A 56,159-nucleotide genomic window follows, 5' to 3' on the forward strand; every position below is an offset into this window, starting at 1 on the left:
GCAGGCTCCAGGCTCCGAGTCATCAGCCCAGAGCCCGACGCTGGGCTCGAACTCATGGACCGCGAGATCGTGACCTGAGCTGAAGTCGGATGCTCAACCGACTGAGCCACCCAGGCGCCCCTCCCGGTAACATTTTTAATTTTCTGAAGTCCCTCAACCCTTGATTGCTATCAATGTTTAATCTTAAGATTCTACTGGGAATTATATGGAAATGTTATAAATGTTTATTGAATGAACGAGGAACCAGTGATAAAGATTGGCCAGAAAAAAAGGTTTATTCCTCAGATCTTCAGACATACAAAAATTCTTTTCTTCCACAGAGACCTGAGTCTGTGGAACAGGTATTCCAGCAAAGCAGTTTTCATTGAAGTGGTCTTCAAGCATTTCCATGATCTGTGAGAGTGGAAAGAAGAGAAAATCAAGAGGGACATGGGTCTCCTGAGCAACGAATATTCTGTCCTTTAGATCTGGGTAGCACGGTGCCTAAGGAAACCTGATTAATATAGTGGGAAGTGAGATTTATTACTTATAATTATTCAAAAAGTAACTCTATGGACTCTTTAAAGTTTGGCCATCGTGACCTTTTCCCAACAAATGAAGTTTTCAGTAATAAGTTGAACTATGAGCAAGAGGGTATCTATGAAAAGCATTTAGCCAGAATTTCATGTTATGGGAGGGACAAGCCAAAGGGGGTGTGACTGCATTTGGAAAGCGTGTGCATTGCTTACCTTTGCTGCAAGGGGCACTGTACTCAGCAATTGCAAACTCATCTGAATGAAAACAAAAACCATTAGGTGAAGTGAGAGGGATAGCAAACACCTGGGGAGACAGGTCCCTTAAAAAATCTTTCCTTATGGGAAGACTTGGGTCGGAAACTTCAGCATCATCCATTTGATGTGTTGCTTGTGGCCTTCTGTTGCCAACTCTTCAAATACAGTGTGTTGTGTTTCTCTTTACCCTACGCTTCTGAAGGACAGTTCACATGTTATACTTCTTTAAATCTCATGGTGTCTTATCGTTGACTTATCTGAAGAAAAGGGAGCTAAATGTCCTACAGGTGGTTGGTATTAGTAATTGACATATTTATACAACTGGGAGTTTCTACAACGTATGTATAGAAGACAGAGAAGAATCAGACTTGATGGAGACAAAATGCAGTAAATAAGAATAGTTAGTGTAATAAGGGGCCCCAATACAGTTCTCAAATCGAAATTTCTGTGATCAGAAATTTAATTTCTAGGGGTGCATGGGTGGCTCAGTCAGTCGAGTGACCAACTCTTGATATTGGCTCAGGTCACGATCTCACGGTCGTGGGATCGAGCCCCGCCTCGGGCCCTGCACTGAGTGTGGAGTCTGCTTGGGATTCTCCCTCTTTCTCTCCCTCTGCCCCTCTCCCTGGTTTTCTTGCTCTCTCTAAAAATTAAAAAAAAAAAAAAGAAATTTAATTTCTATGTGGAAGTTGTTCACACTTACCTGTCTCATAGTAATCGTAGACTTTCACTATGGCTGGCTTCAGATCTCTCACTGGGATATCTTGCAGAACCATGAAGGACAAGCTCAGTGTCTCATTGGTCACCTAGAAAGCAAAAGGGAATTAAAATTTTTCTTCTGTCTTCTTCGAAGGAGTTTAAGTATTCATCTACTTTCTTGGGGGAAAAGAACCTTTTTTTTTAATCAACAAACAGTGTCCTTAAATTGCAGAAAGTTCCCAGAGTGAATGAAAAATTCCAAAATTTTTCTTAAATAATCCAATCAATTCATATAGTCATATAAATAAATGCTAGTCCATGGGCTCTGTTTATAGGGGGTGAATGATATATGATTTTATTGATTGAATGGTCATGTCCATTTTTACATATCCAGAGATTTGGTATAATTTTACTTCGCAATCTTGTAGAAATACTGTGTGAACTCAAAAAGGAATATAAAAAATTGATCATTACAGCCTTACTAAAATTTCATAAAACTTATAAACTATAACATCCATTAATATATGAATGCATAAATTATGTTAGATTACACAACTATAAAGTGAGATTAGTTTATGGGTGGACTGATCTTATCATTTTTTGGTACATCCTTGCTGAGATGGACAGTATTTTCCCCTTTTATATTGTTGATGTGCTGTTGATATAATAATTGAGGTGTCAATTATATAATTGATATATTTGAGATATAATATATAATTGATATAGCAGCATCAACATAAGAATTGATGTTGATATAATTATGTAAAGAAGAAACCATTGGGTTTACCACTGGGTTTCTTCCTTACATTATTCAATATTTTCAAAATAGATTATGGACATAAAAAACACATTGTATAGAGAATTTCTTGCTTATGAGGCCTAGAAATATTCATATCCCAATATTATAATAAGCCATTTTTTCCCATTGTCTCATGTGAAATGTGAATAAAGGAGAGGAGAATGTTTACTGGAATTAATATTAGAACCCTCATTTAAAAAAATGTTTATTTTGAGAGGGACAGCACAAGCAGGGGAGGGGCAGAGAGAGAGGGAGAGAGTGAATCCCTCTGCTCAGCACAGAACCTGACACGGTGCTCGAACTCATGGACTGTGAGATCATGACCTGACTCAAAATCAAGAGCTGGACACTTAGCCCACCCAAGCACCCCTAGAATGCTCAAAGTTTTGCCATGAGGTGATGTCTCCAAAATGTCTTCATTCACTTCCTTTAGAATAGGATTATTATAACTCCCTTAGAAGGAGGATTATCAGGGTGCTTGGGTGGCTCAGTCAGTTAAGCATCCGACTTCGGCTCAGGTCATGATCTCGCGGTCTGTGAGTTCGAGCCCCGCGTCGGGCCCTGTGCTGACAGCTCGGAGCCTGAAGCCTGCTTCGGATTCTGTATCTCCCTCTCTCTCTGCCCCTCCCCCACTCACACTCTGTCTCTCTCTCCTTCAAAAATAAATAAACATTAAAAAAAATTTTAGAAGAAGTATTATCTATATTTTTTTCACAACTAGAGTGGCAGGGCTCTCACCTTATCCAGATAAATCAAAACATGGTTGTTGCTGACTTCTGTTCGGCTCACGTGGTTAGATCTTTCAAGCTGGAGAAAATTAATACATCACAAATGTTAATAAACAGACGAAGCCTCTGGGGAAACCAGAGAAAAGGAGAATTTGGATTACCAAATTAAGCCTGAGGGTAAAGCTGCTTCGAATGATTTTTGTAAGTAAAGATGATAATGTTTTTAAAGTAAAAATGAAAGATACTTGGGAGGCAGCATTTAATATTAGTTTGGCACATGCCTATGTGTAATGTTGATATATCTGCAGAAATGTGAAATAAATGTCCTAAACTTGAGAATTTTCCGTATTTCAATGTTCAAGTTACATTCTATTCCTTCATGAAGGAGGTTTCCTTTTTTAACTGTTTTTTTTTTTTAAATTTTTTGCCTGCTCTAATTTATAGCAATCTCATTTTCCTCTGAACTTCTGTAATACCTCTAGTTTGTGCCTGTTGGTTATTTTTCATATATTTTTTCCACTGGTGCATAAGCTTTATCTTAAGAGTCTAAGCTCCAGGAATCTGCTGATATTCTTCTAGTACGTTGTGGCTTCTCGAAGAGAGCTGTTTGTGAAATGAGACACACAGTCCCTCCGGGGGTCATCAAAGCAGCGGATGAAAAGTCTGTTGCATCTGGCAAGGTCACCATGTCTGCCCGGAAGGCTCAGGGGACTAAATGAATATTATCCCTAATCCCTGCCACCCTAGTCTTAATCAGTGGTGGAAGGATGGTCTCAGCACTGTTTGTCTCCGTTGGCCATTTGAGTTTAAAAGTAAGACTGGTTAATGATAATAATGCCTCGTAAAACCTTCAGAAGGAAGGGAGAATGTTTTGTGGACCATTCGTTTGTGTGTGTGGGTGTTTTAAGTTATTAGCTTTTTAAAATAAATACTTTTGAATGGGAACAGCGTGATCAAAAACCTGTTCACAGAATTTTGAGATGCATGAAAACAGAGTTCCATGAGGAAAAAAGAAAAAAAAAACCCACCACACATCAAAAAACCCATATACAAGCAGGCTAAATTGTATTTCTGATTTGGAGAAAGTGCTAGCCTTTGGTAGAAGTTGATTTAAAATATTTTAAGATTTTCTCAGTCTGGAGATACATAAAACATCAAATAAACTAGAGCCTCCTGGACGTATAATAGACCTACCATTTTCACTGTTGGTTTCAGGGGAATGAAGCCAGATATCATCTTCACATCAGTAATCACCATGTTGGTGGTGGGACGGCTCCCAGTGTAACTGAAGATTTGGGGAAGAAAGGAAATTAGGGCCTTCCGTGTTTTCTCCCATGTCCACAGTAAGCCATCACAGCCCTCAATAGTACATGAAAGCCTTCCTAAATATCCCACCCAAGTGATAGGGAGCTTGTTAAAGCCACAGAGACCGGGCTTTACCCTAAACCTGATGAATCAGGATTTTACGTGTGTGGACTCGAGGTTCTGGAGTTGAAGGAAGCTCTGTGAGTGACACATAGCTGGGCCTGAGACCGCTAACCTCTGCACGTTATTTGTTACGTATACTTTTAACTTTTGTCCTGAATGGTATCCCCAGCCAGGGTAGAACATTCCTGTGGGCAGAAACGTTTTTTGGTAAGCCCTGGAGCTATTTGAATGTTGCTGTGCATGTATGCAAATCGATTATTTTGTGTGTAATCTGAGGTTTACTTATTGTCGGTAGGAATTCTAACTACAGACTCACTACATCCTTCTATTCAGACGTTTTGGCAATCGGAGAGAGCAAGAACGATATAGAATTTCATTACAATAGAATGAATTCACTTACATTTAGAATTAAATCAGGAATTCGGGTCAGAGGCAAGGGTGAATGTTCTCTTTTTTTAGTTCTTATTGAAGGGACTTAACTTTTCAATAATGAGGTTTCACAATCACAGATCCTGGAGGCAGGGGAGGCACAATGCATATACCCCATCATGAAGCGATTCTGTATCGGCATGAGGACGCGTTGCTTTTTACAACAAATGTAGTGCAAACATTTATTGCCACGCCACTCAGCTTAATGGGAGTTCCGGTAAGAAGACTGGCTCTTTTTTTTTAACGTTTATTTATTTTTAGACCGAGAGAGACAGAGGATGAATGGGGGAGGGTCAGAGAAAGGGAGACACAGAATCCGAAACAGGCTCCAGGCTCTGAGTGGTCAGCACAGAGCCCGACGCGGGGCTCGAGCTCACGGACCGCGAGATCATGACCTGAGCCGAAGTCGGCCGCCTAACCGACTGAGCCACCCAGGCGCCCCTAGAAGACGGGTTCTTATACCCAGAATTAGACGATCCAGTCACAGGTCTTACCTGACATTCAGTGAGATCTGGAAGCTGGTGTGGGCTTTGGGTCCATCACAGGTTTGGGGCACAGTCTGTACATCCAAAGCAAACGGGGACTCTTCCTTTTCTGGCACAATATTGTATTTCAAGGATGTCTGTGGAACATCAAAGACAAAAATCTGTGTTCCCTCTGGTCACCAGAACTCCTCCAAGCTTCCTCAACTCGTTCTCTGGGTGGCCCTATCATTTGCTGAGTTAGGAATTGAAAAAAAAATTTTTTTTAATGTTTTACTTATTATTGACAGAGAGAGAGAGAGAGAGAGAGAGACAGAGCATGAGTGGGGGAGGGGCAGAGAGAGAGGCAGACACAGAATCTGAAGCAGGCTCCGGGCTCCAAGCTGTCAGCACAGAGCCCAACGCGAGGCTCGAACTCATAGACCGCGAGATCATGACCTGAGCCAAAGTCGGAAGCTCAACCCCACTGAGCCACCCAGGCGCCCCGCTGAGTTAGGGATTTTTTAGTGAGGACTGTTCCGGTGGGCCCTCTGACCCCATGTGCCCCAAGAGTCTCACCTGGAGGTAGACACATCCTTCTCCTGTCACTGTCATGGTGTATTCTCCAGGCACCTTCGGCAATGAAGTCTGTTGTAGTAACAGGCGGTTGTCGCTGTCCACTTGGAATTTTTCGAAAACCGCCCCTGAGTATTGGATGGTCACCTGTGCAGGCTTCCCAGTTCCGGTGAAAGTGGCTTCCCCATACTTGGACAAGGCATGGAGAGCCACCACTGTGTCCTAGAAAAGACGAGTGAGAGAACCTGTGTAGGCTCAGTAACCTTTTGAGGGCCCAAAGGCATGTCGACAAGATGGGCCTTGACGTCCTCTTTCCTGCTTCCCTTGCTACTTAAATAATGGAGTTCTAATTTCCAGATTGATTAGAATCCTTAGATAGATAACAGAACCGTAATATGCACATATCTGCCTCCAACTGTATGCTTTAGAGGCTTCTTTTATTTCTCAGAAAATTGATCTTTTCCTATGGATGAATGTTTGTGGGATATGGGCTGTGGAAAGTATATGTGAATGGGAATCATTCATTGGCATTAGCTATTTGTCTAAGATGTCTTACTTGGTAATTGTGGTTATGTCTGCCATCACTCAACCAAAGATCAGTCTGCCTCTCACCCCAAATTAAACTCTGCTCTGTTGCTGAGTTCAGTGCCCTGAGAAAACCCAAGGTCCTTTGCAGCCATGATCAGGGGCATGCTTAATTATAATTATCTTCTTGATTTATTGGCATTTTTTGGCTCTCCCTTTTTTTTTTTTTTTTTACCACATGTCTGGATTCCTCCCACCCTTGCATGCCATCTTCTCAATTCTCAAATCTTCTCAGCATTGAACCTGAATGATATTCTTTAAACAATAGATTTAAGAAAGAATAACTGTTGTCATAAAAGTATTCCATGTTTTCCCCATTCATATGGAAAAATAAGCCTAAATTCTCTGAAAATAACACTTCCTGCTGTGTACCTATTGATGGATTTTTTTTAGATAGTCTTACGATGTTGGCAATAATAAAGCAAGTTCTTCATGCTGCTGGTGAACAAATATTTGTATAGCAAAGGATGAATAGTGGAAGCATAAAATGTGTCGGCTTCAAAATAAGCCGGTTAAAGGGGACCTTTGAATGCAGAGATTTGCAAGGAGAGCTTTTTTGGGTTTTGAGTGGCGCTCCTGAGAACTGTTTGAAACTGTTCAAACTGTTTGAAACTGTTCAAACTGTTTGAAACTGTTTCCAACTGTTGTTTGAAAGGGACTCTTAGAACTTCCAGAAGATTCCTGAAGGTAGGTTTTTAAAAGCCATTCTGCTGTGGCCATTGCACATAGGGTCTCACTTCTTTAGGGAGGTAGAGTTTTTATTGGCAGGAGGGGACTGTGATGATAACAGGGCTGGGGTGCCAGAACTGCAGGAATTTTCTTTTTAGCCCTCTTTGACTTTGAGTTTTCCTTATTTCTCGCTCTCCCTGAATACTCGTCATATTTTCCTCATTTTGAGTTATCCGCATCCTCATTTTTCCCTCTTGCATGTGTTTATATCTTGTTCAGAGCTTTTGTTCCCTGAAGGCGAAGCAAAAGTTTCTGGCAGACACAGACCTGGGTGGAGGAGAAGCCCCCGTGGGCATTCTGTTGCTTTAGGATCCAGCTCACGATGCCCGCGGCCGAAGTCAGGTCCTCGGAGGTCGGGCCGGGCTGGGCCGTGAGGTGAGCGAGGAGCACATAGGACGTCATCTCCACCTCAGCTGAGGGAGCCTGGGGCTGATAAAGATGCCCCACTGGTGCCTTGGGTTTCTGAGGTCGCTCCCAGTGGATGGAATTGTCTGGAGATGAGAAAAAGAGATTTGTGAGTAACCACATATTCATATCTAATTTAAGCCCAAGCTTAAGTGGAGGGTGCCTTCCAATTATATTCCCTTGGACCTTATCTAGATGCTTTTCCTTCTGTGTAAACCTGAACGTGGTTTGTTTCAGCCAGCCTAAGGCGGAAAATGTTGCTGAGTCATAAGCCCACAGCCAACAAAGTTGTCAAACGGTGGCTATGGTTAGGTCGTTGGGGGGAAATTGCAGAGCAAGTTCGCTCCCTGACTGTGGGGGTTGCTTGTTCCTGATGTTATCCAGACCTTATCTGGGCTTTGTGAAATTTTCTATAAATTTTCCTTTTGAGATTTCTTGTGAGGATCGCAGATGACATGAGATAACAGAGTTCGCACTCATTAGGGTGCGAACAGTACCCTAATGACAGTACGAAATAACAGTAATCCTTAAGGTAACCAAAGGCTGACCAGGGTGTGACCTAATGGGAACCGATTTAAACTGCTGTGGGAAGTAAATTACGCTGCGGAGTAAATCACAATTTGGGAACATCCAGCAAAGGGGAAGATGTGTTTCGCCTACGAATCAGCGATTCACTTCTCGAAGTAGAACCTACAGGAACTCACACCCACGCATAAGGAGACAGACACATAGGTGAGTATTCACTGCAGCACGGTTTGCAATAGCAACAAATAAGAGACAACACCTATGTTGAGAGACTCTTTAATATAAGTTATGAGTTACCTATATTTTGCACTATATTATGCGGCAGCGAAAATAATGAATTAAAGCTATAGGCCCTCAGTAGGGGACTCCTGTTAGCACAATGTGGAACTTAAAAAACAAAAGGCAGACAAACAGACAAGAAAACAAGATGCAGAAATACTCAAAAGTGTGATACTGTTGATTTAAGGATGAAGAACACATCAAAATTCTGAATATTGTTTAGGAATATAGGTGGAGTAAACATAAAGCTATCCATAGAAATGGTAATGACAAATTCAGGGTAATGGTCACCTTTGGGGGTGGGAGGGGCACACAGAATTTTTCCTGCATTGGTAATTTTGTATTTCTTAAGCTGGGAGGGAAGTATAAAGTGGTTTGCTGATTATCCTTTATTCCTTTTTGTATATCTGAAACCTTCCCGATACATTTTAAGAATAAACACGTAATGGCACCGTTAAGGCAGAAAGGTAGAATATATTTCATTGGATAAACTATTACCATTTGCATTTTATTTTCTATTTTTTCGACCTGAGCAGGGGAGGGGGCAGAGTAAATACTATTATTACCCCCATCTTACTGATGAAGGAACTGAAACATAGACGAGTTAAGCGACTTGCCCAAGGTCACACTGTTAAACTGTTCTGGAGCCAGTCTCCAGAGGCTGAGCTTCTCACGACTACAGTGCACCTGCCTCTTATCTTTTGGTGTGTGACTTGCTTAAGAAGTTCCAGATTTTATGGTGATAGAGACAAGAGAAGAGAAGGGAAAGCGATCACAGGAGGTAGGTGTGGGGGGTTTTGAGGTATGGTTCTTGATACAGAGAAGGCAGGATGTTTGCTCACCTTCCTTCACAGCTTCCTCATTAAGTAAGTGGAGTATCTCCTTGCTCCTGTCCTGGTTACCTACCAGGGCAAAAGCATAGGCCAACAGTGCCTTGGTGTAGACGTGCTTTTCATGGGGTCCTTCCTTTGCTGAATTCCAGGCTGACTCCAAGCAGAACAGGGCATTGCGCACAACAGGGTGCTGAGGGGGGAAAACAAGGAGGGAACCGAGCTGTGCGAACAGGGACACTGGCTTTCCCAGGTAAACGCGGATCATTTTCCAAATGCATGTGTCCGTCTGTTCTTGTTCTTTTCCTTCTTTTTTTTTTTTTTAACGTTTATTTATTTTGAGAGCACTCAGGAGGGTGAGAGAGGGGCAGAGAGAGAGGGAGACACAGAGAATCCCAAGCAGGCTCCATGCTGTCGGTGCAGAGCCCGGCTTGGGGCTCGATGTCGTGAACCGTGAGATCATGACCTGAGCTGAAATCAAGAGTGAGATGCTTAACCTACTGAGCCACCCAGGTGCCCCCATCTGTTGTCATTTTTATGGAGAGAGAGAATAGTATTTTATGTTATTATTACATTCGTTAGGCAGGAGCACAGACCATATTTTTAGAACTCATTTTGTATGTACATATGGCAAGAGTGGGAGGTCTTAGGGGAGAAATAGCTTAGGGGGCATCCCTGGGATAGTGTATATCTTTCTTAACGGATTGACCACATTTCCTATTGATCCGAGAAGCATTGGCATGGCATAGAAGGAAAGCTGACACCTGGCTTTTAGTAAGGTGATATTTCTGACAGCCGGACAGCAGTGTCATTGTGTCCAAACTATGCCTCAGCAGGGGAATGAGGTGGTACCTACAGTGGCGGGGAGAGGAATCTCCAGAAGGGAAATGGTGATGTAGGCAGAAAGGGTCACTTCGTCTTCCACTCCACCCTGTAAGTGTGGGGGGGGGGTAGAGAGAGAGATTTGATTAATTGAACTTCTGAGAATGCTCTTAATCAGCTCCTGGGTGTCATGGAATGTATCCTTACTCGTCTGCATCCCCAGGGGGCAAATTAGCACAAGCAACCTACGTTCCATCCCTTCTTTCTTGGCACTATCCGGGATCTATCTATCAATCTATCTATCTATCTATCTATTATTTGTCTTTCCTAAGGAATTCCTATATTATCCTTGTAGACATCAGAATGGACAGATAAAAGCTAACTCCACGAACACCTCACCTTAATGGCATTGTTGAGCAGAGACCCAGAGCTCCTGAAACAGCCATTGTCCTTCTGCTTTTGGGAGAGCCAGGTGAGGGCTTGGGTGATGTGTGCTTCATCAATGAAGATGTAGGCTCGAGCCTGGGCAAAAGTCTTCAGTACAAAGGCGGTAAGCCTGAGCAGGAGGGAGGCGATGGTGATGTTTATGTTGTGACAATAGTCTTATAACTGTGTCACAGTGACAGGCTTCATCGGACACCATTTACATTGATGTGAGTCACCTGACCGGTATTCACGTGTATTTAGAACGCCCATCTTCATTAGACTGCTTGATTAATCTGCTAAATCTGGTATTTCCTTGCTGACTCATTTTCTCTTTGCTACAGCGAGTAATGTTCTAATGTTCTTCTAATGTTACTTGTCTTTACTTATTTGAGTAAGGTTTTCCATCTTTCTTCTCTTTAGAGACTTCCTTCTGTAGATGGCAGAATCTTCTATGGAAAATTGTGGTAACTTCTAACTGCTTTGCTTTGCCTTAGGGATTTTAAAACAATGTTTCGTGTCACTGGGTCCCCCTCATTTCTTTCTTCCTATGAGTGAATTTATTCTTAGTCAAGATGAGTATGATCTAAAAGCCTACCACAAGTGGAAGTTAACGTGGTTTATCTAAAAGTTATGTGATACATTCACTGGCCATATTATTTAAAAACTCATGGTTACGGGAGCGATTTTAGAAAAAAATAGCCATTTAAAAATAGCTATCATATTATTATTGCTATTTTTTTTTTAATTTTAAATGTTTATTGAATTTTTTGAAGGAGAGAGAGACAGAGTGTGAGCGGGGAGGGGCAGAGAGAGAGAGACGGAGACACAGAATCCGAAGCAGGCTCCAGGCTCCCAGCTGTCAGCACAGAGCCTGACGTGGGGCTCGAGCTCATGGACTATGAGATCATGACTTAGCAGAAGTCGGACGCTTAACTGACTGAGCCACCCAGGCGCCCCAATTTCATTACTATTTTTAACCGATTTTAATTTTAAGTAATCTCTATGCCAACATGGGGCTGAACTTAACAACGTGAAGTCAACTATTGCATGCTCTACTGATTCAGCCAGCCAGGTGCCCCCCCAAAGGCATCTATTTTATTTTATTATTATTATTTTAAAATTTTACTTTATTTTTTAGAAGTTTATTTATTTATTTTGAGAAAGAGAGAGAGAGAGAGAGAGAGAGCACGCACAAGTCAGGGAGGGACAGAAAGAGAGGCAGGGAGACAGAATCCCAAGCTGGCTCTGAGCTGTCAGTGCAGAGCCTGATTGGGGGCTCAGATTCACAAACCATGAGATCATGACCTGAGCCGAAATCAAGAGTCAGGCACTTAACCGACTGAGCCACACAAGCGCCCCCCCACCCCCCCAGAATAGCTATTTTAGAAAGAATATGCTTGGTGTTATTAACAGGATGAATTTTGGGGACAGATCTAATATACATGTATTTGAATGTCAACTTTTCTGGTGGTTACCTCTCTAGTCTTGGTATAGGTACTGAGCATAACCAACTACAGGTTTAATAATACATATCTGATAAGGTTACTGTGAATATACTTGTGATAATACATGTAAAAGAGCTGGTACGGAAATAGGAGCTCAAAAAACTGTCTATTCCTTACCAGGTATTGCCCTCATTCCTGCCATATTTTTCCCCAAAGGTGCTATAGGAGCCATCATGGTGCTTATAGGTCAGCTGTCTCTGGTAACCTGGAATAGAAGGTTAATGAAACAGTATGACAGATGGCATGTGTTTTGGCCAGAAAAATTACCAAAATGCCTCGGTCTCTGCTGATATTTCTTTCTTTCTTTTTTTTTTTTTTAAAATTTTTTTTTAACGTTTATTTACTTTTGAGACAGAGAGAGACACAGCATGAACGGGGGAGGGGCAGAGAGAGAGGGAGACACAGAATCTGAAGCAGGCTCCAGGCTCTGAGCCGTCAGCACAGAGCCCGATGCGGGGCTCGAACTCACGGACCACGAGATCGTGACCTGAGCTGAAGTCGGACGCTTAACCGACTGAGCCACCCAGGCGCCCCGATATTTCTTTCTTTTAAAAAAATTTTTAAAAAGCATTTATTTATTTTTGAGAGAGAGAGCACACAAGTGGGAGAGGGGCAGAGAGAGAGAGAGAGAGAGGGACAGAGGATCCCAGGCGGGCTCTGCACTGACAGCAGAGAGCCTGATGTGGGGCTTGAACCCACGAACTGCGAGATTCTGACCATCTGGCGTCCCTTTGGTGATATTTCTTAAATTTTGCTGTCATATGTTAGAAGGGTCTGAGTTCTAAACATTAATGGGAAGTTGGACCCTGGATAGTTACCATAAAATTAGCAGTCACAGCATGCATACCAAAGTAACTATGATACTATGAGAAGCCAACATACCATAGAACCGATAAGTAATTCAAGCCTATTGGGAAATCCAGTGTATTGTTAAAATGACTCTGTGAAGTTTTCACTTACTTGTTTAATCACTCACCAGTATTGAGGTAGCCAATGGCCTTGGACTTGACCTCTGGAGTCAGCTGTTGTGTCTTATTTAGATAATTCAGAACATAGATGTTAGGAGCAAAGAGGACCATATTCTGTTCTCCACAGCCATAGGGCATTTGGAGGAGATTTTGTATATTTTGCATGGCAGAGCCCAAGATGTCTCCTAGGGAATGGGAGAGATGGGACATCATAAGTCTTATAGATTATAATCTATCCGAATCCCTAAGAAGAAAGGAATAATTTTAGGAAGGTTGAAAAATGAAGATTTTGGGCAAGGGTGAGCTGTCCAGGGACAGGAGTATGATTGGGAGCAATGAACAAGCCCAAAGACGGAGGGAAGACTGAAGTTGAAATTATAGTTGTTATTTTGAGGGAGTATTTATGGAAAAGAAATACAGTAAAAACTGCCCATATAGTAGAATGATTCACAGGGACGGAGCTCACCCAATACCGAGATGGAGGCTCGGGCAGATTCTTCTACCACGTTCTGTGGCAGCTTCAGAGATAATTGTTCAGACACTCCGGTATCTAGAGAAACACACAAGCCATAATGAAAATAATGCTCCTGCAGAGCTCCAAAACACAGAAGCCAGACTATGCCTTATACTTAAACTTCTGAAAAGTTGTCCCTCTTTCAGTATTTCCCTTAAAAAAAATACATACATATATATATATACACATATATATATACACACATATATATATAATCTTAAATGTGTACAAACGAGATTCTGAGATTTCTAGAAATTCTTCTTCCCCATCCCTCTTTTCCCCCATGTATTTAGAGTGCATTCCAAACAAGGCTACAAATTGACAAGTGCCCATGATGTTGTGACTCCGTCGTGACCATCCCGTGGCTAGCATGAGATGGTTATCACAAGATGATCAGTTTAGCGTCTATTCCTAACCTCCTTACTCGACAGTTGTATGAAAAAAACCCCTAATGTATACATAAGCAAAGAAAAAATCTCTGGGATTTCCAAATTCCGACAACAATGTCCTTACTGCCCTCAAATTTCACAGATATGAAGATCGTATTTTTATGGGGGCCCGAGACAGGGGACTGGGGGTGAAGGTGAACAGTATCTGACTCACTGAACATAGAATAATTGCTGCTGCTAGGCATACATTTACTGCCATTTTAGGATTGGTAAATTTCATGACGATGAAAGAGAAATGTAGCATTTATCTTCATGCTGCATCCCCCTTTCTCGTGAAATTAACATTGAAACTTTGGTCAAAGGGTACAAATTTTCAGTTACGCAGGAAGATTATACTGTAGAGATCTATTGTATAGAACAATGCCTGCTATTAACAATACCATACTGAACACTTAAATGCTTATTTGCTAATAGGATAGATCTCATACTAAGTGATCCTATCACACAAAAAATATGCTAATAAGTGAGTGGCAGGAAACTTCTGGAGGTGATGGATAAGTTTATAGTATAGATTGTGGTGACAGTCTTACAGGTGTATACTTATTTCCAAACTCATCAAGTTGTATACATTAATTATGTATGTTGTTAATTACATTTATATACACAGTTGTGTATCTAAATTTTAATTTTATATATAATATAATATACAATTATATATACAATATATAATATACAATTATATAATATACAATTATATAATATACAATTATATAATATATAATAATATATAATATACAATTATATAATATATAATATATAACATATAATATACTTATATATATTATATATTATTTGTATGTTAAAAAAATTTTTTTAATGTTTTTTATGTATTCTTGAGAGAGAGAGAGAAAGTGCATGTGCACACTTGCATGCAAGCATGGAGAGGCAGAGAGAGAGAATCCTAAGCAGGCAACATGGGGCTCGAACTCATGAAGCCCGAGATCATGACCTGACCCTATATAAAGAGTTGGATGCTGGGGCGCCCGGGTGGCTCAGTCGGTTGAGCAGCCGACTTCCGCTCAGGTCACGATCTCGCGGTCCGTGGGTTCGAGCCCCCCGTCGGGCTCCGTGCTGACAGCTCGGAGCCTGGAGCCTGTTTCAGATTCTGTGTCTCCCTCTCTCTGACCCTCCCCCGTTCATGCTCTGTCTCTCTCTGTCTCAAAAATAAATAAACGTTAAAAAAAAAAAAAAAAAGAGTTGGATGCTTAACCACCTGAGCCACCCAGGGGCCCTGTATTATTTGTATGTTAAAAAAAAAAAAAAAACTCTCTTACCTTCCCCCCAAGAAACTTTTGTAAGAAAACAGATACCAGAGAGGAGCCTGAGTGGATTCTCTCTCTCTCTCTCTGCCCCTTCCCCTCTCTCTCAAAATAATTAAATAAACGTTAAAAAAAAAAAAACACAACAGATGCCATAAAAAAGGTAAAAGACAAATTACCAAGCCAAAAAGAAAAAAAAGCAACTTATTCAATAGATAAAGAATCAGTCAGATACAGATGAATCAGGAAAAAAAAAAAAATCACTCCAACCTGAAAGGTCACAGGATATGAAGGCATTCATAAATGTGTAAAAATGAGCTCATCGTCACTTGTGATTGTAGAGATTTAGGTTAAAACATTATATTTTTTCATCTAAAATTTTCACCAAAATTGAAAACTTTCATGGTAAAAGATGCTGGTGATCACGGAGGGAAATATAAACTTGGTGAGAATATTAACTGTTAGATGTTAGCAAAAGGGTTTTTAAAGTTCTATTAAAACTGAAGAATATACATATCACCTCTTAATTAGGAATTTCACATTTTACAAATAAATATACTTGCATCTGGGGGTGCCTGCGTGGCTCAGTTGGTGAAGCGTCTGACTCAGAGCCTGCCTGGAATTCTCTGTCTCCCTCTCTCCCTCTCTGTCCCTAACCCGCTCGCTCTCTATGTCACTTTCAAAATAAATAAACACTTAAAAAATACTTGCGGGGCACCTGGGTGGCTCAGTCAGTTAAGTGTCTGACTTTGGCTCAGGCCACGATCTCATGGTTCGTGAGTTCAACCCCCCATCAGGCTCTGTGCTGACAGCTCAGAGCCTGGACCCCGCCTCTGATTCTGTGTCTCCCTCTCTCTCTCTGCCCCTTCCCAGCTCATGCTCTGTCTCTCTCTCTCTTTCTCAAAAATAAATAAACATTAAAAAAATTAAAAAAAAACCCCTTGCATCTATACATAAGGAGGTATTTATTTATTTATATTTATTCATCTGGCAAATAGTTAAGAAAATGAGGAATAGCTAAAATACCAATCAGAACTGTGATATATCGATAGTAGGGAATTTAACTAAAATTATATCAAAGGGAATTACCTTTTAGGAATGGGACTAAAAGGGATTACCTAGTTCTATAATTTAACATGGTTAGATTTTTAAGCTAGATTGCTGAGTAAGAAGTCATGAAATGTTGCTTATACAAGTTACAGGATGAAACTTAATACCATTTACATAAATCACATATATAAATAAATTCATCTATGCATATTATTTTTAAACATATATGGATGATAATTAAAGTATTAAAAATATTGCCTTTAATATGAAGCTGTGTTTTCTAAAGGAGAATGTATTTTTGTATTACACAGACAATAAAAATTAATTAAAAATTTTTTTTTGCTGTTTATTTTGGGGAGAGAGACAGAGTGTGACTGGGGGAGGGGCAGAGAGAGAGGGAGACACAGAATCTGAGGCCGGCTCCAGGCTCTGAGCTGTCAGCACAGAGCCCAACATGGGGCTTGAACCCATGAACTGTGAGATCATGACCTGAGCCAAAGTCAGATGCTTAACTGACCGAGCCACCCAGGTGCCCCCAATAAAAATTAATTTTAATAAAACTGCTTGATGATCAGCTCTAGACACATAAGAAATAAATCAAAGTAAAGAACTCAGGAATGGAAGGCAAGCCATGATAAAAGGATTTGGTGGTAAATTCACTTAAATGTAGAAATAAGGCTAGATAACCAGGCAATTATGTTTTTAGAACACATTTTATATATTTGAAGTCTTGACAGTATAATAAACACAGTAAACAAAAATTCATAGGTAGACAAAGTCAAGAAACACATGTATGATGTTGACTCCATGTTGTTTGAGATGAGAACACATTGTGTCGATAAATTTCTTAGTGTACCAAATTTCTGTAAGTGTTTTTGTTTAGACTAGAAAATTCTTCACCAAGATAAAGTTATATCTTCTATTGTGAGTTTCTTTAGTGTCTTCTCAAATGGGTTGATGGTTCTCTGGGTCTTACTTACCTTGTAGGGAAGCGTAGGAATAATATATAATGTCATATACATATATATATATATATTACATACATATATGTTATATGTATGTAATATATATATATTATATATATTATATACATATATATAATATATATATATATATATATATATATATAATATATATATAACCTGTCTCCTGGACTTTATAATAATATACAAAATTCTTCGAACTTTAAATGTTACACGAACTTTGGTCAATGCTATCTTAATTATGATGAGTGACTCTTACCTGGTGGACAGAGCAGGGAGTTGAATGTTGCTTCCTTCTCTAGTCCTTCAGGCTTTAGATGGAAAGAAAGAAAAGGTAGAGGTAAGAATGGACATGTACGTTGGTAGTAGAACTGACTTCCAAATGTATTACATAAATAAATTCTGTTAGTATAAGCAATATGAAAGAGACAGGTTGATAGATGAGGAGGAAGTGAGGGAAAAATGATATAAATATTGAGACAGAGAGAGAGAGAGAGAGAGAGAGGGAGGGAGGGAGAAAGAGAAGAGGAGAGAATATTGTGAACTCTTCTGTGATTATGTATTATTTAACCCTTCTTAACTAAAACTTGGGATCTCAACTGGATTCACCATTGTTTTTATTGACTCGTTGTGACCTGTCAAATGGATTGGCTTACTTACTTCAACCAGCAGAGACTTAATGATTGTGTCTTTCTTTCCATATTCAGGGACCACAGTCACCTCGGTCCCACATGGCTCTTGAGACTCCAGTGCCTCTGCGCTCACGGTGAAGTTCACATTTCCTAAAAAAGGGGCAGTACAGATGAGCACCATCGTCTTCTTTCTCCATGCCTCCAAACCTCAAGTTTCATAAGTGTTCAATGTTTTGTAACCTCTTTTTGTTTTATAAAAACACAGGAGCAGGAATGGAAACACAGAGGCTAATGATACTGAGAATCCAAGGCGGAGGTGGAAGTAAAGGAAGTGGGGAGAGCCTTCTAGAGTAAAAAACACAGGCGAAAATCCTACCATTGGAGGGGGTGTGTTTTTGCCTCAGGGAAATAACATTAGATGTAAGGATCCTGCTGACCTATACAATCCCTGAGTAGAGAATTGTCTCTAGGAGAGTGTCCCTCACCTAATGCCTTTGGTGTTACTGCCCAGGACAAAGTTTGCCGGCCATTCCCACAGATGCAGTGAGACTCTTGTTTCTTCTCCTGGACTAGGAATGCAGGAGATTCGTCTAGCTGCACATTAACCTGAAACCACACGTAAATCCAAGAGACAGATCAGAAGGAGAAGGAGACCAAAAGCATAATGGTTTGAAATAAAGCATGTTGGGGATTGGTTAGATTTTAGGTTGCCTAATAGTAGAGATGATCTAAGTGCAGACCAACTACCTTTCCATGATCTGACATGGAAACCTTAGTATTTTTCAATAATCTGCTCATTCATGGGGTGGGACAGGAGGTGCAAAAGTCATGATGGCATGTTGCCTGTGGAAACTCTACATCTCTGGCCTGGGATCTTGACCATTCCTTCAGCTCTCCCAGCAGAGTGTACAAGATTTATAAATGCTTGTGGTTTCAGGGGAGGTCAGATGCTCACAAATAACTTTCAAAGTGAGGTTTGATATGTCTATTGGTCTAGGATGCTATGTGAAAACGAAATATGTGCAAGGTAGAAGTCGAAACCTTAAGGGATCTAAGACGTGAGAATGAAGCGTACTGATTTTTGTCCACCTTGTCAGAAATCTTCATACTGCACAAGCTTCCTAAACTTATGGGGTTGTGGTAAGGCTCAGAAGCTTGTTTTAAGTTGCACGTATTTGGAAATACCGGCAACCATGGCGTCTATAACATATGAATATCTCTGAGAGGATTCCTCTTCTGGTGAGCTCATCTGGCACAGTATTTCAAAGAGTGCAGTTTTCAATTTATTGGACTGTCACCTTGTGTTCAGTTGAGGAGAGAGGTCCTTACCCGGATGCAATTGGAAAGGTAGTTTAGGACAGTGGCCTTGAGCGTGAAGGTCTCTCCACGGATCACAGAGTAGGGCATTGTGAGCTCCACAAAGAAGGGCTGGAAGGCGCGGAGGGAGGCGGGAAGCGAGAGACCAAGTCCAGTGTCATTGGACAGACAGAGGGCCCCTGCCTTCCATTCCGTGATGGTGTCAGGGACTGTTACTCCCACTTCAGCCACACCTGATGCGCTGGGGAGGATAGAAATGTGAAGAACAGAAAGCAAACAGTGAAATAAATTCTTTCTAGGAAGAGAACTCCTATAAATAATTCTATTGTCGTGACCTGAATGCACTCAGTAGAAATATCAATAAAGGAGAGGATAATCAAGGCTTGAAATGGGAAAATATTAGAAGTCCTTTCTTTCCAATTCTGTTTGCAATTCTAGTCTATATCAGAATCTTCTCTAGACATATAACTATAGCATTGTCTATTATAGACAATGTTGTTACAAATTGAATCTGTAATTTGAGATTGCTCTTAAATTTTACTCTTGAAAATACTGTTCCAATGAAGGCAGGCTTACAGTTTTTAATTCTACTATGACTGCGTCTCGTTGGTCTGACTGATTCTGTGCTTAACCCAAGACTGTTGGCCGGTGAAAGATCTCTTACAGGTGTTAGTCTATGCAGTACCTGGTCCTTATTCCCATTTTCTGGAAGTCTTAGAATTAAATATGTGCAAAATTTCTCAGCTCTGATATAATTAGAAGAGTGAGACTTCATAGCAGAAGTACTTATGTTCAGCCTCTCCTGAAAATAAGAACGTGTCTAAAAGAAATACTTGGATATTGAAAAATTAGCCAAACCCGGAAAATCATGAGGCGTCTATATTCGTACCTTTTATATATAAAGAAAGTTACTTACTCTACGGCCACCAAGTCCCAGATCCACGTCTCAGGGAAATACTTTCTCACAGTCTCGGTGAACGCCTCTGAAACATGTGCCATATCTGTAAGTTCCTGGCCTCTTTGCAATTCAGATATGGCTATGGTGGGCGAGGGAGGAGACAGAAATAACAAATACAAAGATTAAGCTTATGAGAGCTTGTAATACATGTTACAAAAGAAATAAACAGGCTGATGGAACAGACAGGAACCAGGAGAGGATGCTTTGGTGCTAAGGGAATACTTCTTTGAGGAAGCGATATGTAAGCCGAACTCTAGAGCTTACGTTTGGACTAGAATAAGTCCAAAGTGGACTAGAATAAGTCCAAAGTGAGTGGGGGTAAGAGAATCACAAATACAGGACATGGAGATCTAGAGGCAGAAAGAGCCTCGGATTGCCTTTGTAGCAGAAAAGAGTCCTCTGTGCTTATGGCACATTGCCTCGAAAGGAGAGTGATGTAACGTGGATTGGAAGAAGGGCAGGAGTCAGTTTCCATTTGGTATGTTCTTCTGTGGGGTCAAAGAACCATTGTCCCCAAACATTATGACAGTGGTTCTGAAAAAGTTTATAGGAGTGAAGGATCAAGGATAAAAATGTTTTTAGGGTGTGAGGGTGGCTCAGTCAGTTAAGCGTCTGACTTCGGCTCAGGTCGTGATCTCGCGGTCTGTGAGTTCGAGCCCCGCGTCGGGCTCTGGGCTGACAGCTCAGAGCCTGGAGCCTGCTTTGGATTCTGTGTCTCCCTCTTTCTCTGCCCCTTCCCCGCTCGTGTTCTGTCTGTCTCTCTCTCTCAAAAATAAAAATAAACATTAAAAACGAGTTCTTTCTTTCCACATGTGTCAGAAGGTCAGTGGGGTTTTCTCTTGCCTGTTTACTTTCTGTTAATGGTGTGCTGGTAAATATTTAACAACCAGTTCTCTGAAAAAAAATTTGTGCCTATACATAAGTTTGCTATAAATTCCACTTTTTAAAAAAAAATTATTTTATTATTTTTTAAGTGTTTACTTTTGAGAGAGAGAGAGAGAGAGAGAGAGAGAGAGAGAGGAGGGGGAGGGGCAGAGAGAGAGGTAGACAGAATCTGAAGCAGGCTCCAGGCTCTGAGCTGTCAGCACAGAGATGACGTGGGGCTCGAACACATGAACCATGAAATCATGACCTGAGCTGAAGTCAGTTGCTTAACTGACTGAGCCACCCAGGCGCCCCTACTATAAATTCTACTTTAAAGGATTATAGACTTTAGCTTATAAATAATAAAAACATATAATATTTATTTAAATTCCATATAACTAATGAATTTTCATTGAATATTTTCCTTGATTTTTTGACAAACTTTAGTGTGTATTCAACTAATATTCCACCATGATTTGACAATATCAAACTATAAATAAATGGTTACTTAGTGTCTGATTCACCAGTAAAGTAGCCCATATCACTGACAAATAAATGTGATTTCAACATGAATATTGACCGATATTTTGGGGAAGTTAGAGCTTCCTTACCTAACTGGTGAGAATGTAGTCCCAACTTGTGAACATTTCTGTTTCTATTTATGCTGATCCTATGACTAGAAATTATATCTTTCCTTTCAACCTCACATATCTCCATTTACTAGAGGTGGATTCTCCTTCTTCTTCTTCTTCTTCTTCTTCTTCTTCTTCTCTTTTTAAACTTTATCTTATTTATTTTGAGAGAGAAAGAGCAAGTAGGGGAGAGGCAGAGAGGAAGGGAGAGAATCCCAAGTAGGCTCCATGCTGTCAGCACAGAGCCCGATGCAGAGCTTGATCCCATGAACTGTGAGATCCTGACCTGAGCCCAAATCAAGATGCTCACGGCGCCTGAGTGGCTCAGTTGGCTTTGGCTCAGGTCATGATCTTGCAGTTCGTGGGTTCGAGCCCCATCGGGCTCTGTGCTGACGGTATAGAGCCTGGAGCCTGCTTCGGATTCTGTGTCTCCCCCTCTCTCTCTGCCCCTCCCCTGCATGATCATGCTCTCTCTCTCTTTCTCCTTCAAAAATAAATAAATTAAAAAAAAACATTAAAAAAAAAAGAGTGGGATGCTCAATTGACTGAGCCACCCAGGCACCCCTAGAATAGAAGCGGATTCTTCATGAATGAGTTTCCTGATTGCTCAATCAGAATTAATCCTTTCTCTTATTCTGTATATCTGTACCTCTGTCTCTCTCTCTCTCTCTTTAAATGGGAGTATAGTTGACATACAGTTCCTGTACCTCTCTTATGAAACTTCTTACAGTCTGCCTTGTATTCTCTCCAGCATTGCATATGTGGGGGCTCGACATAATCAGAATGTTTGGGTTTGTATTGCTATGTGATCTTGAGCAAGAACCTTAATATATCTGAATCACAAGTGCTTTTTTGTTCATTTTATCACATTTTATATTTTTAAAAAATCTTTTGTTTGATTCAGTATATTAGCTTCTATTTTTATTTTTATTTATTTATTTTTTTTTAAATTTTTTTTTCAACGTTTTTTATTTATTTTTGGGACAGAGAGAGACAGAGCATGAATGGGGGAGGGGCAGAGAGAGAGGGAGACACAGAATCGGAAACAGGCTCCAGGCTCCGAGCCATCAGTCCAGAGCCCGACGCGGGGCTCGAACTCACGGACCGCGAGATCGTGACCTGGCTGAAGTCGGACGCTTAACCGACTGCGCCACCCAGGCGCCCCACTATTTTTATTTTTTTACCTGGAGAAGCGAATAGTCTTCGAGATGACTGCATTGCATAGGGTTCAGGTGGTGAGCATACTTTGGGTTTATGAATCCTTGTGTTGGTGAATACCTTTAAGCCCATATCCTATGAAGGAAATTATCATCAAATTAGTACATAAATATAAAATATATAGGCACATACTTCATTGAATTTCACAAACATTCCAATTAGCTTAATACTAAACTTTTTCTTTTTTTTTTTTTTAATTTAAGTGGAGCCCAACTTCAAGCAGGGCCTGAACTCATGACCCTTAGATCAAGACCTGAGCTGAGACCAAGAGTCAGATGTTTAACCGACTGAGACACCCAAGTGCCCCAATATTGAACTTTTAATGCTCACATCTGTAGAAAGGATATTGGTATACTCACGGAAGTAATTTTATTCTGTTGGTAAAACTCTTTTAACAGAAATATTTTATATACGTGACATTTATAAATAACACAAGGCAATGAATTTTGGGAAACATTAAAAAAAAAAAAACTTGATTACTAGTCCAAAAAGTTCTAGCTCTAGCCCTTTCCTATGATCAGATCTGCTACTATTCATAATCTTGGAGAAGTCACTTGACCTGTCTGTGTCCCGTTACCCTCAACTGTGATATGAACGTATTAAAACAAATGTGTATTTTTTGCATATATAATATTCCACGAATCTTTAGAATTCAAAATCTTCAAAACATCTTTAGAATCTAAAATACAAGGAATTTACCTGTAGGAAGCTATACATATCTTTTTCATTTGTATTTGATACAGGCGAATACATGATTCCATTGATAAAGACATTATGGCTATTGACACAGTCTTCATCATCTTCCTCCCGTTGATTCAAACTCGCAGGGAAACCAGTGAGGTCCTTCACCGGTAGCAGGTTATAAACCTGTATGAATGCAAAGGACAAAAAGACAAACTTATTTGTGGCTTATTCTTCTTACATGCAAAGAGAAAAGAAAAGCATAATTACCATCAGTCTTGTTTGAGTGCCACTGTTGCTTAAATAATTTACAGAGATGAAGCTGTTTTAAGAATTTTAGGGAAAAATACCCCCAAACATCCCCATCGAAGTACGCAAGGATCACGATAGCTCGTTACACAGTTCAGAGGCAAACACTAGACTCCATACTAGAATAGAATAAAACTTTATTGGGATAAATCTATGCCTGCTATATTTGGGACATGGTATAAAACATCAGGCTGATAGAAGGAAATGATAGTTTTGTCTCTCCTTGTGGTTAGCAACTGACTCAGTGTATAACAACATTAACGAACACATGTTCTGAACGGGCACACGAATAAGTAAATATCCTCTATATAGGATAGGATAATATTTTCTTAGGCATATTCTCCATCTCCCCCCTTGGTTTTTTCTTGAAAGCGTATTATATGTTCTTGTCTATCTCATCTATGGAAGCAGAAGTTCCATGAGAGCATGGCTTCTTGTTGTTCAAGGAGTTCACTAATAGATCCCCGCATTCCAACAAACAGTAGGTACACCTACAACACAGCAGGTACTAAATAAATACCTGTTGAATGAATGGCTTATGTTACTGGGAACAAATTGTTTCATTAGTAAAATACTATCAAGGCTCGAGAGGACTGGACTAGTGTTCTAACCCAGGTCTACTCCTAAATACCTGAAAGCTTCTACTTTTTTATTAAAAATTAATAGGATATTCTGCCTTATCTATCCACCAGTGTTGCTATAATTTAAAAAGATCCTGAGATGGGGCGCCTAGGTGGCTCTTCAGTTAAGCGACTGACTGTTGATTTTGGCTCAGGTCATGGTCTCATGGTTTGTGGGATCGAGTCCCACGTCTGGCTCGGCGCTAACAGCATGGAGACTGCTTGGGATTCTCTCTCCCTGTCTCTCTGCCCCTTCCCCCCTTAAAGTAAATTTAAAAAAATAAAAAAATAAAAAGACCCCAAGAGGGATGAAATTGTTCTCTAAACATAAAACATTGTATTTTCCCATATATGCCCTTGCTCCCTCTACTGAAATGTACGCAATACTTCCATTAGAAGAATTCTAATATTTTCAATTAAATTCCATTTGGAAGGACTAAAAAACTAAAAATCTTTTCTTATAACTTTTTTTTTTTAGGGAGTAAAAAATATAAATTTCTCTTTGTAAAATTTTGATAGTAAAAAAGAAACTTCCGGAAGAGGTTATTTCAATTGGCTTCATATTGAAAATTTGAAGACACAAGCAAATGACTATTAGCAAGTGTTGACTTGTTTCTCATTGTTCTACTCCAGCATACACTTGTGCTATTTTTTCCATTGATATTTTAAAGGATTTAATTTATTAATGTCATTTATCATATAGTAATTCATTTCTCCAAAAACATTTTTTTTAAAGTTTATATATTCTGAGAGAGAGAAAGCACAAACGGGGAAGGAGCAGAGAGAGAGAGAGAGAGAGAGAGAGAGGAGAAACCAAGAATCCCAAGCAGGCTCCACACTGGCGTTGGGGGACTCGAACTCATGAGCGGTGAGACCATGGCCTGAGCTGAAGTCAGATGCTTAACCAAATGAGCCACCCACGTGCCTCCATTTTTCCAAATCTTTATTCATCAGAGACAATGTATATCTTCCTTCAGAAATTGTGTTCATCTTGGAACCTACAGTGTTTGATATAATTCTTAACAAAAACAGAAATTTGGTATTTCATATCAGCTGTCGTGCACCTAAATGTACCACTTTTGTTTGGCTTTTTCAAACATTACAACTAGTTTGAAAATACCTATTACCAGTTTAGAGAGCTCTAGGATTTCAGGGGCTTGAATGGTGCATGATTTTATTGACATACATATATATAAACAAACACACATGTACATATGCGTGTTTATGTTTGTATACGTATATAAACTTATGTAAACAAATACATATCTATGTGTTGAAATGTAATATATTTCTCACCCAAAAAAGTGCCCATGAAAGAGATCAAAGCTACTAACTCCTAGGTAAATAGAATTTTGATAGATTCTATCTTACTCAGATAGGCCTTTCTCCTCGCCCTGAGCCCCTCGCACGGCCCTTCCTGACCCCCCAGGGCTGCCGGCAACTCACCGAGGATGCGGACAGCTCAGCCTCGGGCCTCATGAGCAGCACACTTTGGTCCACGGCACGGAGGGCACAGAGGGACTGAGGAGAAGCTGAGACTCGCAGGTGGACGTGGGAGGCCGGGAGGCTTTGTGCTGGACGGAAGCTCAAGTCCACCTATGAAATTGGGGAGAATGGTCAGAAAAACAAATGTCCTGATTTAATTGATCGTTCACAAGTATTTCCTGAGTGTTCCACACATTCAGGACGTAGTCACTTTATTTGACTTGGCGGTGGTCGGCACCATGGGAGTCTTGAGGCTTTTTGTCCCCTACGCTTCACTCTGACTCCCAAGAATCAGTTGAACCATTGTAATGATATCTAATTCTTATAAATGATTAAATTTGAGATTCCATTTTTTACCTTTATTAGACGGTAAGGTGTTTGTTAAGTGTGGGTGAATGCACACGGTTCTAGATGCTCTCATATTTTTCTTTTGGCTCCCTAAGTAATCTTAAAAACTTGTGTTTCCAACGTTTCATCATAGACGGGAGCAAGATACTCTGAACTGTGTCATATAGTAAGAGACAGTGCACGAGAATTTTAAACTAGGAGGCAAGTGGCATGGATTCCTCGTGTGTCTTTGCCATTCCCTTGCTGAAAATCTCTGGAGGATTCATTTTAACCCCTTTGGCCCCAGTGGTTCACATGCAGAAAATAATTGATAATAATAGCAACTGAAAAAAAAAAAAACCCACCTTGTTGGACAGACAGTTTTCAATCGTATATTTTGCAGAATCCCCAACCACTTCCCCGTCAGGCAAAATGGCGTAGATGAGCAATCGGGCGATGGGAGCAATGTCTGTGTCCACAGGGACTGACACCGAAAAGTGGCCTTTCACTGGAGCGCAGAAAGAATGAGGAATTGTGAGTATGGGTTAGACGTCTCCCCAGGGCTGAAATGAAAGTTTTCTGTCCCACGAAGCCCGTTTTAGGAGCCTGGTCTGGTTAACGGCTGTTTCTATTGGTTGGTATAATAGGTAGCAACCAGCAGACCTAGTAGGCTTAGTAGTAAACATAGAATGTTTACCTCTGAGAATTCTGTACCTCTGAGAACTCTAGCTTTAGGAAGAACCTTATCAAAGTGCTCTCTTCTCTTATCATACAATGGTTCCACGCTAATTTTCAGCTTTAACTCGTCTACACAAAGTTCTGATTTTATCTGAGGGCATGGAGACATCCACTTGGCTACTATTTGATCTAGACTTCACACTAGAGAAGGGAGATAGAACCAGAAGTTATGAAGAAGCGTCAAAAGAGTGGTTCACTGATAAGTTTCGTTGTAAGTGGTCCCTGAGACTTCCTTAGAAGAGCTGAAAACTTCGGAGGTTTATATCGGTCCGTATTTATTCATGGTGAGAGTCCCAATCCATGGTGGAAGTACCCAATTTAACCTTTCATAAATCAGAACTATCTTCAAAAGGGAATATGATATAAAGATATAAATGACTCAGCAAAAGACGGAGCATATAGAAAACATTCCAAAATTTTACCTTTCTCTCCATTTCCTAAAACAATTTTAAAATGCCATTTGAGAAGAAGCTCCATGACTGTCTATGGTTTGAAAACGTGGAATATGCATAGATTATAAAACAACAACATCAACACTTTAAATGATCTGGACAGAATATAGTGCTGAAGGAAAAGAAAAGAAATATTAGGTAAAGGGCGAAAAAACAACACCCCATTATTTCTTTCCCCTCTCAGCTTCTCATTTATTGGCGTTAGATGGAAACCCTCTCTCTTTTTTGAAACTATTTCTGGTATTTCTGCAGTGTAAGGCTGACTGTGTCGGAGTGGGGAAGAAATGTGGAATTATGGAAATACTCACTACCTCCCTGCTTCACAGGCAGCACATAGGTCCCAGTTCGGACAATGCCTCCCTTTGCCATTATCTGCAGAAAAGGCAAGGAAAAGGAACTTGGTTTGCCTGACAAAAATCTTACACCCCATGTCTTGCCCTTCATGCGTCATTCTTGCTTTATTGAGCCCGAGCTGGCAATAATTAGCCCAAAGAGAAGCCAGACTTTCAAAAGGAACACGGATAATAAGTCAAAGTAGTGACATCTAAGGAGTTTCCTGGTTCTTTGCCCCTCAGAGGGCTCTTGTCTATGGGGAGTCAACCAACTGGCCTTCCTTCTCACCAGATAATAGAACACGAGCTCCTTCAGCGTCTGCAGGGCGTGTCCATTCAGGGTATAATGTGCTTGGACTGTCTGAGTTTGGCCACAGGGCAGTTCATGAGGCATGGGCTCTAGGTGGACAAAACTCTTGCTTAGGGAGAATACAAGGTTAGCAGTGTGATAAGCTTCTTCGTTTTCTGCTGACAGCCATTGATAGCCATAACAGGGACTCTGATCCTTGTATTTGACCTAGTGAATTAAAAAAAAAAAAACAGTATTAATTTCATAGATCATATGTCAGAGGGAATCAAAGTTCTCACAAAACTGCCTTGGTTCATCGTCCTACCTTAACTAGCACCTAGAAATCTTTTACTCCACAGTAAAAAAGTGAGAGAGTGTTTATCTCTAGTGCAGGCCTTTGCACCACAGAGGCTCCCTGGGTTGGTATTTAAATTTCTGAAGGGCATACACAGAGGCATCTTTTGCTGTGTTTAGTTTGCGCGACACTTTTTTGGGGGCCACTTTACCTACCCAGACAGAGACGCTGGAATTCTAAAAGCCCATTGAGGAGACCAAATAGTCTCCAGAAACTTAAGAACTACACTTCGGAGACTTATTTACGATGGATTTCCACCAGGTATTATGAATATGTCATGTTTCAACCTTAAGGGTCTGAGAACACTTTCTGTCAATAGCGTTGGGTTCCAGAGTTGAGTTGGTCAATTAGCTGAAGTCTATCACTCCTGGGCTGTCTGTGGCTGACTATTTTATTTTGCTTTCTGAATGTTTACTTATTTATTTGGAGAGCGAGAGAGCTTGTGTGGCAAGAGCAGGGGAGGGGCAGAGGGAGAGGGAAGGAGAGAATCCCAAGCGGGCTCTGAGCTGCCAGCACAGAGCCTGAAGCAGGGCTCAAACCCACCAACCTTTGAGACCATGGTTTGAGCCGAAATCAAGAGTCAGACACTTACCCAACTGAACCACCCAGGCTGATTGTTTTTAACGCTTTTTGTCCCTCTGGACTCTCAAGGTTCATAAGCCCTTTTGGGGTTGTCATTTAACTCTTCTCCATGCAGAAGACTTTCCATATTCTTTTTAGGCTTCCCCTACCCTCATCCTCACCTCCCAAGTGGCATGAATGAATCCTTGTGTCAGCAAAACACTTTATTTATATTTCAATATATGCTCCAGTGATAACATATAAATAATTACCAAATAAAGGGGTTATTTAAAAATAATATTTTTATTTTTATGATGAGCACATTGCCTGGCGCGTGGAAAACGTTCAAGACAGTTCTTGATTGAATAAATGGGCGAACACTCAATTTTTAGCTAATTAGGAGATATGGGCTTTAATGCCATCCATGTAAAGTGGGATCAATCAAATATCCCATTTATTTGTCATCATTATTATATAATGTTTACTTGAGTATCCATACATCTCTGTGTATATTTACATTTCCATTGATGAGTAGAGAACTCTATGCTAACATAAAGCGAATTATATGGGTATAACAAAAGCTGGAGAAAATTAGAATAGCAGGGGGAAAATAAAGCAAGAACAATAATTTATAGGGTGTATACACTTGAAATGAATGCTACTAGTCATGTTAATGGGGCGCCTGGGGGACTCAGTCAGTTAAGCGACCAGCTCTTGGTTTCAACTCAGGTCATGATCTCATGGTTTGTGGGTTTGAGCCCCGCATTGGGCTCTGCGCTCATGGGGGAGACCTGCTTGGGATTCTCTATCTCCCCCTCTCTCTGCCTCTTCCCTCCTTGCTCTCACTCTCTCTCCCCCCCTCTAAAAATAAAACCACCCAAAAAACCTTAAATGCTAGTGATGTTAAAATGGGCTTTTACAGTAATAATATTCATATTCAAGTTAAAGGGGGCTTACTAAGTGCTTTAATATGTATTATCTTTTTCATAAGTACATATTTTTTCTATTTTCATTTCAAAATAACACATTAACTTTTAAAAAAGAAGTTAAACATCACATTTAATCCCCAAACCCTGATAACTAAAGGACATTACTTACAAAAAATTTTTTAATGTTTATTTATTTTTGAGAGTGAGAGAGACAGAGTATGAGTGGGGGGGGCAGAGAAAGAGGGGGACACAAAATCCAAAGCAGGCTCCAGGCTCTGAGCTGTCAGCACAGAGCCCGATGTGGGGCTCGAACTCATAAATGGTGAGATCATGACCTGAGCTGAAGTCAGACGCTTACCCGAAAGAGCTACCCAGGTGCTCCCTTAAGGACATTACTTTTAAATTGAGATATTCCTAAAAGTAGCTTGAGGATTCTGTGTCTAATACTATAAACATGAATATATTACATACAGGATAATGTCTTCCTTTGCCTATTTGGGGGCCTAGTATTTGAAAAGCCATTTGGGTTGATTGCACTTTCTTTCATAAAAGAAAAAAACCTTTATTAAATTTTGTTTCTCATTTTTTTTTTCTTAAAGTCTCTAGGCTTACTTTTTATTTTTTTTAATTTTTTTTAACGTTTATTTATTTTTGAGACAGAGAGAGACAGAGCATGTACGGGGGAGGGTCAGAGAGAGGGAGACACAGAATCTGAAACAGGCTCCAGGCTCCGAGCTGTCAGCACAGAGCCCGATGCGGGGCTCGAACTCACAGACTGCGAGATCATGACCTGAGTCGAAGTCGGCCGCCCAACCAACTAAGCCACCCAGGCGCCCCTAGGCTTACTTTTTAAATTTCATAGTTGTTTCATTAACTTCACTGCTCAATGCAACAAGATCTACATTCTTCCTTGAATGTCAATCACCTTTCTGATTCTGACCTCTAGATCTACCTTATCTTCTTTAACACGTTAATGCAAAACTCACTTCTTTACCCCGGAGAACAGTAATGTAGCTCTGTGGATTCTGCAAAGTTCCCATGTGCTACGTGTACCTCAGCCAGCTTTCCATCAAAAGTTACAATAGTGTTTTCATTACCTCCCATTTCTCCATACTACTGGACTCTGGGTTCCTTGTGAATGGAAGTAAATCATAATCTGTGCAATGGCATTTTCTGTTATTTTCGCTATTTCTTTGTCTATAGAGCTTGACTGAATACAGCCTTTTCTTTTTTCTGTAATTTATATGTATCAAACATTTTCTCAAAACCCTCAGCCTCATGCTCTCTAGTCTCATTTTTCTGGCAGTCTCTGTCTTCATTTCAGGACGACTCAACTTAGGTTACCAGGTTTTTCCTCTTGTTTCTCCCCTCCTTTTTTTTTGTTTCAAGTTTTTATTTAAATTCTTATTAGTTTCAAAATGTATTATCTTATTTGATAGGGTACATGCACCCCAATATATTTAAATGCTTTATATTTATAGCAGCATTATCAACACTAGCCAAATTATGGAAAGAGCCCAAATGTCCATCCACTGATGAATGGATAAAGAAGATGTGGTATATAAATACAATGGAATATTAGTCAGCCATCGAAAAGAATGAAATCTTGCCATTTGCAACAACGTGGATGGAGTTCGAGTGTATTATGCCAAGTGAAATAAGTCAGATAGAGAAAGAAAAATACCATATGATTTCACTCATATGTGGAATTTAGGAAACAAAACAAATATATGGGAAGGAAAAGAAAAGAGAGGGAAACAAACCATAAGAGACTCTTAATGATAGAGAACAAACTGAGGGGTGATGGAGAGAGGTGGATGGGGGATGGGCTAAATGGGTGACGGACATTAGTTGTGATGAGCCTAGGGTGTTATACGGAAGTGATGAATCACTGAATTCTACTCCTGAAGCCAATACTGCACTGTATTGGCTAACTAGAATTTAAATACAAAGTTGAAAATAAAAAATAATTTAAAAAATGTATTATCTTATTTAATTCTCACAACAACCCCAGGAATTAGGTACTAATATTGTATCCACTTTACAGATAAGAAAATAAAATATAGAAGTTTTTCGTTATTTTCTCTTAATATAGAGTTAAGCCAGGATTTTAATATAATTTATCTGATTCTGGAACCTACTCTTTTCTTTTCTTTTCTTCTTTTCTTTTCTTTCTTTTCTTTTCTTTCTTTCTTTTCTTTCTTTTTTCTTTTCTTTTCTTTTCTTTTCTTTTCTTTTCTTTCTTTCCTTTCCTTTCCTTTCCTTTCCTTTCCTTTCCTTTCCTTTCCTTTCTTTTCTTCTTTCCTTTTCTTTCCTTCTTTCCTTCCCTTTCCTTTCCTTTCCTTTCCTTTCCTTTCCTTTCCTTTCCTTCTCTTTCCTTTTTTCCTTTCTTCTTTCTTTAAACATTTTCTTCTTAATGGTGGAAAAAACACATACCAAAAATGACCATCTTAGTTATTTGTAAGTGAACAGATTGCTGGTGTTAAGCAGTGTGCAATAGATCTCCAGAGTTTTTTCATCTTTGTAAAACTAAAGCCAATAAACAACAATTCCCCATTTCTCCTACGCAGCCCCTGGCAACCACTATTCTACTTTCTGTTTCTATGACTTGACTATTTCAGGTACTAATGTAAGTGGAATCATACAGTTTGTGTGTGTGTGTGTGTGTTTGGTAATGGGCCATTTCACGTAGCATAATGTCTTCAGGGTTCATTCACATTGTAGCATGTGACAGATTTCCTTTCTTTTTTTTTTTTAATTTTTTTTTTTAACGTTTATTTATTTTTGGGACAGAGAGAGACAGAGCATGAACGGGGGAGGGGCAGAGAGAGAGGGAGACACTGAATCTGAAACAGGCTCCAGGCTCTGAGCCGTCAGCACAGAGCCCGACGCGGGGCTCGAACTCACGGACCGTGAGATCATGACCTGAGCCGAAGTCGGCCACTTAACCGACTGAGCCACCCAGGCGCCCCAGATTTCCTTTCTTTTTAAACCTGATACCATTCCACTGTATGTATAGACTACCTTTTGTTTTTCCATTCATCTGTTGGTGGATATTTGAGTTGCTTCCCCTTCTTGGTTAATGTGAGTAGTGTTATTATCAACATGAGTGTGCAAATATCTCTTTGAGACTCTGCTTTCAATTATTTTGAATATACATCCAGAATGAGATTACTGGATCATACGGTAGTTCTATTTTTAAATTTTGGAGGAACTGCCGTGCTGTTTTCCATAGTGGCCACGCCATTTTGCATTCTCAACAGCACACAAACGGAACCCATGCTTTTAACCACAACACTACACTGCCTCCCTTTTAATAGTGTTTTCAAAATTGACCTGAAAAATTGACTTACAATTTCTTTTTTTTTTTTCATTTCCATAGGACTAAACACCACTTGGAAATTTCACCACTTCTAGGTTGCAACCTTATTTTCAAGGCTATTTCATGTCATTGGTGACGTCTCTTCCAACTTACCCTGACAGTGAGAGAGGTGCCCATCACGCTGGTGGGGTCGATAGAGAACTGTACCAGGCCATGCTCATCAGTGGTCGCATTGGATTTATAGTTAGCTTCATTTGCTGTGATGAAGATGAGTTCATTTGGCATGGGGACACCTTTCCCATCCACTAGTTGCACCTGAAGATTAAAATCTGTGGATCAGTTATATGGTTAATACCCAGCAGTCACCAAACATTCATTCTATCACAAATATTTCTTGAGTACGTCCTGTATGTTGGATACGGTTCTGGGCATTGAGGCTATCGCAGTGAACAAAACAAAGCTCCGCCATCTAAATAGAGCTCACCGTCTAGTAAAAGAGATTGATGTTAAATAAATGCATAAATGATATATACGTGTTTAGTAGTCATCAGTCCTGAGACAAACAGTAAAGCAGTGTAAAGGGATGGGGAATCATGGAAATGAAGATAGGGATGACCTGAAAAGTGTATTCTCTGGATATTTTAGAAGTGCTGTGGGTTACACAGAACCCTTGGAGAGTCACAGAACACAAGAGTCAGATAGTAATGACAATTTTTAACCCCTTAGCCAAACTTAATTGAGCCCCAGGCACTTTTTTGGTGGCTGACCGTTAGCTTTTCATGGATTAGTGTTCTGAAGTATAATAAATGCACAAGTTAGAAGTTGCTAATACATTATCCCGTGTACTTTTCTAGTTGCTTTCTATATATCTGCTTCCCAGTCTAGATTTTCCAACTTTTGGAAGGTAGGCAGATAGCAGGAGGCACTCCCCATGTGCAAAATGCAAAATTGAGGCAAATCATATAGTATTCAGTAAGGGCCAAAAGTGAAATTACTGCTAATGTGGAACTCGGTAGATGAGTAGTCCAGTTAAGATTTCAAAGAGGATGATTCTTTTTCAGTAGAAGTCACTTTTGGTTGCAGGAAGCACTGTTCAAAGACTTGGGTCAACGTATGTAATTAATTCGTAAGATCTGAGTTCGCCAATGAAACGTTGGCTGCGCGGGCAAAGTCAAGGTTAGATTCTCTCGAACTGATGAGAGAGTCTTATGACTGATGGGGTAGTTATTTGGCAGGAAGGAAATACAAAAATAGTACAATCTGCTTCTGAGAAATTAAAAATAAGTAGACTGTGCATTTTCGGAAGTGACTAAAGTCTCTGAAATTGTTTGCTGTCAGAACATAATCGAGACATTCTAAAACACACTTCACCACTTCTTAATGGGGTCTAGTCCCTCTGTCTTTTACAGTCTCCACACCTGAAACCTCAATAACATTTCCATTAAGAATATGATACACGGTAATTACTCATTGGTGGGCATACAACTGTCATCTCAGACTTTTGGAGTCAGAAAGACCCATTTGCACATAACTGTTTCCAATAGAAAAATAACAATACAAGGTTTTTCGTAGACACGTGAGAAAATTTATATTTTTAGAATCTGGAAATCTTACACAGCAGTATTTTACCCTTATGTGTACTGGTTTTTAATACATTCTTGCGAGTGTAAAAGAAAGTAGTGTTAACTGTACTATCCATGGAGAAACACTAGGTACAGTAGAATCTTTTAGACTTCAAAATAACAATTAAAGCCACCTACCCACTCACTACCATATAAAGTTAGGATCATGTAAGTGATCAGAGGATCATGTAAGTGGCCACGGGGAATTTTGAGATTCTTGTGAGGAAATATAAAAACCTGACACTATCTACCGGTAGTGAAAAGATGAAAAGATTGAGTGACAGCGCACAATGCTGTTCAAAAAGTGGGGGAAAACAACCCGTTTGCTTTTGATGGTGCTTTAGAATGATTTTATAGATTTCATATACAAATTTATAGAGGGAAAGATTTATTTTTATGTGGTTTTATACCTTTGCTTATATTAATCAATAGATAATATTAAGCAGGTCTGGTTTTAGCAGGATATATGTTTATTAAATGACGCTACATAATTTGATTTGTGAATTAGAAAATACTCCACCTGCCCAAAGAAGGGGATCCCTTGTCTAAAGTATGGGTCCACTTTCACAAATGAGAGTTTGGTTATGGTTCTTGTTATTTCACTGGATCCTTTTCCAGTTAACTCTACCTCTGGAAAAAAAAAGAAAGAAAATAAATTGCTTTTTGGAAGGATGATCCCCCCTGAACAACAACTACTACTTCTTCTTCTTCTTCTTCTTCTTCTTCTTCTTCTTCTTCTTTTGTAATGTTTTTAACTTATTTTTGAGAGAAAGAGAGAGCACAAACAGGGGTGGGGCAGAGACAGAGGGAGACACAGAATCAGAAGCAGGCTCCAGGCTCTTTGAGCTGTCAGCACAGAGCCCAACTTGGTGCTCGAACTTGTGAACTGCGAGATCATGACCTGAGCCCCAGTCAGATGCTCAACCGACGGAGCCACCCAGGTGCCCCAATCCCCCCTGAACTTCTTATGTTACTACTTCCCTTCCAATTCATAATTTGGCAAAGGAAATAAATCAGTGTTCATTGCTTTTCCCCCCATACCCACATGGTACACAAACCTGTTCCTTCTTCTCGGATCTTGGCCTCCACTTCAAGCTTCATTTCATACCCTTGTCTCTTCATCTGGAAGATCTTGGTTTTTATTTGTTGAGAAAAGCAGCCCTGGCTGTTTAGCTAGGAGGGGATAAAGCAAAATATAGAAACGTAATACTGGACAGGTCAGTGGTTGGTTAATCTGGTGGGATTTTTTGAAGGGACAATGTAACCCAGGGGTTTTCTAATGACAAGAACACAGACATTACAGACATATATTTCTTAGCATCTGATATTCCCTAGAGTTAATGGGATAGGCATGCCTTAAAAATTTGTGGGTAATCTTACTGTAGCGAGGACCTAACTTTTCACCAAAGCCGGGCCCCCCTTCCATAGTACACAACTGTTGCAAGGAAGTGGCTGCCCATCTGAAGACTGTGTTTCCTACCTCCCCGGCACGTAGGTGGGGCCATGTGACAAGTTCTTGCTCACAGAAAGAAGGCAAAACCTATACCCTTCCCAGCCCAAATGCTTAACAGGTATAATGATTTTCCTTCTTCCTTCATACAAGTAGATGTCCAAGGCAGCTTTGAATGCCAGGTTTGGAGACTGCTCTCCACTTCCACTATTCTGGGTGCTTGGTGAACCAAGCACACTCCCAGTAGCCAATTATAAGAAAGAAATAATTCTTATTGTGCTAAATCACTGACATGTAAATTACTGTGGCTAACACAGCATTCTCTTGTAGAGTGTTCTCTTCCTGGGTTAGCACCATGTTGTAACTCACTGCTTATCAACAATGTCTCTGTTGTTAGTTCCTTAGGAGGAACAGTCTTCCACCTACCTGTTGACTGAATTTCTCACAGATGGCCTGCGACTCTCCACTATAGCAGTTAGAAGGGTTACTGTACTTTCTGCACATGCTCATAGTCAGATGTCCTTGGACAGGCTTCCCGTATGTGTATCTGTCATAGGAACATTGCCAAATGAATCAAAGCAGACATTGAACATCCCCATTTTCTACCTATTTATATTCCCCCTTTAGCTGAAGTATATTTCCTCTCTGTACTTCCCTCTAATCTCTGCAGGGCCTTCACAATGCTGAGAGCAAGTAAGTTAAGTAATGACCCTTCTTTTTAACAAATCTCTAGTGCAACATGCTGAGATTTACTAGTCTTCTTTGATCATGTCTTTTTTACCCCTTAATTTTTTATTTTTAATCCCATCTTTAAAAAGATACATCTCTTATTACCAAAGCTACCCCTGTTCTTAAGAGAGAGGGGGAAAAAACAATACCAACAAAATAAAGAAGAGAGAAAATGCCCTCAATTCTACCTAGGAATACAAACTATTAATATGATGGTGTCTCTTTCCATTATCCTCTTGTGATGTGTAGCCTTCTCTATGTATATGGAGTTTAACTTGTTTACTTTTTATGAAACTGGGGTTGTGCCATATAGATATGTCATTGATGTTTGATGTGTTTTCAAGGGCATTTGTTTGCTTCCCTATCTAAAACATCTTCTGAATCTTTACTTGCAAGAGTATTGGCTCACCAGTTACATAGGATCAGGAATTTGGTGGCGATTATTCTGAGACAGTGCTGGGGCAGGGACCCTGAGGAATTGTGGGTGCATTACGTGTGCGGTCGTTGGCAGGGCTGGTTTCTTCACTCTGTTTGCTCTTTCTGCTAGTGCTATCGATGGGCGACTGGGGATGGGAGCATTAGATTTTAGAAACATGAATTTTCAAGGTTGGAAAGGACCAAACTGAGATATCATGTCCAGTCTCATCAGGAAAAATGGCAGTGCTGAGAGGAATGTGACATGACTTGGGTAGACCGATGACTCAGCTGAGATCTTGGTAATATGCCTATCTCTACAAATTCTGAATCAAAGCTATTTTTCCACTATGTATGCAAGGTCACGTAAATGATCTGTTGATGACAGAATTTCCTCTACCTGGGAAATGGGAAAGTCAGTATCCTTCAACACTATCCCATTTGTGTGTGCGTGTGTGTACGTGTGTGTGTGCGCGTATAGCTTTGTCACTTTCAGAATCAGTCCTCATAGATAGGTTCTCTAGGAACAGTTGGTTGCCCCGTGATAGTTATGACGATGCTGGTAAGGACATGAAACAACATAAGAAGGAAAGATAGAGAAGCAACAGGCGAGGAAGGTTCTAGAGATGGGATGATTCCATGTACTTAAAGTATTTGTCCTCCCACTGTTCTTAAAGAAATGAGTGAAAATATCCCAAATGGTGAGTCTCCTTTTTTTTTTTTTTTTTTTAAAGTTTGCTTATTTTGAGAGAGAGAGAGATACACACGAGCGAGGGAGGGGCTGAGAGAGAGAGAAACAGAGAGAGAATCCTCCCTGATGCCAGCACGGAGCTGGACGTGGGGCTCTAACTCAGGAAATGCGAGATTATGACCTGAGCTGAAATCAAGAGTCAGACACTTAACTGACTAGCCACCCAGGTTCCCCATGGTGAATCTCCTTTAAATAATTCTCTCAAATGATAAAAAAAATACTAACAATAAACTCACAGGCCACATACTGACACATTCACCTCTTCTTCCAAGATAGTGATTATCTTTGGCATTGTTACTTGCACTTCAAACTTGGGGAGCACTGTTCATCGGAGATAAAGGAAGTTAGTGATTGTTTTTCAACTTTGGGGGAGTTAGTATTCTCAGTTTCTCTGTAACAATTCCCTAACAGTGTTTTAGCGTCCTGAAAAGTTAGCTGTACTCTTCTCTCCAACCACCTTACCATCAAATGGGTATTCTGATTGAAGGACTGTGACGGATCACTGTAATCCTAATGAATTATGGAAGCCTTCTCTTAAAGGTATTTTACATTTTTTTTGAGATTAAAAATTATTACAAAAAGTAACCAAGCTATACAAAGTCCTATTCACAGATTATTGATAGTCTCATTGGGGTTAGATATAACTGATTCTACTCGAAGCCCAACCTCACATGTAGGAAATGAAAGGACTCTAAATAACCTCAAATTCCAGGCCCTGGAAGTTTGGATATGAAGAAAATGCTCCGTGACTTTCCATTATCCATACCAAATTCCTCCACGGCGAAGGGGTGCTCCGTTCTTCCACCTGATTCCTTCTGTACCACCACCTTGTAAGAGCCCTGGATGGGCTCTGATGAGAGGGGAAAGGCCAGTTGCGTGAGGCCACTCGCTAACTTGAGTTTCTGCCATTGTGCGATACGATTTCCTTTCGGGTCCTATGGATACAGTAATTGTAACTTACAAAAGAGCCTAGAGCCTTAGAGACAATAACAGAAATCTATGGAGACCCCTATGTTATTCACAAAGACAACCAATGGGGTGGTGGTGAAGGGAGGGAAGGAAGATGACTTAAAATTATCTGGTGCTGTATGAACTCAGACATTTCTCCCTTAATGACAAGCTTCCGGTAGAATGTAACAGCCTCTCAAATATGAACATTTTCTCTAAATGTATTACTTTAATTCTGATTATGGAATGTTTCCTGTTGCTTACCTGAATGAATACAAGTGGAATCTGAAAGACAAAAGAGAAATAAAGGAATGTAGAATTATTTTCAAATATTCTTAATTGTGATTTATAAGCAAGACATCTTTATGCAGAATACCTCTATCTATAGTAAAACAGGAAAAAAATTCAGGTTAAGTTTTATAAAACTTTTAACTAATCTATTTTAAGCAATTAATAAATAATACTAAGAGCTTATTAAGCTATCAGCAAAATATAGGTATGTGCACAGCCTTTCATTAGCAATAGTATTTACTGACATTACTTCAATGCTTATAGCATCAAGTGAGGAATACTCACTCCTTTGTTATGAAATTTTACGGATTAAGAAGTAAACACCAACAAAATTATAAGTAACCATACTCAGATCCAAATATTGAGATGGCCAAAGAATTCTTAGTTCGAAGAATAAAGAAGAGGAATAGCTCCTCTGCTATCAATATTTAGTCATTTAAAAAAATGTGTATTTATTTTTGAGAGAGCACAAGTGGGGTGGGGCAGAGAAAAGGGGACAAAGGATCCAAAGCGGGTTGTGTGCTGACGACAATGAGCCCGATGCAGGGCTCCAACCCACCAACCGTGAGATCATGACCTGAGCTGAAGTCGGACCTTAACCGACTCAGCCACCCAGGTGCCCCAAGATACATATTTTATATATTCTTAATATTTATATATTTATAATTTTATATTGATACTGATTTGATATTTAATATTTATGAATTTAAGATATATATCGATGATATATCAGTCATGTATCTGACATATAAAGAATATATATGATAAACATATTATATACACACACACACTCACACACCTGATTTATATATCAGGTAGGAAATGCCAAGAAGAAAAAACGGGGGACAGTAAGGCTACTACAATGATGGATAAGGTGCTTATTTTAGATGGAGGTGTGAAAGTAGAAACTAGGAGACCAGCTTCAAGGTTATGGAAATAGTCTTTTTTAGAAGTGATATTGGCCATGGGGCACCTGGTTGGCTCAGTTGGTTGAGCTTCCAGCTTTGGCTCAGGTCATGATCTCGTGGTTCATGAGTCTGAGCCCTGCCTTGGGCTCTCTGCTTGCTGTCACCACAGAACTTGCTTTGGATTCTCTGTCCCTTCTACTCTCTGCCTCTCCCCTACTCGTTCTCTCTCTCTCTCTCTCAAAATAAATAAACTTGGGGCGCCTGGGTGGCTCAGTCGGTTGAGCGTCCGGCTTCGGCTCAGGTCACGATCTCGCGGTCCGTGAGTTCGAGCCCCGCGTCGGGCTCTGTGCTGACTGCTCAGAGCCTGGAGCCTGTTTCATATGCTGTGTTTCCCTCTCTCTCTGACCCTCCCCCGTTCATGCTCTGTCTCTCTCTGTCTCAAAAATAAATAAACGTTAAAAAAAAACCCAAAACTTAAAAAAACAAAAGACGTGATATTGGCCAGGATGAGATTGTAGTAATTCAAGTGGTAAGAAATAGAAATAGTCTGGATATATTTCAAGCTAACATGACTTTCAGATGTAGTGGATGCGAGTGTCAAAGAGAGGAAGCAGGGATTACATGAGAATCTTTTGTTTAAGGCATTAGAAGAAAAGAATTGCCTTTGAGACAAGAAGATGTGGTGGGGTGGTGGGTTTGGGAGAGAAAAACGAAGACTCTTTTGTTTGATGTCTGCATTAAAGTTGAAAGAGTTATTTCTTATCAATATCAAGTAGGGTTAGTTTCACTTGACCTTAGCCAAAAGGCTGAGAAGCGATCAAGTAGTGTTAGTTTCAAGGAACAAAGACTGATTACACTCTTCCTTTATAGAGGAGGTTTTTGGTAGGTATGTTTAGAAAAATTCTAACTCTTTGAGAGTTTATTTGAATTTAAGCTGTTTGATGGTGTAGGTGGGTCTATTATGTAATATCTCTTTCTAATTTGCCTAATTGAGAACTTTATAAGGAATAAGTTTAACTGTGTGACAGGTGACTAAGTACCAGTACCAAGATGGAAAGAATTAGGTACTCTCTTGAGCTGGGGTTCTGGTTTAAATGAGGACCTCTCACTGTTGTACTGCCAGAAATCACCACCAGTGATACCAGATTCTTCCTCTCCCTGGTCCTCCTCCAACACCAAAAAGAGGCTTCCAGATTGTTTATCCAGATAAGAATGATTCCATATAGACATTTGGAGACTCACCAACTCACTCAGGGGGTGAAAATTTCCATCCAATGAGACAACACGAAACTTCACTGAAACAGAAATATTTTCCATGAGTCCCAGAGACCTTAAGTCAGGCCTATGGGCCGGTGAGACAAACTTTTAAAGAACCAGGACTACAAGACCTTTGACTGGGGAATATGCAGGGGAGGAAGATCTTTTCTTTTGGGAGTTGTTCTAACTGTAGGGCCTCTTCATACCTGTTTGCCCTGGTTTGTAGATGGCTTTGTCTGTCTGGACGAAGACCAGACTCTCTTCATTTTTAACCACGACTGTGGTCCGCTTCTTGAATTCTTGGGTTGGTCCTTTCACTTGGACAGTGAGGAACATGACCTCCTCATTGGATGGAGATCTTGGGACCTGAAACATAAGACAGACCCCAAGAACCCATTCAGTCTCCCAAGTTTCCCCCGCCACCCCATGTTCCTCTCCTCCCTGGACATCTGGCCCCTTTGCTTCACTGCACCCCCCTGATTGTCAGTAGGGGAAGTTGCCATGGACAGGAATTACTTCTGTCATTTTACAAATGGGGAGACAGAACAGAAGATGGAGGAAAATATATCAGTAAAAGAGGTCATAAGTGAGACTCACATCTCCTTATAGATCAACAAATACAGTCCTGATTCAATTATATACTGAACTTTACCAAGCTGATGTTATGTGCTAAAAGGGCATGGTAGGAATATATTTTAAGGCTATGGGAAAGAAAACTACCATAGTTTATTGGCCTTAGGCTATAAGCATGTTACATGTGGGTAACTCTGAAGAGACTGGATATGTGCTTATGGAAATTTCTACAATTTTCACTCTTCAGTATGGGGTGATGTGTTCCTGTCAGGCCACCACTGGGGGTGTACGTCATGCATTGGTCTAGTGTGCCTTATTAATATTTTTTTCTATTTTCCATTTCACAGAAGTCACATTTTAAGAAGAAATCACATTTTCCCTTTGTCTAGTGCGTACTGCTTTTTCCCCTCCTGGCTAACAGAAATTTTCTTTGGTCATTAAGTTGATTTTTAATATGCCTATAAATATTTGGCTCCCATGGCTGGAAATTCACACACACTGCTTCTTAATTCCTATGCATAGTTACTACATTTAGATTTCTTTCTGAAGTCTTTTCCAGGCTCTCAAAGTTTTATCTTGACTGAATTCTAGATGCCTATGACCCTAACCAGTAGAATCAAGTGTATTAAGTCAAATAGGCATACTCACAGTGAAGGAGACGCAGTGGAATAAATCCTTCTCCACCACCAGGTCAGTGAAGAGGCTCTGGTTTCCCCTGAGGGACTCCAAGGAAGCACTTACAGTCACTGTCTCATCCAGGTAGCTCAGAAGGATGCAACCCTTCTCAGGGGTCTCGGTATGGAGCAGGGAGGGGACCAAGGCCATGTACTGCCTGGGAATCGGGGAGTCCAGTTAGAGGAGAGTGTAGGAGGGGAATCACCCTGGTGTTATCGCCAGCACTATTTTCCATCACAATTATTGTTACTATCATTCGTTCTCTACCACAAGAAGACATACTGGTGAACATGAAATTGATCTCTGCTGTGGAACGGCACGTGTGAGACTTATTCCCTGTTCCATCACCAATGCCATTGCAGTGAACATTTGACTCGTGTGAGCAAATTTGCTGAGACACCTCACTTTCAGGAACACCGTATGCAAGCATCCAAATTCAAATCAGAAATAGGCTGATTACACTTATGGTGTCGTAAATCTATTTTACACTGGGACTGTTGTAAAAAGCAAGCAAGGTCTCAGGGGAGACATTACAAAAACCAATCAACGTGCAATACTTTCCCTGGATATATATATCCAACAACCCTGTGAAAATCGTATGGAAAATACTTGCTTCCACTTTGTAGATATGGAATCTGACGCTCAAAGAAAGTCATTAGTTTAAAGTTTCAGTTGTGGTGAGCAACTAATGTTATCTTCTTGTTACCTAACTCTGGCTCTTTGCATTTTCAATATTTGCCCTTCAGTTCTTGGCTAGACAGTGGTTCCGCCCACAAATGGCCTTCTAGTGATGGAATTTTGGGCCGAGGTAACTCATGAGCAGAACACACTTTGACAATACCCTCATACATAGTTTTATTGGCTGTGTAGTTTTCAAACATTTCTGCTCACAGAATTCCTAAAATAATTTTTAGACACTACACATTCCTTACATATTTTCAAGTAAACATGTATATTTTTGTCACAAGTTTAAATAATAGCAAAAGATACTATTTCCAATGACATTTTTTAAAGTTAAAACTTACATCAGTCTTTTATAAGTTTTTGATGGGTTCTTAAATATTCTAGCAACAACATACCCAATATGACCTATTTAAAAAATATGTCGGGGCGCCTGGGTGGCGCAGTCGGTTAAGCATCCGACTTCAGCCAGGTCACGATCTCGCGGTCCGTGAGTTCGAGCCCCGCATCAGGCTCTGGGCTGATGGCTTGGAGCCTGGAGCCTGTTTCCGATTCTGTGTCTCCCTCTCTCTCTGCCCCTCCCCCGTTCATGCTCTGTCTCTCTCTGTCCCAAAAATAAATAAAAAATGTTGAAAAAAAAAAATTAAAAAAAAAAAATGTCAAAATGTCCTTTCTGTGATGATCAGAAATTTAACATCTTTCTTTTTTTTTTTCTCCTTAAACTTGAATTACCATGCCACTGACTACACAGAAGTTTGTCCTAAGACTTTAATGCTTCAAAATATGTTCATGGATAACTCTGGCTTCTTTATTAACTATATATGTATGTGTATATATATATATATGCATATATATATATATATATATATACACATACATATGCTCATACATATAATACTATGGATGGGTGCTTAATTTAACTTTAACTCTTTTTTTTTTTTAATTTTTTTTTAAACATTTATTTATTTTTGAGACAGAGAGAGACAGAGCATGAACGGGGGAGGGTCAGAGAGAGAGGGAGACACAGAATCGGAAGCAGGCTCCAGGCTCTGAGCCATCAGCCCAGAGCCCGACGCGGGGCTCGAACTCACGGACTGTGAGATCGTGACCTGAGCCGAAGTCGGACGCTCAACCGACCGAGCCACCCAGGCGCCCCTTAACTTTAACTCTTTATGCGACCATAAAGTTGTAAATGCTAAGCATTTTCTTCTGGATTGAATTCTTTTTAGAAGTCTTATGAGAATACAACTGATCAAAACAATATGAATGTATTACAAGTCATGATTCACACATACTATAGCAAATCAAAATATTTTTGAAGCACATATTTAATGAGAACAATGAGCTGTTTTTGTGTTTCCACGAATGGCTATTCCTTAATAGCAAGAATTGAAAGAGGCCTAACATTAATTGTGTTGCTATTTTTAGTCTGTATAGACATGAGTGCCGTGAAAAACTGTTTACCTGAAAGTAAATAAAACACAGATAAAACAAGTATATCGTTGTTACTGGTTCTTGCAACTCCTTCTGCATTATATACCAACATTCACCAAGTATCTATTATCTATTATCTATTATCAAGTATCTATTATCAAGAATCGCTTCTAATCACCTGTCAGCTGGTATTTCGTTTGGATGCCCCTCAACTTTGTTGACACAAAGCATTCATCATCACATAATCTGCCAAAGAATTTTCTCCCTCATCGTTCGAATCCTTTGCTTTCTCCACACCAATATCAATATTTCAAATCGTTTTTCTGATTTGGCATCCTACAGATTTTTATACCCCAGGACAGTGCTCCATGGTAGCATATGATTGAAGGAGAGGTTTGCCTTTCTTTCTTTCTTTCTTTCTTTCTTTCTTTCTTTCTTTCTTTCTTTCTTTCTTTCTTCTTTTTTTTTTTTTTTGTCTTTCTTTTATAAAGTGGAAGATGGACAATTAAGGAAGGGGAAGTAATAAAGGATAAATAGCACGGTCGAGAGCAAGCAATCTGAATGTGAGGATCTGGAAATTGATTCCTTTGAAAGGATCACTTCCCAAAGCCCCTTAGAAAGTCTTTGCATATGCCTAGCAAATTTAGAAATTCAGAGATTTGGAGAGTTGGAGAAGATTAGTTAAGAATAAGTAAAGAATGAATAAACCAGATTTATGAAATCTCATCATGGGAAGAGACTTTAGGGGTAAGAAGGTGACAGTTTCATGGGAAAGACAAATGAATCATACAAAGGAGAATCAGAGAGGATTCTCTTTTAGGGAAAGGATTCTTTATGTTCTATGTGAAACTCACAGTTTTCCAGGGACTGAGGCATCTGCAGGCAGGAAGATCAGAAGGAGGAGAATAAGATTTGGATGAAGGAGTTTGTTCTTCCCCATGCTGCAGGGAGAAGGGCCCCCAGGAGACCAGACCGTACTGCACCCCGCTCCCCTGCAACTGGTCTGGTCCCAGACATTCCTCAGAGCAACTAGGCTTTATGCTGCTCTCTGTGCAAACAGGAAGTTCCACCCACACATGGTGTCTAAACAAAGTAGAGGTCTCTGAACTTCTGTGAAAGGGTCATTGCTCTCAGGGGCCCAATTACAGTCAAGGTTAATTCCTTGTGGGCTAAAGAGAATTCCTGGAGGGATAAAATCCACATTCCCCTTCATGCTCGCTTTCTCTGCCTTTTACTGTAAAGCAGCTAATCGGGTTTGCAACCCCTTCTCTCTCTTACTTCTTCGTTCCATTTCCCCACAGCTCCTTTTGTGGCTTTCCTCACGTCTCTTGCCTGAATAGTTGGCAAGGGAAGCTACAATTTAAGCAACACTGGACAGGCTCAAAATAGCTATTTCACTTCAGGTCAGCGTGCCTGCAAGTCCTCCATTAGATATGCCTGCTCACATGTTGAAGCAGTTTCAGCATTCAGTAGTTCTCTCTGGAAATGATATTGGATTGAGCTAATAGGTGTTTGACCTTAGGGATATTACTGGATGGCGGATGTGGAGCCAGATCCTGGGGGAATGAAAATAGAAAATATTTTCCTGTATTGAGACAGTGAGAAGCTGAAAAGAGAAATGGCAGGACCTCAAGAACAAAGCTTTGACCTACAGTGCAAAAATCACAATAGTCTTTATCATTTACTGTACACACACGTTTTGTTACTGCCTTCTAAATATACTACTCTTCAACAGTCTTTAATCATATAAACTATTTCATCCATCCATCCATCCATCTGTCCATCCATCCATCATGTATTCAACTATCTATCTATTCAAACTATCCATCCATCCATTCATCCACCCATCCATCCATCCATTCAACTATCTGGTTGTTTTATAAGTATTTATCGAGCCACGTAGGGCTCAGTGTCATGCAAATTATGGAGATGGAATGGTCAAATATGTAGAAACAGGTATGCACTAAAAGGTCTTATGTTCTGTGGGTGTGAAAGCAGACAAATAAACAAGCAATAAAAATACAGTAGCCAAACATTATTATTTTTTGGCCCCTATAACATGAATATTTATTTGTTTGATTCTGTCCAAAAGATTCCTTAACGCATCCTCCTTTTAAAAATTCTTTGCTTTTTTTGCTCTTCAGCTTGGGTGCTTTCTATTATCCTGTCTTCCAGATCACTGCTGTGTTTTGTTGTTGTTGTTGTTTTTGTTTTTGCATCTCCTAATCTACTCTTCCGCTAGCATATTTTTATGTCGGTTATTGTCTTCTTTAACTGTGATTGTTTTTTCCTTAATATTTTCTGCCTTCTTATTTGGAAATAGCAGCAAACGAAGTCATTCATGGAGCCCGCATTGCCAGAGTCACCTTTTTGAACACGTTTGTATATACAGCGTGTGACATGTAGTGCAAAGCGTTAATTAAATACAGCGTTTCACTGAAATTGATGGTGTGGCTTCATTCACTCAGATACCACTGTTCCCAACGATTTTTGTGCCTGTTTCTTCCAGGAGTGTGTACCACACTGCACACACTGGTGAGCAACGTGTTCACCGACATAGTGCTCCAATGATTCTTTCGAGCATCTCGCACTGTTAGAAATGTCTTTTGTACGTGCGTTTTAATGCAATGTTCTTTATGTATCTATTTGAATACAGTTGACACACACTGTTACATTTGTCTCAGGCATACCACACAGTGACAAGTTTATACATTCCACATTGTGCAATGTCCACTATAAGTGCAGCAACTATCTGTCCCTATACATTGCTATACAGATACATGGACTATCTTCCTCTGCTGTGCCTTTTATTCCCATGACTTATTCACCCCATAACTGGAAGCCTGTGTCTCCCACTCCCCTTCACCCATTTGCCTACCAACCAGTGGGTGAGGGGAATATAGTTTATTCACTGTATTTATAGGTCCAATTCTTCTTTTTGCTTTTTATTCATTTTTTTTTAAGTTTCCACTTATGAGTGAGATCATATGGTATTTGTCTTTCTCACTCTGACTTATTTCACTTAGCATAATACCCTCAAGGTCCATTCGTGCTGTCTCAAATGGCACGATCTCATCCTTTTAGTGGCCAAACATTCTTATCGAAGTTCAGGATGCTCTGGGAATGCAGAAGAGGGACACATAATCCAGTCTTGGGCTTTGGAAAAGAATTCTAATGGGAAAGCAAAATTTTAATGAAGCTCTGAAATATGAGTAGTGTTTAGCCAGAGGGAAGAAGGCGATTAAAAAAAATGCGTTCTAAGCACATAAGGAATGATGTATACAAAGGCTCAGGAGGTAAGAATAATCATGACACATTTAGTGAGATGGAAAGCACTTGGTACAGAGAAGAGGCCCATGCATTCCGAAAAGTGAAGCAAGCTGGCTTCAAATAAAAAAGGAGCTTGTTGGCACTATTAAGGTGTTTAGGGGAGTGATCAGGTGTGAAGTGACTTCTCCAGATTTGTTTCTCAGAAAGGTCACTTTGAAGGACTGACTGGAAGGAGACAACCCAGGAGGCAGAGAGGCCATTTGGGAACTGATACAATTATCTAGGTGACAGATGATGGTATTTTGAACTAGGGCATTCATGATGAGATTAGAAAATGACTGATAGATTTATATCACATTTAAGAGGTAACGTTACAGCACACAGTGAATACATGAATGTGATAAAGGAGAATATGCCTTTCAGTTTTCCTGGTAGGTCGCTGAGTGGATTGTGTTGCCTTTAACTGATTGAATGCCTTTAGCTGAGGATGCACTGAGTGGGGACACAAAGAAGACAGGAGGGCTAAGGGCTGGGAAGAGAAAGAGTCTAGTTTTAGAAAGTACTTGTGGAATATTCAAGTATTAATATTCAGAGGGAGTTTAACATTTGCATCTAGGGTTTAGAGCAGTATGGTTTCATAGACATATAGACTGTGAGCCTCCTATGTAATTTTGCATTTTCTAGTAGCCACGTTAAGATACAAAAATCAGCAGATTGAATTAATTTTGGTAATATATATTTTACTTAACTCATTATATCCAAAGTACTATCATTTCAACATTTAATCAATATAAATATCGCTAAAGATGCTTCATGTTCTTTTTCTGGTAACAAGTCTTTGAAATCTGGTATGGGATTCTACACTAACAACACATAACACTTCAGGCTAATCACATTTTGAGCGCTCAATAGCCCATGTGGTTACTGGGTACCATATTTGACACGGTAGGCTTAGAACCATGTTTTTCAAAGTATGGGTCTTCATCTACAGTGGTCATAATATGATGGGTGAATTATGATCAAGTTTTAAAACAATGAAACAGAATATAATAAAATAGGAAATAGAGGTAGTGAAAAGACTAAGTGAAAATAGTAACTTCAGAAACATCTGTTGCACGTGCAGCAGAAACGGTTGGTTGTATTTTATTACCCCTTCTCTAATTCTATTTTTAATAACACAACTGGGTTTTAGCTGAGGACAAACTGCCTAGCTAAAAACTTCCATTTCTCACCTCCTCCCTTGAAGCTGAGTGTGGCATGTGACTAAGTTCTGGCGATTGGGGTGTTGGGGAACATGATGTGTGCGGCTTTTTACGACTTCAGAAGTAAGGGTTGGGTTCTGTGCTCCCCCTTTGTTCCTTACCACAGGCTGGAATGTGGACACAATGACTATGCTCAGAACTTCTATTGTCGACCGTAAGATGGAAACCATGTGTCAAAGAAGACAGAGCACGAAGCATTCCTGAATCATCCAAAGGCCACTCTAGCCTAGACTTTCGTGTTACCGAAAAATGCTTTCCCTTATTTAAGTCACCGCATTTTGAGATCTCTTTGCTAGAGCGGCAAAAGTTGTATCCTAACTAGATCATTTTTTCAGTCACTATCTCTGTCTTGATCGATCCTCTCTGTTCTTAACTGTTGGGTGTCCTTTCATTGTGAGAATGTGATGAGCGTTCCATTGTGAACTGCCCGGTGAAAATGGACAACATTGGTTACTGTCGGTTAAAGTCGAAATCAGAACAATGCCAGCTTACTGAGATCTGGCCTACTTATACAGATTATAGATTTAGCAGCAAATGGGGAAAGCTGATGCCATGGAAAGGGATAATACCCAGGTAGGATATGCTGAAGAAAAGAGTCCAGGACAGAGCCCCATGGGACACCAGTGTCTAGGTGATGGGCAGGGGCCCCCAATGGGACAAGAAGGGCTAAGACGGAGAGAGAAACACAAGAGAGTGTGGGATCTCTGAGGACAATTTTGTAACGAGCAGTCTTCACGCCCAGCACGGAGCTCAACTTGGGGCTTGAACTCACGACCCTGAGATCAAGACTTGAACTGAGACCAAAAGTCAGATGCTCGACCAACTGAGGCACCCAGGCAGCCCACTGAGGACAGTTATAAGAAGAGAATAACCAAGAGAAGACTTTTATGAGTTTGAGTTATTGGGGCCTGATGCCAAGCCATCTGTGAATAGCATACAGAATTAGAAAAAAAAATAATTTCAAAAGTTTGCATGGTTTTATCGTGTGTCGATTCAAAATATAACAGAAGTTAAGTTCCTAAAATAATTTTTTTTTTTTTTAGCATTTAATCATTTTTGAAAGACAGAGAGAGACAGAACAGGAGCAGGGGAGGGGCAGAGAGAGAGGGAGACATAAGATCCAAAGCAGGCTCCAGGCTCCAAGCTGTCAGCCCAGAGCCCGATATGGGGTTTGAACTCACAAGACCAAGAGATCATGACCTGAGCTGAAGTCAGACGCTTAACCGACTTGAGCCACCCAGGCACCCCAAAACTTGTTATTTTTAAGAAGCTAGAAACAACTGGGACACCTGGGTGACTCAGTTGGTTAAACATCCTACTCTTGACTTTGGTTCAGGTTATGATCTCGCAGTTGGTGAGACTGGGCCCGAATCGGGGGCTCTGCTCTGAGAGTGCGGAGCCTGCTTGGGATGCTCTCTCTCTCCCTCTCTCTCTCTCTCTCTGCCTCTCCCTACGCATGCTCTCTCTCTCAAAATAAACAAACTCAAGGAAAGGCAACTAATAGACCACATGATCGTTTTTTCTCCATCTGGGGACAAGGACACCGGGACCCAGCAGTTTCAGAGTCTGGGTTGGTGGGAAGCCTGATGGGAGCTTGTGGAGTGAGAGAAAACAAGGGGCCAGCGTCACTGAGTTTGTCTGAAGGGAAGGGCATGAGAGGGAAGTTGTGGGCAGACAGGTGGGGCGGGAGGGAGTTTCTCTGACGAGCCAAGAGCCTTGTACAAGCTTATGTGAAATGTTGTCTCTCTACACGCTGAGTGGGAGAGTCAAACGAAAGGGGAGAGGTTGGATATTGCGGGGTGAGGAGTGCTAACCCCCGGAGAGGCGGCTGAGGATGCGTGAGATAGATGTAAGCGAGTGGATGGAGGAATTATCCTGGGGAGAAATGGAGCCACTTTACTACACTCCCAGATAAAGAGGCACGTTTTCTCTACAATGCTCCCTTCCCCCAAGACGGAGCTTTCTTTCCTTTAAAAAAAAAATTTTTTTTTTAACGTTTATTTATTTTTGAGACAGAGAGAGGCAGAGCATGAACAGGGGAGGGGCAGAGAGAGAGGGAGACACAGAATCGGAAGCAGGCTCCGGGCTCCGAGCCGTCAGCCCAGAGCCCAACACGGGGCTCGAACTCACGGACCGCGAGCTCATGACCTGAGCCGAAGTCGGTCACTTTCTTTCCTTAGGGAGAAGAAAGACGGGCGGGAGGGGAAAGAGTTACTGGATCCGTGGTCAGGACCCTGCGTCCTAGTTCTGACCCGGTTAGGCCGTCCTGGGAAACTCGCTGGTCTCCCTGAGTCTCAACTTTCTCGCGGGTAAATACGGGGACGGTGATATGGGTGCTGTCCGTTTCGTGGGGGTAGTTTTGCCCACGACGCAAGGTGGAACCCAGTTTTTTTCTAACCTGTAAACCTTAGTGGATCTTAATGACTGAAGAAGGGCTCTGGGCTTTGGTGTAGAAGAGCATCCAAATACCGCAAGTTCGGGTACCTTGGGAACAAGTCCTTGACAGAAAAGAGAGCAAATGCTATACATTTTCGAAAGAGTTAGCAAATATTTACTGCTAAAAAGCTGGGGTAAAGGGATAAGCTAGGCAAGAGAGTAAAGGAAAGAAGAAAGGGGGTTCACAGAAAAGAAAGGAAGGGAGCAAAATGCAGGAAAACTCATTCTGGTAAGAACAAGGGAGGATTGGGCCCCTGGGTGGCTCCGTGGGTTGAGTGTCCTACTCTTGATTTCGCCTCAGGGCTTGATCTCAGGGTTCGTGAGTTCGAGCCCCACTTCAAGCTCTGTGCTGACGGGGGGGGGGGGCGCTGGGGGGGAGGGGGGAGGGGCTGCTTGGGATTTTCTGTCTGTCTCTTTCTGGCCCTCCCCTGCTTGTTCTCTCACTCTCTCTCTCTCAAAAATAAACAAATACTAAAAAAAAAAAAAAAAAAAAAAAGAACAATATACACAATGGAGTACTACAGGGCAATGAGAAAGAACGAAATATGGCCCTTTGTAGCAACATGGATGGAACTGGAGAGTGTGATGCTAAGTGAAATAAGCCATACAGAGAAAGACAGATACCATATGGTTTCACTCTTAAGTGGATCCTGAGAAACTTAACAGAAACCCATGGGGGAGGGGAAGGAAAAAAAAAAGAGGTTAGAGTGGAAGAGAGCCAAAGCATAAGAGACTCTTAAAAACTGAGAACAAACTGAGGGTTGATGGGGGGTGGGAGGGAGGGGAGGGTGGGTGATGGGTATTGAGGGGGGCACCTTTTGGGATGAGCACTGGGTGTTGTATGGAAACCAATTTGACAATAAATTTCATATATTGAAAATAAAAAGAACAAAGGAGGATTACTTGGGAATTGAGAAGAGCTAGGATTAGAGGTACAGTATATGACCCTTAACAGAGATAAATAGAAAAGAAATGTCTCCATTGTATTCGTACAGTGCTTGCCAGGGACTGAATGTATCTTCTCCAACGGTAACAATTGTTACACTTCTTTTATTTTGCCTCAGTGAAGAGAACATTTAGAGTAGTGTAGTTTCTGAGAGCAAAATGCAGGACATTTCAGCTGGTTACTTGTTAACTACCATCAAAGTCAGAAAGCTTAATTAATGACATACTATGTTCACTCTATCAGAGTGTGCATTTGCTTTATCTTTGTACGAGTATCTTGAAGAAAACTTGAAGTTATGATAATATGTATCTACAGAGAGGTTCTCAAAGATCAGTGTTTCTTATTTGTGCTATCACATTAACCTTGTCTAATTTGTTTTTTAGTTTTTTGGGTTTTTTTTGTTTTGTTTTTTTTTTGAGAGAGAGACGGAGTATGAGCAGGGGAGGGGCAGAGAGAGAGGGAGACAGAATCTGAAGGAAGTTCCAGGCTCTGAGCTGTCAGAGCAGAGCCCAACGTGGGGCTTGAACTCATGGACTGCGAGATCATGACCTGAGCGGAAGTCGGAAGCCCAGCAGACTGAGCCACCCAGGCGCCCCAACCTTTTCTAATTTTTTTTCAAGTATGATAGATTTTATTTTATTGTTTGTTTTTTGTTTTTTTTTAACTTGTCTTATTTGTTTATTTTTTTTAAATTTACATCCAAATTGGTTAGCCTATAGAACATTTTCTTTTTTTTAATGTTTATTTATTTATTTATCTATTTATTTTTCAATATATGAAGTTTATTGTCAAATTGGTTTCCATACAACACCCAGTGCTCATCCCAAAAGGTGCCCTCCTCAATACCCATCACCCACCCTCCCCTCCCTCCCACCCCCCATCAACCCTCAGTTTGTTCTCAGTTTTTAACAGTCTCTTATGCTTTGGCTCTCTCCCACTCTAACCTCTTTTTTTTTTTTTTTTTCCTTCCCCTCCCCCATGGGTTTCTGTTAAGTTTCTCAGGATCCACTTAAGAGTGAAAACATATGGTATCTGTCTTTCTCTGTATGGCTTATTTCACTTAGCATCACACTCTCCGGTTCCATCCATGTTGCTACAAAGGGCCATGTTTCATTCTTTCTCATTGCCACGTAGTACTCTATTGTGTATAGAACATTTTCTAATTTTTGATGAGAAAAATATTTGAATGTACAAAGATAAAAAGCATAACAAACCCAAACAATATGCTTGCCATAGCTTCTCAAAATTATCAGAAAGTTTAGTGTTTTATCTTTGACTTTATTTTTTATTAAAAAAATTTTTTAATGTTTATTTTTGAGAGAGAGACAGAGTGCAAGCAGGGGAGGGGCAGAAGGAGAGGAAGACACAGAATCTGAAGCAGACTCCAGGCTCTGAGCTGTCAGCACAGAGCCCGATGTGGGGCTTGAACTCACAAACCGTGAGATCATGACTTGAGCCGAAGTCAGTCGCTCAACTGACTGAGCCACCCAGGCGCCCCAAAAGGGTACATTATTTTAAGTCTATGATTACTAGTGATGTACTTCATCATTGACACTTGTACGAAGACTGTTGCTTGTATATTAACTTTGTGTAGGAGTTTTATTTTCTGATTAGGAAGTCCTTTTGCACCCCAAGTTGTAAAAATATTCTGCTATATTGTTGTCCTAATTTAAGTATTTGTATTTTCTATTTTTATCTTTTGCTGTATGCAGTTTAGTGTTGAATAACGAAGCAAGGTAGGAGATAATGCTGCAGGATGAATTTTCCTTTGGTGAATGAAAAAATGTGTGTATGTATGCATCCGTGTATGTGTGTGTGTGTGTGTGAGTGTGCATCCTGAAACACACAGGATTATTTCATCGCTTTGCCATATGAATCCACTTTGTTCTCCGTGGCTTTCATGTTCACCGTGGAGCTTTTTCGTGGCAGAACCTTCATTTTAGAGAGTTATAGTTGGTCTGGGAGAAAACCTTGGAATCAGATTTTAAGAATAGGAAAACATGAAATTGATTATCGAGCTTTATTTAATTACTTAGATGTTAATGACAATACTTGTGTTCTTTTTTTAAATGTTAATTTATTTATTTTTGAGACCGGGAAAGTGTGAGCAGGGGAGAGGCAGAAAGAGAATCCCAAGCGGGCTCCCCACGGTTAGCACAGAGCCTGATGTGGGGCTTGAACTCATGAGTTGTGAGATCATTGAGCTGAGCTAAAACCAACAAACACTTAATCCACTGAGCCACCCGAGCTGAGTAATGTTCTGAGAGCTTTAGATGTTCTAATTTCTTTCTTGTGTTTTTTTTTTTGTCGTGCCCAAAAGTTATTAGTTAGCCATTGGTTGAATTGTGCGTGGTTTAAATAACCCACAATTTCTAGTACTATAGCAATTTGTAAGAAATAAACAATGGAATATATTTGTAAGATATTACTAAAAGCTGCTAAGTTTTCAATGTCGTTGTTCTTATAATTCATGGCAAACTTTCATGGCAAATTATAAATACGTAGTCTCCTTTTACTTACTTTGAAATAATGTGTATTTCAGTATCATTTGGAACTAAATCATGTTATGTACAAAGCAAAGGGTATGAAACAATGGTAGTCCTTTAATAAATGTGTGTGTATAAAATTGTGGTTTTCAGCTTTTGGTAACTGCAGTATTGCGATTTATAAGAAAAATATATATATTTGGTCATTAAGATGACCAAATGGTCATTAAGATGACCAAATATATATATTTCCCATTTATATTTGTTCTTTGTCCATGGTTCCTGACTCACAACTCCCCAAACCCCTGGAATTTTCTAAGTGTTGAGAGCAACAAATGTATTTCTTATTATGCTTATGAGATGACTTTTATTTTTATTTTTAGGATACTTTATGGTCAAATTGGCTTACATACAATACCCAGTGCTCATCCCAACAAGTGCCCTCCTCAGTGCCCATCACCCATTTTCCTGTCTCTCCCACCCCTCCATCCACCCTCAGTTTGTTCTCTGGATCTAAGAGTCTCTTGTGGTTTGCCTCCCTCCCTCTCTGTAACTTTTTTTTTCCCCTTCCCTTCCCCCATGGACTTCTGTTAAGTTTCTCAAGATCCACATGTGAGTGAAAACATATGATATGTGCCCTTCTCTGACTGACTTATTTCACTTAGCATAATACCTTCCCTAAGGATGGGGGCTGGTTGCCGGGAGAACTAACCATGTGATAGGGAGGGAAAAGGGGCTGCAGATCGAATCAATCACCAACGGCCAGTGGTTTAATCAATCATGACT

At 40.3% G+C, this 56,159-nt stretch overlaps 1 protein-coding gene across 2 annotated transcripts; it reads right to left on the minus strand.

Moving 5' to 3' along the window:
* Positions 1-256: 256 nt before the first annotated feature.
* On the minus strand, positions 257-46,007 carry A2M (alpha-2-macroglobulin). 2 transcript variants are annotated; one of them, XM_042991741.1, is made up of 36 exons: positions 45,828-46,007; positions 42,832-43,015; positions 41,817-41,976; positions 41,596-41,648; positions 39,419-39,439; positions 38,973-39,141; positions 38,443-38,527; positions 36,739-36,859; positions 35,921-36,035; positions 35,383-35,492; positions 33,394-33,555; positions 28,074-28,301; positions 27,764-27,824; positions 26,628-26,770; positions 25,897-26,046; positions 23,540-23,707; positions 22,807-22,915; positions 20,085-20,205; positions 19,181-19,409; positions 18,337-18,457; positions 17,880-18,001; positions 17,479-17,530; positions 13,431-13,514; positions 12,973-13,149; positions 12,114-12,201; positions 10,465-10,621; positions 10,100-10,174; positions 9,256-9,436; positions 7,472-7,695; positions 5,894-6,112; positions 5,348-5,475; positions 4,191-4,281; positions 3,007-3,075; positions 1,474-1,576; positions 729-770; positions 257-393 (listed from the first exon to the last, which is right to left on the minus strand). In XM_042991741.1, the coding sequence occupies exons 1-36, from the start codon at positions 45,911-45,913 to the stop codon at positions 377-379; spliced, it is 4,425 nt and encodes a 1,474-aa protein (XP_042847675.1). In that variant the 5' UTR covers positions 45,914-46,007; the 3' UTR covers positions 257-376. The 2 variants fall into 2 exon arrangements, with proteins under 2 accessions (XP_042847675.1, XP_007094167.2); XM_007094105.3 differs by having other exon boundaries at positions 27,761-27,824.
* Positions 46,008-56,159: the final 10,152 nt, after the last annotated feature.

The sequence above is a fragment of the Panthera tigris genome, chromosome B4 (genome assembly GCF_018350195.1).
Source record: "Panthera tigris isolate Pti1 chromosome B4, P.tigris_Pti1_mat1.1, whole genome shotgun sequence".
In the NCBI taxonomy this organism is placed as follows: domain Eukaryota; kingdom Metazoa; phylum Chordata; class Mammalia; order Carnivora; family Felidae; genus Panthera; species Panthera tigris.

Bases quoted from the DNA above. Each gene is read 5' to 3' on its own strand.
- A2M (XM_007094105.3), bottom strand. From the start codon at position 45,913: ATGGGGAAGAACAAACTCCTTCATCCAAATCTTATTCTCCTCCTTCTG. The intron at 41,977-42,831 runs GTGAGTATGCCT...CTTATGTTTCAG, and splicing joins TCCACTGCGTCTCCTTCACT to GTCCCAAGATCTCCATCCAA. The intron at 1,577-3,006 runs GTGAGAGCCCTG...TTTGCTTTCTAG, and splicing joins TTTTGATTTATCTGGATAAG to GTGACCAATGAGACACTGAG.